The sequence below is a fragment of the Myotis myotis genome, unplaced genomic scaffold, assembly GCF_014108235.1.
Source record: "Myotis myotis isolate mMyoMyo1 unplaced genomic scaffold, mMyoMyo1.p scaffold_m19_p_1, whole genome shotgun sequence".
NCBI classification, from domain to species: domain Eukaryota; kingdom Metazoa; phylum Chordata; class Mammalia; order Chiroptera; family Vespertilionidae; genus Myotis; species Myotis myotis.
Genome location: NW_023416313.1, coordinates 15349951 through 15422039, shown reverse-complemented (window position 1 = coordinate 15422039; position 72089 = coordinate 15349951). Strand labels below are relative to the sequence as shown.

At 44.3% G+C, this 72089-nt stretch overlaps 1 long non-coding RNA gene and 1 pseudogene across 1 annotated transcript; both read right to left on the bottom strand.

Moving 5' to 3' along the window:
* Positions 1–2306: 2306 nt before the first annotated feature.
* Positions 2307–3037, bottom strand: LOC118650815 (annotated as a pseudogene).
* A 28455-nt stretch (positions 3038–31492) lies between these two features.
* On the bottom strand, positions 31493–40691 carry LOC118650783. Its single transcript, XR_004966046.1, has 3 exons — positions 40519–40691; positions 32633–32704; positions 31493–32364 (listed from the first exon to the last, which is right to left on the bottom strand). It is a non-coding gene; the product is annotated as an uncharacterized LOC118650783 (long non-coding RNA).
* Positions 40692–72089: the final 31398 nt, after the last annotated feature.

Here is a 72089-nt window from a genome sequence, read left to right as displayed (position 1 = left end):
TACATTTGTTTTAATTGATGAACCTATGTTGATACATTATTATTAACTAAAGTCCATAGTTTATGTTAGTGTTAACTATTGGTGCTGTATGTTCCATGAGTTTTGACAAATGCATAAGGATATGTATCCACCACTGCAGTGTCATACAGAATAGTTTCACTGTCATAAAAATCTTCTGTGCTCCACCTAATCACCCCCCTACTCACCCCAAATCCTTGGCAACCACTGATCTTTTTACAGTCTATAGTTTTGTCTTTTCCTGAATGTCATGTAGCTGTAATCAGACAGTATGCAGTCTTTTCAGACTGGCTTCCTTCATTTAATTATATGCAATTAAGTTTTCTCCTTGTCTCTCCATTGCCTTTGATTTTTTTTTTAAACAAACATGTAGACCTATGTTTCTACCAAAATAAAAACTTAATGTCTAGCACCCACCCTGCTTTCCTACCACAAAGCAACACATAGGCTTACTTCTGTTTTCCTTCATATCAGCTACCTCCAACCTAGGTTTTGTTAACATTTGGGTTCCATATAGGTATTACAATTTTGTATATTATATTATGGTTTTCTATTGGAAAACCCTTTTCTTAATATAGGAAGCCTCACCATTCCATTGTCATCAAGGGTTAGTTTTAACTCTATGTGTTACTATTATTTGCCTCCTCACTGTTTCTTAAATGCCACGTCTTCCCTTTAGTAGATTCTTTGACCCAGTTCTAATTTCTAGGGTTCTCTTTGGGGCTGGGTAAGCAGAGGTAGAACAGATGGGACAGGCATTCCCTTGACTGTTGGAGTTCCATTAGAGACGTAGCCAGACCTGTCATTACAGCACTCTGAGGACTGCCCCTGGAAAGTTGGGCTGCCTTGCCTGGCATATTTAGCAAGCATGCATTATGCAACTGCTACATGTGAACTCTGTGCTTCAAGAGAAGCCTGTTTCTGTTCTCACTGGTGTGGATGGAAGTCCAGGGCAGAAGGGGCAGGATGTTGGTAATTGATTTCTGAGACTACTCTCTGAACCAGAAAACAATAGAGAGCAATTCAAGGTAATTAACCAATATTAATCATTCACAACTATTGAGAACGGCAGAGATTCTTCAAAACTCTCTATATTGTTTCATTTAATTCTCATAACAACTCTATGAAGTGGGTACTATTATTCTCGTTAGGAAACTAAAGTACAGAAAAGTCAAGTACCTGCCCAAAGGTCAGAGTTAGTATGTTGTAGAGTATGGAATCCAACTTGAACATTAGTCCCAAGAAACGGGCTAAGGTGGGGGCTTAAAGACAGCTTCTCAGTGAAGAATCTCTCCTGGCCCTAGTCTGCCCTCTGATGCCATTCTTGCTATATCCCCGGGAAAAATACTGCTCCTGTCTCTTCTCTTCTGCTGGCAAAAAGTGAAGATTAGGGCAAATCTATTCAGCATTCCAAATGAACAATGCAATCAATAGAGGCTCTAGGATTAAGGGCCAAAATATGTATTTGGGTCCCACATGAATTTCCTTGCAGTGAACTGCAGTGAAGTCAACACAGGCCTTCAGGCCAGGGGAGTTCAGCTCCTGGCTCTACCCCTTGGTGCTGGGAGGGCCACCTGGACCAAGAGCCTTAACTCTTTGTACCTCTACTTCCAGATCTCCAGCAATACCTCTCTCAGAGGCTCTCCAAGCCTCCAATGACTTCACGGAGGCCTGTCCTTCAGAGCTCAGGGAATGCTTGTTCGATCTGAATCCTTTGCTTCTAAATTCTTTTTTTTTTTTCCCTTCCACACATTTGGTCAGATTTATTTATTCTTTAGCAATTGAATCATTAACAATGAGTTTTTATTCCCAATCTTTAATAACATTGTATTTGTTATATTGAGATTGTTTAGCTCTCTCATGGGGAAAAGAAAACACCCAAACATAAATCTTTATTCTATCCACCTACTAGTCCTGCAGCACAATCCTATATAAGAAAAAGCTAATATGCAAATTGTCCCCTGGACTGGGAGTTTGACTGGGAGTTCAACCAGGAGGTGGGGCTGGCCGGCTAACCGCCCTCGGCCCCTCCTCCCGGCCAGCCCCCGCTCCGGATCGGCCAACCCCACCCCTATCGGTGGTGGGGCCAGCTGGACCCCACCAGGACACGACTTTGTGCACTGGGCCTCTAGTTTTAATATAAAAGATTTACTGACAATTGGATGATTTATATGATGTGGGCAGAGAAATATTAACAGTGATTACAAAGTGGCCAGTCTTATAAGTCAAAAGTGATGATCTTTTTTTATTTTATTTATCTTTATTGATGAAAGTATTGCAGATGGCCCCTAAGAGCTCTGATCTTTGATCCATCCCTCAATCCACTTCAATACCTGGTTGCTATCATCCTCTAGATCTTCTGGTTTATTGCTGGGAAGCTGATACACTATTCATTGTAGGATGCTAATGCTTCTTCATGAAGGATTTTAAAAACTTCACATTGAACAATATCTCTCAGTTTTTTCTTCTTACAACCCCTTGTTTCAAGTCTTTTGTACAATACACTACTATCTGTTTTCAGCACAAAAACGATATGAAACCAGCATTCAGGGAAGAAATCACAACTGTGGTAATCAACAATAACTCCATCACTTGGTTTTCTAACTCATCAACTACTTTTTTTTTTTTTAAATATTTTATTGATTTTTTTACAGAGAGGAAGGGAGAGGGATAGAGAGTTAGAAACATTGATGAGAGAGAAACATCAATCAGCTGCCTTTTGCGCACCCCAACTGGGGATATGCCCGCAACCAAGGTACATGCCCTTGACTGGAATTGAACCTGGACCCTTCAGTCTGCAGGCCGACGCTCTATCCACTGAGCCAAACCGGTTAGGGCATCAACTACTCTATCTTCATCTAAAATGGGATACTCATCCTCGTCATCATAGATGACATATAACTGCCCATCTCCAGCTAAATCACTCACATTAATGTATTTCAGTTCTGATCTTGATGCAGGTTTTTCGGCCAGTGTGGTTTTTGCAACTCCTTGTGAGCAGGATGTTCAAAAGAAACATGGTCCTCAGTGCGATGGCTCTAGAAAACCTGCTTCTGGATTCTTTAATGTGTGAGATCCAGTGCGAGGCAAGGAATACAGGAACCAGAGCCCAAGCATATATAATCTAAACCTACCAGCATATAAACCATCCGGGCAGAGGTTTGTATCTCTTTTGTTCACTGACGGCCATTTGTGAACCTGAGTCTGCCAGGCCCCAGAGTGCTGGCCCTGCTTCAAACACATCCTGGTAGGAGTGCTTATATCGTCTGGATTTTCAAATAAAGTGTCCCTCTGCGAGGAAAGAGGAGAGGACGTGAGCAAAGCTGCGTTTCAATCCTCAGAACCAAATAGGGCCCCTCAAGGGAAATATCCCCAGGCAACACAGTTCTGGGACAGACTTTCACTTCTGTCGCTGGAGTTGCTGCTCGGTCCTCTTTTGGTTACGTCACTGAAAATCTGTCTGTAGTTATTTCCTTATCAGAGATTGAGAGCCTGGGTAGGCACAGCCACAGGCCACAGTGGGCAGATGCGCTGGGCCTGGACTGCCATCGTGGGGTCCCCTGACCCGACTCCTCACTTGGTCAAAGATGAAACTGAGGCCCAGACAGGGCCTGGGGCTTGATCAAGGTCATACAACGAGAAAGTCTCTGAGGTGAGCCTTGAGTTTGCTAATTCCCTGGGCAGGGCTTGTGGTAACTCAACATTGCTTCCATCCAGATGATCCCACTGTGTTTGAATAAGGCAGAAGGGCCCTGCTCTGTTTTGTTCTATTCTTCCCTCTCTTCAAAACCTTTCTGCTCATCCACAAGTATTTACTGAGCACATCTGTGCGCCCAGCACTAGTGAGGCCTGCAAGAGCTACAGAGATTCAGAGACTCAGGCTCTGTCTCCACCAAAAACTGTGAGGACAGGTCAGACCAACTCACGAAACCAGGACAGTCCAACCCCAGGTCTGCCCCAGCCACAGAGTAGGCTGGATCTTGGGGGGGCGGGGAGGGGTGCTGGGAGGGGGGTATTAAGAAGTTCTGTGTCATAGTGCGGCTTCACAGGGGAGTTTTACCAAACATTCAAAGAAGAACTAAAACCTATCCTCCTCAGACTACTACAAAAAATTCAAGAGGAAGGAACACTTCCAAGCTCATTCTATGAAGCCAGCATCACCCTAATACCAAAACCAGGTAAAGACAACACAATGAAAGAGAATTACAGGCCAATATCCCTCATGAACATAGATGCCAAAATCCTCAACAAAATCTTAGCAAATCGGATCCAGCAGTACATCAGAAAGATCATACACCATGACCAAGTAGGATTTATCCCAGGGATGCAAGGATGGTACAATATCCGCAAATCAATAAACGTGATACATCACATAAACAAATTGAAAGAAAAAAACCACATGGTCATATCAATTGATGCAGAAAAAGCATTTGACAAAATTCAACACCCATTTTTGATAAAAGCTCTCAGCAAGGTGGGAGTAGAAGGATCATACCTCAACATAATAAAAGCCATATATGACAGGCCCACAGCCAACATCATACTCAATGGACAAAAACTAACACCATTTCCCCTAAGAACAGGAACAAGACAGGGATGCCCCCTCTCACCACTCCTGTTCAACATAGTACTGGAAGTGTTAGCCATTGCAATTCGGCAAGAAGAAGAAATAAAAGGCATCCAAATTGGAAAAGAGGAAGTAAAACTGTCCTTATTTGCAGATGACATGATATTATACATACAAAACCCTAGAGACTCCATCAAAAAGCTACTAGACTTAATACATGAATTTGGCAATGTAGCAGGATACAAAATTAACCCCAAGAAATCTGAGGCATTTCTATACACCAATAGTGAACTTTCAGAAAGAGAGATTATAAAAACAATCCCGTTTACCATCGCACCAAAAAAATTAAGCTACCTAGGAATAAACTTAACTAAAGAGGTAAAAGACCTCTACTCAGAAAACTACAGGACGTTGAAAAAAGATATAGAGGAAGACATAAACAGATGGAAGAACATACCGTGTTCATGGATTGGTAGAATCGACATCATTAAAATGTCCATACTACCCAAAGCAATCTATAAATTCAACGCACTTCCCATTAAAATACCAACGGCATACTTCAGAGATCTAGAACGAACTCTCCAAAAATTCATCTGGAATAAAAAAAGACCCCGAATAGCTGCAGCAATCCTGAAAAAGACCAAAGTAGGTGGGATCTCAATACCAGATATCAAGTTGTATTACAAAGCCACTGTTCTCAAAACTGCCTGGTACTGGCACAAGAATAGGCATATAGATCAATGGAATAGAATAGAGAGTCCAGAAATCGGCCCGAACCAATATGCTCAATTAATATTTGACAAAGGAGGCAAGAACATACAATGGAGCCAAGATAGTCTCTTCAATAAATGGTGTTGGGAAAATTGGACAGATATATGCAAGAAAATGAAACTAGACCACCAACTTACACCATACACAAAAATAAACTCAAAATGGATAAAGGACTTAAATGTACGACAGGAAACCATAAAAATTCTAGAAGAATCCAAAGGCAACAAAATCTCAGACATATGCCGAAGCAATTTCTTCACTGATACAGCTCCTAGGGCACTTGAAACTAAAGAGAAAATGAACAAATGGGACTACATCAAAATAAAAAGCTTCTGCACAGCAAAAGAAACCATCAACAAAACAACAAGAAAACCCACTGTGTGGGAAAACATATTTGCCAATGTCATATCTGATAAGGGCCTAATCTCCAAAATTTATAGGGAACTCATACAACTTAACAAAAGGAAGATAAACACTCCAATAAAAAAAATGGGCAAAGGACCTAAATAGACACCTTTCAAAAGAGGACATTCAGAAAGCCAAGAGACATATGAAAACATGCTCAAAGTCACTAATCATCCGAGAGATGCAAATCAAAACAATAATGAGGTACCATCTCACACCTGTCAGACTGGCTATCATCAACAAATCAACAAACGACAAGTGCTGGAGAGGATGTGGAGAAAAAGGAACACTTGTGCACTGCTGGTGGGAATGCAGACTGGTGCAGCCACTATGGAAGACAGTATGGAGTTTCCTCAAAAAACTACAAATGGAACTCCCATTTGACCCTGTGATCCCACTTCTAGGAATATATCCCAAGAAACCAGAAACACCAATCAGAAAGGATATATGCACCCCTATGTTCATAGGAGCACAATTCACCATAGCTAAGATCTGGAAACAGCCTAAGTGCCCATCAGTAGATGAATGGATTAGAAAACTGTGGTACATCTACACGATGGAATACTATGCTGCTGTAAAAAGGAAGGAACTCTTACCATTTGCAACGTCATGGATGGAACTGGAGAGCATTATGCTAAGTGAAATAAGCCAGTCAATGAAGGAAAAATACCACATGATCTCACTCATCCATGGATAATAGAGACCATTATAAACTTTTGAACAATAATAGATACAGAGGCAGAGCTGCCTCAAACAGATTGTCAAACTGCAGCGGGAAGGCCGGGGAGGGTTGGGGGGCAGGAGGTAGAGGGGTAAGAGATCAACTAAAGGACTTGTATGTATGCATATAAGCATAACCAGTGGACATAAGACATTGGGGGATAGGGGAGGCTAGGGGACTGTCTAGGGCGGGGGGATAAAATGGACACATATATAATACCCTTTGTAATACTTTAAGCAATAAATTAAAAAAAAAAAAAAGAAGAAGTTCTGTGTCATAGTGGAAGGAATTAGGTGAAAATACCAAGTACTGGTTCACATTTTTTGTTGTTTTTTTCCAACTGGGCAAATTTTCCATGCACTTCTCATTTTACATTAAATGAAAGTGACATTGCCAAGAAAGGGAGGATGTGCTTGCTACCTTCACATCAGGAGGCCACTCCACGGTTCTGAGTGGAAGGAGGGTGCACAGCCCTGAATCCTGGGACAGCTGCTTCCCACAACCTTCCAAGTTAATGGGCATTGAGATTCCTCCAGACGATGATAATTAGGCTTCTGGGGTCTACTTGGGTCCTCTTGGCACTGGGATGCTGGCTAAAATAGCTCAGGCCATAAAAATACCAGAATGAAAATACTTGTAACAACCACACATCCACAGATGCCATGCAAAGGCTATTAAAACCTCCAAAGTACACCAGTGTTGCTCTTCAAGGCCACACCACTGCACAGTTGAATGGAAAAGGACGGGATATTTTCAGGGTGAATTCAGCACCAGTCATTCTAGGCATTCATTTGTCATCCTAAAAATGTCTTCTTCAAGCCCTTCAAAATAATTTATAAAGGTTAACTCCCTTTTTAAATGGTTTTACCAGGCCACAGTAAGGCATGGTTTTTACATATTGCCTTTCTCAATGTGACTAATCATATTAGGAGAGACGAGGTCCAGTACAATTTGGTGGTTGTGACCTATCTACTCTACTCTAGAATTTCGCCACCATCCCTCTGGTCCAAACCACCGCCATGCTTTGCCTAGACTTCCAATGAGCATGTTAACTGAATTGTCTACCCTTAGTTTTTCTTTCTCACATGCATTTTCCACAAGACACAAGTCATATTTTTCTCAAATGCACACCTGGCCATGACCTTTCCCCTGCTTAATATACTCGGTGGCTCCCCACGGCCTTCAAGTTTAAACATTTTCCCAAAGCTTACCAATCCCACAGTGATTGGACCCTGCCTAATCTCTCTGGCTTCATCTTGCACCATTTCTAACTTGGTTCACGTCCTCAGATGCTCTATGCTCCCTCTGCCTGGATGCTTTCCCTCTTTCCTTCACTCTGCTAGTTCACACTCACCTTCAGCGACTATCCTGAGCAAGTCTCTCACTCATTGATTGCAGTCAGTTGAATAGTGTCTCCCATGCCCCAAAGTTACGTCCACCTAATACCTATGAATGTGATCTCATTTGGAAAAAGGGTTTTTGCAGATGTAATTAAGTTAAGGATCTGAAGATGAGATCATCTTGGATTATCTGGGTAGGACTTAAATCCAACAATCTCCCTTCTAAAGAGAAAAGCAGAGGGAGATTGGAGAAATCACCACTCTCACAGAAAAGGTCTGCTCCAGTGGAAGGTAAGTTCCTATGGGGCACAGATGTTACTCATCTGTTCCCACTGCACTAAGAACAGTGTTGGCACAAAGACCCTCAGTAACTCATCCTTATTGGATAGTAGTGATGGTCATACAACTTTGTGAATATACTTTACAACTTATGTATGGAATTTATGGTATGTGAAATAGATTTAAAAAATAAATAGTCCCTTCATGAATGCATAGACTAGTATTAACACGTATTTATTAGATAAAAATCTTCTTTTTTTTCTGGGACTCAGTTCTTCTCTTGAACTCCCCAGAGGTTTGATGGCATAATATTTTTTAAGAATCTGAACATTTCTCTCCAGTAAAATGTCAATAGGCACATGCCCCGGTGCCCACACGGGTGCCACAGGGCTTTCCAGATCACTTCAGAGAGTTCTTGACACCCTGAGCAAGGCTGTTTCCATGGACCAAAGTAACAACGTCTAGGTTGGAAGATCTTCCCAAACACTCTTCTAGGTCTGAAAATTATGGGATTCCACACCCCCATGCTCTGCAAAGCACAGGCGATCTAGAGGGGAAGTGAAATACTTTGCTTTTGTTTCCAAGGAGTTACAGTCGACTCAGAGAGAAGGAAATCATCTACTACAAAACCAAGGGGAGAAGTCCAAGCACTTCAGAGAAAGGTTTCAGGCAGGCTCTTAGGTTGGAAGTGCCCATGACTAGGCTTTTCACTGGCATACTGACAAAAGGAAATGGGCAGAAAAGAAAAAAAAAGGAGAGAAAGAGCACGCAAGCTTGCTTAAGGATTTGAGAACTAGTATAATCAATAAAAAATGGATTTTGCCACAATAAATTTAATAAAAGTGCCATCCATATTTGAAGTAAAAATGTTTATTACTTTATGACTTTCATCACTTTCCTTTCAAAACCTGTTAATGTCATATAGCTTCTTTAAGAAAGGAATACTAACAGGGGTTTTTTGATGCCATGGGAATGGGTTTGAAGCAATGCAATTGCTTTCTGCTGCCCTCCGCACCCAGGCAGATCCCATTAGCAAGTTGTGAAGGAGCCACTTTCTACATGAGCCTTAACCCTCCCTCCCTCAACACCACACTTAGTTAACAAGAGGTCTAATAAAGAGGAGAGGATGATGGTCTCACGGGGGAGGGAGAAAGCTGGCAGTTAGAGTCTTGATAAATTCAGAGAAGACAATTCTCAGCTGGGGAACCTGGGGAACTGTGGGAACTGCGCTGAGGGTGCTCTTTCCTAATAAAATGATTCTTCTCAGTACGTAGCCCATGAGGGACACTTTAGGAACCCTGAGTACAAAGCTGGAATAGAAGGACTTTCTGGGAAGAGTTGTTTTAAGTTCTCCAGGGGGTTATCTCACGGGCGTAGGTGGGCAAGATCACTGGCCTCGAAAGTATTTTCTTACCCCACCAACATCACCTTAAGTTAAGAGCAAAGTTTACCACTAAACAAAAAAGGTATGAGAATAAAGGAGGTGAGGTGATGGGAGAAGGAAGGAAGGGAAAAAGGAAGAGAAGGAGCAGAAACGAAGGCTGGAGGAAGAATGTAGCTTGGTTGTCTAATTTTTACGTCCATTAATTTAAACATAAAACCTCGACCACAACTTGACCGTGGAATGACTAGGTGAGCAATTGGTACATTGCTACGGTTTGTATTTCAAATGATCATATATGCAAGCCCCAAATCATATATTTCAGGCAACCCTGGATACAATCTCTTGCTAAGAAAGTCTTTGTGAGCCGAAAGTCACTGCGTCCAGCAACAATCACATTTTAGGGGCAGAAACTGTAGTGTTTTGTAGCCACTGTACCAGCTTCAAAGAACTGATTGTTAAATTTTCAGGAATTTTGCAAGTCAGTTGACATCATGCTGGTAGCTTGAAATAGTCCATGGTGAGAGGATTTATACCACAGGAAATGCTACAGAACAAGGCTCCCCCACCCCCAGCCCCTGAAAGAGCTGGTTGTTAGACATTTATCAGCACTCTTCTTTATATGTGAAATTTGCAGTTCTAACGGGAATAATACAACACAAAACACAACCAAATACCCCCTAGCCAACCAATATTGAACAAGCACAAAAGCTTCTGAAGAAGCAACTTAAAAGTCATCTTAAAGACCATTATTCAAGAGAGGGGGTGCAGTCTGAGACCCCCGCCCCCTTGCCTAGAGAAAGGAGAGGCCTCCAGAAACTGCTCAGTCAGGAGCTACCATCCTGATGGGCTTCCTACCTGGTCCTTCCCCAGGACAAAGGCCTGGTGGGGCTAGCTTTTGGAATGTGAAGGTGACTGTGGGAGCAGAGATCATGAATAGCTCAGGCCAGTGAATGGAGCAGCAGGAGCCGGGCTATGGGTCGGTGACTTCCGCCAGGATTGCCTTGGCCCCTCCCCCTGGGGGTGGAGCGTGGGGATCTCAGTTCTATTGTCTCTCACACCAGCGCCAGCCTAGCTTCCCAGGCTGTTCTCAGAGGAGAGCAGGCTTCCTGCATCCTTCCTCCAAGATAGCAAGTCTGGGACAACCTGGGGAGAATAGGGTCACTCCCACTCCCAACCCCTGACAGACTGAGGCTAAAGGATCACTTAATAAAAGCATCACTGAAGCCACCTCCCCCACCCAAAAAAGACCATTTATTCAAGCTGTCAACAGACATTGATGGAGTATGTAGGTTGGGGCTGAAAGGCCAATGAAGGCATCTGATAGAGATTCCAGTCATTGAGGATCTTACAGTTTGCTTGGGGAGACAGGCTGGGCCAACATGGAATAATTATGGGAGAATACAAAGCAAAGCATAATTACACGTAAGATTGTCTTGTAAAGACTGGGTACAGCAGAGTTCAGAGAACTCGGTGGTTAAAGAAAATTGTGCAAATCTTAGTTCTTTGTTAATTCAAAAGAGTCACAGATAAACCAGCTTCATCCTAATGGGTTGTTAGGTTTGCAGCAAAGGGATCTTCAGACAATTTAAAAAATCCTTTGAGTCTCTTTCCCACTTCCTTAATCTTACTATCAGTCATGAAATATATTATTAGCACAGAGATACCATTGTTCCTTGCAATAGATGGTGACATCTCTAGTGTGTGGCTATTCATTTGTTTTCTGGCCACTTGATCAATGGACCGGCCTTTCCCCCGCTGCACTTGAGAGTGCACTGCCCTTGGGGCTACAGCTGAAGCTACCATTAGAGGAGGCTGCTGATGTTGGAATGGCCTGAGTTTGAATCCAAGCGCTGAAACTTCTTAGCTATGTGACCTTAGGCAAGTGATTCAATTTCTCTGTGCCTCAACTCTCCCCTCTGTAAGATGAGGAAAATAGTCATATCTATCTCATTGGAAAGCTTTGAAGATTATAGTGGGTTAATTCATACGAAGCACTTAGAACAGTCCTGAGCAGGTAGCAAGCACCATGTTTATTATTATTGCTGTTATTCTGCTGAGCTTGTGCCCAGACCTGCCATGTGAGTTTTGGGATGGTGTGCAAGTCACTCTTGGTCTCGAAACCCTGGTTTCCTCACCTCTAGGACTGGAATGATCACCCTGCTTACCCTGCGGCACTACCGTGAGGGCTGGAGGAAAGAGTGAAAGCTCTTGGCCAACTGGAAAGTTCTGTACAAACGTGAGCTGTCAGTTCTGGCACAAAATTCCTGCCCTCAAAATTAGCCCCTGGGTTCTTGGTCTCATAGTGTCTCAATGGGTTTGGTGTGTGGCCGCGGTTTCCAGGATTCCATCGCTGTGTCCCAGGGCACAGAGGGATGACTTGCTGTGCCTTTCCATTGAGTACATCCTATAAATGTACTCAAAGCTTCTGCTCGGAGAGTCTAGTTCGTTGTTTGTAATCTACCGCTCCCCTCCCATTAGAGGGCAGGCTCCCCAGGGCAGAGAGTGCTTATCTTTTTTATTCATGGCTGGACCCCAAATATCTAGACAAGAACCTGGTATGTGATAGGTGCTCAATACACACTGTGGCAGGAACGACTGCTTGCCATTCTCAGTTCACATTTCCTCCAAATTGGAAAAGTGAACTGAGAGACATCTCCATAGAGATGAATCAGTATACCATAGGCATCCTCAAATGAACCAACACTCAGCACCACGTGTATACAGGCCGCCCTGCCAGTCCTCTGGGGCGGGGGTGGGGGGTGGGAGGCAGGTGTAGACAAGAAGGTATGGCCTCTGTTAACATTATTATTTTTAATATAAATTCTTTATTGTTGAAAGCGTTACATATGTCTCCTTTTTTCCCCGTTGACTTTTCTACCAGCTGCTCCCACCCCCTAGCATGTGCCCATTGGTTATGCTTATATGCATGCATACAAGTCCTTTGGTTGACCTCTTACCGCCCTTGATCTCAAAGTTAATTTTTTTTTTAAGAAGCTGCCCAACTTGAGATTTCATAAATCATCTCATCCACATCCTAATCCTGACCTGCTTGTCCCAGACACTGGCTCCCACAAGTGGATGCTCATGTGGACCTTGAAGAACCACAAGGAACCGGCTTCCAAAGAACCATCAGCTCACCATTTATTTGCTAAGGTTTTCCATTTCGGAATCAGATATGAGCCAAGAAAGAACTTTTTGCTGTACTCCAAGGGGCTTAGAAAAGACTCGGTCATTTCCCCACTAAATAAGAGGGGTGGGAAGAGAGAGGCAGCTTGACTCTAAACCTGGAAAAAGCTGAGTGATTTATGGAATCCAGCAGGTAGGTAGCCCTGAAGTAGAAAAGCAAACCTGAGCCACTGTGCATCTGACACGCCCTGCTTTGCAAGAGAATTACAAAGATGTAAGGGGCCTTTACACAGATAATCCTCCTTTAACAAATTATCAGAGTTCAGAGGAAAAAAAGACCCCAAAAATGTTTTCTTGGCTATGTTTCTCATAGTGACTGTGAAAACCCATGAAGGAGGAAATGGGCCAGGAATTTTTTTTTTTTTTTGAGGTTATGAAAGCCTCTTATTTTTATAGTTTTGGAAATCCTTGGAGTTTAACTTTGAACTTTAACCAAGAAAAATTATATCTTATAAACAATGGCATTTGTTGATTGGATGAAGGACTAGATCAATATTGGTCTTGGCAACCTGTTTTGGCTGCAATTGCCTGCAGAAATATGCTAGTTGTGGTGTGAAAAAATTATGTCAGTTCCTCACCATGTGCCTCTTTTTCTTGGAGTTTTGCCTGAGAATTAGTTTCCAAAGATACTTCCAGAAGTTAACCTAGCGCCTGGCCTCAGCAGCAGAGGAAGTTACACATAAACTCTCGCATCGTGGCCGGCCTCCTCGGTGAGCTCCTGGGAGGGAGGAGGAAGCAACCTCGACCTGTGGAGAAAGGGGATAAGGAACAACTTCTAATTCCACAGGGGTGGTCGCATTCCCCCGCACGGCTAAGTTCTTCACTTAGGCTCATCCCACTGAGGGAGAAAAAACACACCAAGCCAAACAACACTAAGTCAGTGTTGGTAAGTGAAAACCATTGCTTTGAAAGAAAATAATCATGTTGCAGCCTCGATGGAGCTGTCTACAATAAAACGTCTTAAATCCTTCCAGTTGGGCGGGGGAGCTGTGGCGGCTGGAAGGGAGTAGGAAAGCTTGCAGTGTTTTAGAGTATCGTATTATCCATTTGTTTTGGGCATAAGACTCCATGCCACATGTTTACTTATGCATATATTTATAAAGAAAATATGCATATATCATATCGACTTTGCTCAGCTCAGCAGATTGAGTCGGGTTATTTATCCTTCTTTGTAGGTTTGGTCTGGATTTTCACTTGAAGTGTAATAACTTGAGCAATGCCCACTGTGAAAGGCGGGCAATAAGAGAAGCTAAAAAGGAGTCCCACAGCATCTGTCCTGAGTCTGACTCCAGGACTGAAGCCTCATTTGCGCTCCGTGGTCTGCACTGGGTTCTTCCACAGTGAGAAGAGCATGGGGCGATGTCCTCCACATGCACAGTTGGCAGTGATAGAAGGCACAGGGCTGGAGCTGCCACCGCGTCCCTTCTCCCTGAGAGAGATGAGTGCACACCTGCCACAGCCCGAGAAAGACTGAGCCACGAGCTGTCCTGAGGACCTGTTGGCTGACCTCTCCCTGTGCTCCTGGTGGCCAAGGGCACCCTCCCTCCCCTAAGTCCCTCCCCCATGCAACTGCTACTAGAGACATCTCCTTCCAGACACGTGGCCCCTGGTGCCAAGGCCGGGACCTTGGCATGTCCCTTTGGAAAGGTGGCCAATGCTGCACTTGCCAGATTCTCATGGAGTTTTCTGACCTGTGTCTTGGGTGAAATAAGTGCAGGAGGTGAAATAATTCTCTGCCCAACTCAGGGAGGGTGTGCCAGGGCGCATACTAACAGTAGTAAAACGAGGCTATGGACAGCACTGAGCATGTACTGCCTACCATGCTTTGTGCTAAGCACTTTGCACGCTTTATTTTACTGAATCCTAACAACCATTTTTAGGAGAGCAGCACTGTTCTCGAGATGAGAAACTTGAGGCTGGGCATCTCACAGTGAGTGACAGTGCAGGGATTTTTTTCCCCTGGAAGGTCTCCCTGCAGAGCCATGTCACTTCTCACTTGGACTAACGTGCAGGTCACCTCACTGCACTGTGCTCCCTTTGCAAGGCCACATCTCTCAGTGTCTCCACCAGTAGTCCCATCCCCAGTGAGCTGTCCACGCCCATAAACACAATGGGTGACTACACCGATGGTGGAACTGTACCTACCTGCCCTCAAGGACCAGGCAGGCCACCTTCCTCTGTGAATCGTTCGCAAAACTCATACAGCCTTAGCTGAGCAGTGCACTCAGGACCCTTCCTTAGGTCCTGTCTTCAGAGCGTATCAGCTCTTTCATGGGCATAAGGACAATTTCCTCCCTTGGATTCAGTATTCCTTGGGTGCAAGAAATGTGTCCCCTACTTATTTAAAATCACTGGCTCTTAGGCTTGGAAGGAGTCCTTAAACATCACCTTCCCAATTTAGTCATTTTAAAGGGATGGAATGGAGGCCCAGTGAGGTCACACAACATGGCTGAGGTCCCATAGCAAGAGAGAGGCAGCTTCAGGCCCAGAATCTCCCTCTCCTGACTGTCGGGAGCCACGAGCTGCACACCTGTGAAGTGACCTGGGTTTGGACTCCAGAAGCTGACCTCCAGCATCCATTCAGCATTATGCTATGCTGCCTCTCAGGGTTCTCCTTCCCTCCCGGGGAGGAGTAAGCTGTTTCTGTGTGTATTTGAAAGGTGGTAGTGAAGTTAGTCTGTAAGACAGGAGGCAGAATGGAGGGACAGAATATGTGAGTGGCAGAGAACTATGCCTTGTGCCAGTGGTGAACCCTTAAGCACAATGTTACGTGAGGATGGCTGTATGGGAAGCTCTGAGGTCTGAGAATGAAGGGCAGTGAGTGTGGAAACCTTGGCAACGGTCAGAGAGGGAGAGACTGCTGGCAGCCATCGCCTTCATGTGGGTTCTACAGGCAGCACAGTGGCCAATGGTTCATCCCCTTAACAGACTGAGCATTTAGTCTGCACCAGATCCTGTTTCTGAGTGGAGGATAGGGCAGTGAACCAAACAGACAAGAATCTCTTCTCTCAGTGAGCTAACATTTTAGAGGAGGGGACAGACAATACAGAGATAAATTCATTCAGGACAAATCATGCTAAGGGTCATGAAGAAGAATAAAGCCAGTAAGGGGACAGAGAGAGACAGGGGTAGGGGCCACTATCCTATATAATAAAAGCCCAGCGACCATAACAGCGTAACGACCAGAATGACCTCTTGACTAGTCGCTATGAGGTGCATTGACCACCTCTCGGTCCCTCTCCCTCCCTCCCCCTCCTCCCCCCTACTGGCCCACATGCTCTGATCACAGGATGGTGAATGGGGAACCATGGGGAACCGGGATGGGTGGTGGCAGGGTGGGACTGGGGACTCATGAGCAGGTGGAACATGGCCCTGATCGCAGGCTAGGCCTAGGGACCCTACCTGTGCACGATTTCGTGCTCTGGGCTTCTAGTTATATATAAGGTGGTCAGGGAAGGATCCACTGAGAAGGTTGCATTTGAATACAGACATAAATGTGGTGAGGGAATGAACCATGCAAGTATTTGGGAAAGGGTATTTCAGGCAGACAGAACCATATCATGTAAGTACTTGCAGATCATTATAAAGGTAAAGGATTTTGCTGACTGGTGAGAAACTATTGGGAAGTTTAAGGATGGAAGTGATACAATCTGACATTTGATTTAAAAAGATTACTTGGCTGATGTGTGAAAGATAAATTTGTGGGATAATGACAGAAGTGAAGCAAGTAGACTCTTTATGGCAATAATCCAGAAAAGAAGATGTGCTGGTGACTTGGAGTAGGGTAGTAGCAGTAGAGGAGGTGAGACATTTTATTTCTAAGCAGGAGACAATCACATTTGCTGGTAGATTGAATGTGGGATTGAGCGTAAGAGAGAGAGAGAGAGCTAGATAGATAGATATGGAGGAGTCAAGAATGGCTCCAAGGCGTTTAGCTTGAGCAAACAGTGCAGTGACATTATCTTTACTGAGATAGGAAATAATGATATTAGAGCTGAATTGGGGAGGAGGGAGGAGCGATCAGGTTTTGGATATGTTAAATTTGAGATGTCTATTGGCCATCTAAGTGAAGATGTCAAGTAGACAGTCAGGGGTCTAGACTTGAAGGGAGAGTTTGGAGCTCGAGATTACCAATGCAGATCAAAGGTATTTAGAGCCATGAAGCCAGATGAACTCATCTAGACAAAGAGTGAAGGTAGAGATGAGGTCTAAAGATGTAGGCTGAGAGTGCTTCAATTTTTAGGGTTAGAGAAGATGAGAAGGAACCAGCAAAGTCAGAGAGAAGGTGTGGTGAAAACAGGGAAAAGAAAGTTTTTTGGAAGAGGAAGAAATCAACCAGGTCAAATGCTGCTGATAGTTTGAGTAAGATTAAGACTGAGAAAATTACCATGGGTAATTAACCAGCAGCTCATGGGTATCAATGAAACAATGGATAAGGGATCGGGGACCATCCCCAAATTTCTGATCTATGTAAGCCCTGAGTTTCTTGTGTAATACAGGGAGCAACAATAAACCGTGGGAAATTTCTGGGATTTGACAACTCTTTTGTGTGTGTGTGTGTGTGTGTGTGTGTGTGTGTGTAGATGCAAATAGTATTTTTTTTAAAAAATCTTTATTGTTGTGATTATTAACTATTAATGATGTCCCTCCTTTTTACTCCTATTGCCCCCCTCCACCTGGTTCCTGCCCCACCCCAGGCCTTCATCTGTGTATGCTTAATTTCTGACTGGTCCTTTTCCATTTTTTTGTTTTTTGGAGGTTTTTAAAAGATTCTTGAGTAACCTTATCACCATAGTCCCCACCCCAGGCCTTCATCTGTGTATGCTTAATTTCTGACTGGTCCTTTTCCATTTTTTTTGTTTTTTGGAGGTTTTTAAAAGATTCTTGAGTAACCTTATCACCATAGTTTTGAACTCTATATCCTGTAATTTGCTTTCTTTCATATCTTTCAGTGAGCACCAAAGCACAAAGCTGACCTTTGTGGGCTGTGAGCACAGTCTTGTAGTTGAGACTTGATTGCTATTGGTGTCACTGGGAGGAATTGACCTCCATGCCAATTGGCTGTGAGGACCAGCTTCGACTGCAGTGGGAGAGCTGCTGTGCAGGAGACATCCCTATGAAGCAGGACTTGCTTCAGTGGGGCTTTGGTGCTCACTGAGTCTTCCCCTTGAGTGTGTGCTTATGGATGTGTAGAGTTGTAATCTGGTATGGTCTGATGCTGACCACTGGGTACACTGGCTCTTGGGTCTCCAGGGAGGTGCCACCCAGCAGGAGCTACAGAGAGATCTGCAGATTCCTCCTCTTTGTATCAGATTTGGAAGTGCCCAGACGAGGCCCAGCTGTGAAGCAAGGCAGGCCTGTGTGGTGCTGGGTCTTGGGCCTTTTACTGATAGGTTTGGGACTCCCTGACCCAGCTGCAGCCTGTTTGAGCGATTTAGCTTGATCAAGGACAGGCCATTCATATGCAAAAGATGCTGCACACAGCTTGGGTAGGGTTGTAAATTGGATGAGGCAGGGTCTTAGGGAATTACCAGGGTGGAGCAAACAGAAATGGCAGCCAGTCAGCCCTGCGGCTGGGGAGGTTCCAGCATAGGAACAATGATTTCTGTGAGCACATCTGTCTGAAGAAAATCTCCCCCGAGTTCCTGCCCTGATGCCAGACAATCCATCATTGTGTCTGCATTCCCCACAGCCTCACCCTGGTGCTGCAGCTCAGAGGAAGCAGGACCTTGTAAGTTCAGTTCATAATGCTGGCCTTTTAAGAGGAACAGCTGGGTCTTCTGCAGCCTCTGTGTCACTGAGCCCCAATCCTTGCTGGTTTTTACAGCCCATAGTTCTTACTTCCTGTAGGGATTTCTTTTCCCAGCTCTGGGACCCTGGGCTGGTGGTCTGGTGTGAGGCTGGGACGCCTTGCTCTTTCAGGCAGCATCTGCAGAGATGATCTCCCTCCTGATAAAAAAAGCAGCACACATGGGTGCTGGACCAGCCTGATCCACGCCTCTGTACCTCCTACCAGTCTCAGTGTGCTTTCTCTACTTCTCTAGTTGTAGGACTTCCATTCAGCCAGCTTTCCAGCCGTTCCGGATGATGGTTGTTCTTTATTTTGGTTGTAATTTTGATGTGGTTGTGGGAGGTGGTGAGTACAGGCATTTGCCTACGCCGCCATATTCCATGAATCCCGGGATTTGTAAATTCTTGATCATTCTGAGTGCAAGGCATGGTATAGGTTTAATTTTGTTTAGACCATTAAATAAATGTGCCTACTTTTTTTTTTTTTTTTTTTTTGTACTCCAGAGTGTCACAGAACAGTCTACACGTATTGCATTGAGATCTACTTCAATGCGCCTTTGTTTCCAGAGAATGTGAATTGTGGGTGATGCATGTTGGGGGTGGAGATGGGAGGCAGAGGTAAAGGCAAGGGAAGAGTGGAGGCTTTTCCAATGAAGCCATGAGAATAATCATGGAAAATAAGGGCAAAGCCCACCTGGTTCTTGGAGTCATACTGATGCCCTCTTGAGGAGAGGGCAGAGTCATCTGTGAAGGAAGCTCCATGACATGTTTTTGGCAAAAAGCTAACGCTTTTTAACCTTGATTACCAGAGAGAATTAGGAAATATCTATTCAGCTATGTCATTGTTAAGTAAAAGTTACACCATCCTTTTTCCATTGCCAACATTTCAATGATACCACAAGTTTAGGACCACAATTAAAACCAGGAGGACAGAGCCCAGAGGCGAAAGCCAGTCAACAAGTCTGAGTCACAACATTAGAAAAGCATCAAACATTTGGAAAGAGAACAACCCGTCGGGGGGAGGGGAGCTTTGTAGTATGCACATTATCTATGACAAAGCTAAATGAATTTCCAAACCTGTTTTTGGAAATTACAGAACAGAAAGATCCTGAAAAATCTCTTGAGAGTAAGGGATAAATAATGGAAATTCACTCATTCGTTCAGTTTTTGTTTGGGGAAACAAACTATATGCCAAGCCCTGACGACAGATTAGAAAATAAGGTGGATGTGATCCTTGCCCTCACACTGCTTACAATCGGTACAGGTGAGTAAATAGGCAATTATGACCTACTGTGTTCAATAACGTGAGGGGAGAGATATAGCCTTAGTGGTCACAGAGGAGGAGCAGCTAATCAAACTTAAGGGGTCAAGGAGGCTTCTGAGATGAAACAATGCCTACGCTAAGACCTGACGCTGAGAATAAAGTGATTTCTGGCCACCTATTACATGTGAGGAGAGAGAGAGTACAGAGGGCACTGGGTTCCATTGCCTGGTTCAGGTCTGGGCTCTGCCACCAGCTGTGGACGCTGGTGATGTTAATCATCTTTCTATGCCACAATTTCCTCATAGGATAGTGTTGCTACCTGTTTCAAGGTGTTACGATGATTAAATCAAGTCAATACGCATTTCGTACAGCATCTAAACCTAGCTAAGTAAAATGTCAGTAATACCTTTTCAAAATTTTGTTTCACAACTTTGAAGATAAAAATAATATTTCAAAGGGCTTTTTACCAACATCATCCAAAACCCTATTTTCCTTATATCATTTAAGTTCCTCGATAGCAAATGTACCTACTGCCAGGTCTATAGGCTCTTCCCTTGAGGTGGAGAAGGGAAAAGGAGAACCATCGGAATAACTTACTGGAGGATGGATGACACCATCCTCAGTCACTGAAAGTAGGATAAATCACAGGGTACTGACCCGGCCAAAAACATTTACAAAAGAGAAGAGCCAGCAGAGTCACTGGGACTGAATGTACTGGTCAGGATTTGTGTGTGTGTGTGTGTGTGTGTGTGTGTGTGTGTGTGTGTGTTAATTAAGAATTCTTTTTATTGAGATATAATTTACATACCATGAAATCCACCCTTTAAAAGTGTACCATTCAGTGGTTTCTTGTGTATTCACAAGGTTGTGTGATCGTCACCAGTGTCTGACCGCAGAACATTTTCATCACCCCAGAAAGAAACTACTTGCCAGGTTTTTTAAAGCTGCAAGTCTGTGCCAGGGTGGCTGATGTAGAAATAAAGGATCTGTGATCAAGAAATTTATAAGCATCATCAGATAAGAACCATAAAGTTCATTTCCAGGGATTTTCTGCTTCTCATCCCCTGCGAGCTTACGCTAGACCTTCAAACTCTACTGACCTAGAAGGAATATGGACTTTATCCTGACATCACCTAGGAGCCATATAAGGCTATCAAGCTGGAAGGTAGCATAACTGGATTTGTATATCAGAAAATGTGTAGGAGGAAAAGGAAGGAGGGACAGAACTGGAAACAGGGGACTGGGTAGAAACTGATGTTTATCAGGCCAGGGATGAGGGTTCTCTGAACCAGGCGTGGCCACTGCAGAGATGCAGATGGCAGACAGGTTCAAGAGCGAATGTGGAGCAGAACTGACAGGGCTCTGTGACTGCAGGGAGATGGGGAGGAGAGGAGTCACAAATGATTTCCAGTTTGGATAACTGAAGGGGTTACCCCATTCATTGAGATAGAAGGACCCTGGGAGAAAAGCTGGTTTGGGTGGGAAGTTAACCAGTTCCATTGTGGACAAGTTCAATTGAGGGTCCTGTGAAACATCTATGGGAAGATGTCAGTGAGTATGGGGAGAAGGAACTAAAAAGTACTGCTGGTTGATTCTCTCCTCTTCTGTACGTGGGGATTAGACAGGGTGAGGAAAGGTTGATAAAAGGACAAGTTAATTGCTATATAACAGGTACCCACAATCATAATTATATCTATATAATCTATATCTATATCTACATCTACCTATATCTATCTAATCTATATCTCTATCATCTATCTATAACTATATATAAAATACACACACATCAGAAAGGAACACAGACAGCGTTCTTTTCCTTCCATAGCATGGAAGGCCACCCTGTTTGCTCTTCCATGGTCCCCACATGCTCATCAGCATATCTCTATGGCCTCAGCCATGCCTGAACATGACAGCTGCTCCTCAGTATTTGATGAGTGAATGAAAGAAGGCAGTTCCCAGGCCCAGATGATCTAGGAAGGAAGCGAGTTCCTTGGTACTAGCCTTCCAGGCTTCCCTTTGAGCTCTCCTTGGATCTCTCCACATACTTTTGTTGACAGCAGCTTGATGTCCTCACCCTCTCTTTGGACTCATGAAAACCTCAAGATCTTTAAAAACCACAAGAATGACTCCCTGATGGCAGAATGTTTGAATTCATGACTGCTAACAGGGGAACACATGTCAAGGGCAGAAATTCTCCATCGCTCTTCCCAAATCATTCCACACAGCTGACTTCTCACTCCAGGGGCTAACCCTGGCCACATTTCTCCTTGCTAGGAATTTTATAGGAATGAGGAATTCGTGTTTAATGGATACAGAGTTTTAGTTGGGGACATGGAAACGTTTTGGAGATAGATGGTGGTGGTGGTTGCACAACAATGTGAATATACTAATGCTACAGAGCTGTACACTTAAAAAAATGGATGCAATAGTAAATTTTATGTATGACTATTTCCCCATGATTTACGAAACTGGTGGTCTGGATTTGAACCCTGGCTCCACAGCTCTCTAGCTAGAGGGAAACTGGGCAAGCCAACTTATTTTTCTCTATGTTTCATCATCTGGAAAGCGGAGATAGTAGTTTTTACATTATAGAGTTGTTGCTAAAAATAATTGAGTTAATGTGTGAAAATATAACTGTGTGTGTGGCACAAGGTTACTGCTATGTATTATGATGATTACTAGAGGCCCAGCGGGTGAAATTGCACATAGTAGCCCACCGCTGCTCGCAGCCTCACCCACTCGCCCACTGCCCTGCCAGCTTGCAGCCCCGCCCACCTGCCCGCTGCTGCTCCACGTTCACTGCCCCTCCCACCCACCCTCATGGTGACTGGTGGTTTGGTCATCACGGACACTAGCTTTTTATATGGATAGATTATACTCCAGGTGCTTCTTGAGTTACAGTGAGGTTACATCCCAATAAGCCCATCATAAATTGAAAATATCATAAGTAAAAAATTGATTTAATATACTTAACCTACCAAACATCATAGCTTAGCCTAGCCTTCCTTAAACATGGTCAGAACACCTTATTGACTCTGCCCAGCAATATAAGAGTGTAGTACTAGATATTGCTAACCTGGGAAAAGATCAAAATTCAAAGTAGAGTTTCTATTGAATGCATATTGCTTTTGTGCCATCCTAAAGTTAAAAACTTGTAAGTTAAACAATCATTGTAAGCCAGGGACTGTCTGTATTATTATTTATTATTATTATTTGATTGAGTTAATGTATGACAGTACTTAGAACAGCATCTGGTAGAAGATAATTGTTAACTATAATTATTATATATTTTTATGTCCCAGTTGTAGAAACTGGAGATATATTAATGAATAAAATAAAGTCTTTGCCCCTCTGGAACTTACCATTTAGTGAGGAAAAAAGTAAATGTATGTTATGGCAGATAGCATCTAATATCTGCCTTACAGTGTTATAGTGAAATTGCCTGAGATAATAAATGTAAAGTGGCTGATGGAGCCAGAACCTGGCTCATAATGGGCACTTAATAAATGTTAATTCAACTCCCCTCTCCTCTCCTCTCCTCTCCTCTCCTCTCCTCTCCTCTCCTCTCCTCTCCTCCCCTCCCCTCCCCTCCCCTCCCCTCCCCTCCCCTCCCCTCCCCTCGCCTCTCCTCCTCTCTTTTCCTCTCCCCTTCCCTCTCGCTTTCTCTCTCATTCCTCTCTCTCAGAGAGAAACCAGTTAGAGAGCAGGCCGTCACTGGGCCCAAGGGGACCCATGCCCAAACTGATGTGGAGGGAGCAGCTCAGGCCAGGGCCCTGAAAGATTGGCGGCAATTTCAGAGGCAGGTAGTTTCTCTCTTGCTGCTTTAGAGGAAATGTGAATCATCTGCTGTTTGGCTTCCATTTCCTGGGAGGCCGCAGGCCCAGGAAATCTGTGGTTTGCGCATCGGTGCTGAGATCAAATGAAATGGCTATTGGCAGTGGGGTGTGTTGCTAGGACCACTGACAATCATCTCTTGAGCCAAATGACTCATCTTGAGCTGGCTCTCCAGCCCCCAATTGCATTCAGTTCCTGAAATGAGTCGAATTTCCGGGCAAAGGGTGATTCTTCCTTAGCTGTGCTGGGCGTAGAGCACATCCGGACCAGGTCGGTGCAGGGCTGATAGGTGTCCAGCCTGTGTCCTGATCTCCATTTTGCAAATGATGGAGAGGAGACCCTGGCTGCCAACCCCTTGTGTGTGTGACAGCCAGTGAGTGGTAGAGGCGAGAAGGCTTCTCCTGATGCTCCCACCCCACGTCATGCTGTTTCCCCAAGTGCTGAGGAGACTCCAGCACAACCAAGCCCACACCCTTACTTCACCCAGCTATACTCCAGGGTCACTCCAGGATGGATGTCCTGGGCCCACATCTATGTGTCCGTGAAATGCTGTTACCTGTGTCTTTGCAGGTGATGCGGGGACAGTATCACTGAGCCAGGGAGGAGTGGGCAGAATTAGTCTGATGGCAAAGGGAGTGGATGTCGCTCTGGGTGAAGGAAGCAGATGTGCAGGGTACATTAAGAGAACCTGCCGTGTTTTGGAGCAATGGACAGCTGGGTAGGACTGGAGCAGGGGAGGGCGTGAAAGAGAGAGAGAGCAGATGAGGTTGGGAGGCAATGGGTGGGGGGCAGGCAGAACACACGGCGTCCTGAACATCAGGCTTAGGGGTCTGTGGTTCATTCTGATGTAATTGGGACCAGGGAAGGTATTTGAGGACACGATGACATTGTCAGATTTCTGGAGCAAAAAGCTGCCTCTGGCTGCTGTGTGGAGCGTGAGCTGCAGGTCGACCATCTGACAGCAGAAATAGCGGTTGTGTGAGAGCAGAGAAGCTGCCTACCTCGAACTCAGGGTATTCGTTACCTGATTTATTATTATACACAAATGCGAATGCTCTGGAGCGAGTTAAATGGCAGAGTCAGGGCTCAAACCCAGTGGAAAATGTTCAGGAAGGGAAAGTTTTGAAGAGTCTTCAAGTAAAAAAATTGACACCGAGACCAAAAAGGGGAAATTTTATAAGCAAAACCACCAATGTTATATAAGTAAAAATGAGAAAGAATCTCCATGGCTAATCATTCTTTATTCCAAAACTGAGATAAGAGGTACCTTCATTTTCAGTACGGAAGCAAGAATCTATTTATTGCCTCTTAGCTGCTCAAATGCATTTCCTTTATTTGGGCAGCAAGCGTGTTGCTATGATTAGCTTCTATGACATGGTGCGTGAATGCTCACACTCTCCTCTGCTCGATGCCTTTTATTAGTGCGTTGATGATTGTATTAGCTTCCTGTTGTTGCTGTCATAACTTGCCACAAACTTAGTGGCTTAAAAACAACACAGATTTTATTATTTTACAGTTTGGGAGGTCAGAAGTCTGACATGGGTCTTATGCAGCTAAAATAAAAATGTTGTCAGGATTGCTCTAGGGGGGACTCTCTTTTCTTGCCGTTTCTAGTTAGAGGCTGCCTACATTCCTTGGCTCGTGGCCCCTTCCTCCATTTTCAAAGCCTCTGATTCTGTCGTCACATCTCCTTCCCTGAATCCCCCTCTCCTGTCTCCCATTCCCTTATAAGGCCCTCTGTGATGATGTTGCAGCCACCTGTATTCTCTCCATCTCAAGATGTGCAGCTTAATCACATCAACAAAGTCCCTCTGCCATGTATTCACATGGAATAATAGTGTATATTATCAGATTAAGTCGTAAGAAATGGACTCATCTGCCAGTGAGATAATGTGTAATAGTTAAACCTGAGCTCTGGGGCCAGGTACCCTGGTTTGCACACTGCCTCCCCCAACTGCCAGTCCTGTGGCCTCTGAGTACACATTTCCTCATCGGGTCATCGGCATGTTAATCAGACCCACCTTGCAAAATTGCTGTAAGGACCAAATAAGTGCTAGTGTATGTCAGTAACTTTGAGCAGCAACTGGCACATAGTAAGTGCTCATTAAATATTGGCTCTAATTATCTGGTAGATGGGCATCCTATAATCCTTTTTTCTATGATTGAATTTGATTCTTATTGGCAACAGCTGTGGTGTGTGTGTGTGTGTGTGTGTTGGGGGGTTTGTGTGTTTAATAAAAGTCTGATTCCTCATTCCTAGGATTTGTCATCCTATATAATAAAGCCCTAATATGCAAATCGACCAGACAGAGGAATGACTGGTTGCTATGACGCATACTGACCAACAGGGGACAGGTGCTCAATGCCGGAGCTGCCCCCTGGTGGTCAGTGCCCTTCCACAGGGGGAGTGCTGCTCAGCCAGAAGCCAGGCTCACAGCAGCGGTGGCAGGAGCCCACGGGGAGTAGGCCTAAGCCGGCAGTTGGACATCCCCTGAGGAGTCCTGGACTGCAAGAGACTGCAGGCCAAGCTGAGGGTACCCCCGGCTGCCCAGTGCATGAATCTTGTGCACTGGGTCTCTAGACATCTATAAAAGAAAATGCCTGACAACAGTTGAATCGTCCAGGCTAATTAATAATGTTAACTTTTAATAGATGTAACTGGAATTTTTTCTAGGACTACCAAGGTTTTTGTGATACATTGGCTAAAAGCTTCAAAGAGAAATTTTAGGTTGTGTTTTTCAAATATTGCGTGTGCTATTCCATGAGGTACTTAGCACTGATTTCATAAAATCATACATTCCCTACCTCTTATGAATAAATACTTAGCTATTTGATACATGCTGGCCTGATTAGTCTTAGTAGCATACAGATACATGTTGTTTTCCTATTAAATAGAAAGGTTTGAGCAGGAGAGCTAATAAAATTATTTTTGATTTTTAAACATATTTTTAAAAGTATCCCCAAAGCCACACATCAGAGTGACATACATTCATACAACTTAAGGAAAGAATATCATGCCTTCTATCATATTTCTGGTTCCATCAATAACTAATTTTAGCAAAATAGTATGCCATTTTTATTGCAAATCAAGTAATGAGAAACAGCATTATTATTCTATTTTACACTGACTGTAAAATTAATTATACAAGATACACATCATTGTAAATTTGGCTGCTATTTAGTAATCTACTTTATGTGATGCATTTCATAATTTATTTCTCAGTGGTTTTCATAATACTCTCCAAAATGAATATCAAGGCACTAACTTGAGTTGAAAAATAAAGTCACACTTTTAATATCAAGAAATGCATTTAACTTGGCTGATTGGTTTGATGGTTAGATCATATGATGAAACAGTTTTCATCAGTTGAATAAGCCATATCTGAAACTCCCAAGATTTTGAAAAAAAAAAAATTATTTAAGGCATGCAACAAGATAAAGCTTTAAAGGAGTTCTGTTCTAAAAGATGGACGAAAATATTCTTATTTGCTCAACTCCTACTGAGACAAATTTAACAAAGTGCTTCTGAGTGAAATGATAACAGGTAAAATAATAGTAACTTACAAGTCCTGGCCCTTTTGGTTTACTTCACACAGTGAGCCATTAGTGACTGAACCATCAATCCTTTCTCAAGTTAGATGGTTTCCAATTATTTACTATCAACAAAATTGGAGCACCTAATCAAAGTGATAGATGTTTAAGAATTATATTGTGCTTTGGATATGCAATTCAGAAGGAGTTCAAAGAACTGCATGTCAGGGTTGTAGGAAAACTCCTACCCTTCCCATTACCATGTTTATGTGAATAAAAGTTCTTAGTGGTCAGATCTATGAAGAAAAAACAAAACAAAAACAGGAATAAAAATGATTCTAAGACCTGTCACTTTCTAACAATAAGTAATAGCCCTTCTTGAACATAAGAACTAGCTGCAGAAAAATATCCTCATGCTTCTCACTGAGATGCATTAAAAATTACTTTAAATATAATTGTATATCAAATGTTAAAATATATTAATGATATTTTGGTCAATTTTGTATTAATAATAACTTATGATACTTTAATGTGGAAGATTTTTTTTTAACACTTAGAGCCTAGTGGCCAGAGGAAACAATATTTCCGAATGTGAAAGAAATGCTTGTTTGCATGTTTTTAAATGGGTGATAGTGGGTGGCAAATTGTTAGGGTATTGCTGGAGTAATTAGGCCCTGAGATTTGTTTAAAGTAGCAATCCTACTGTTTTTCTTTTCCAAAAAAACAGCTGGGTTGCTACTCTAAAAAATTTCTATAATAGATAGGAAATCCTTTGCAACCATTTCATATGAATTTGAAGTGGTAAATTAAAGTTTAGGTAAATTAAATATGTGGGTAGAGGAATGGTTTTCAAATTTCTTTCTTAGGGAGCATGAGAGTGACAGTTTTTGAAGTCGGCCAACTTAGTGCACATTAGCAGGTCTGTGAAAGCAAGCGGCCTGAACCAGAGCATCCCAGCCTCCCACTTGGTCTGCTTTTGAAGGGCGGCTCAGCCGTGACCTCAGTGAGTCCCACTCAGGCTCCCTCTCAGGAAAGAAAGCATCAGCGCCACAGGGCATAGTTGTCAGCCACCTTCACTCTTCAGATTACTGTACTTGATTTGATTAAACATGGCTATTTTCTCCACATGTATTTGCACTCACCATGTACCAGCACTGTTCTAATAATCATTTTACACATATTAACACATTGCAGCCTCTTAAAACCCCTGTGAGGCAGGTACTGTAGTATCCCCATTTTACAGGTGAGAAGCCTGAGGCACAGAAAGATTAAGTAACTTGCTAACGGTCACACAGCCAAGAAATGGTGGAAGCAGGGCTGGTTATATATTGATATTCCTTTTTTTTTTTTAAAGGAGCAGAAAAAAATGATTCTATTTTCTGTGCCTAGGTGGACAACTCCCCTACTCCTTTCCTCCCCCAAAGGCCATGCCATGCTCCTTTTTCTACACCCAACACTTGCTTGGATTACAAGTAGGTTGGATTTGCCTAGGAGGATCCAAAGAATCCAGTTTTGAGATGCAACAGAATTGAATTTGAACAGCCTGTTTATTGACACTGGCGTTCACAGCCATGAACCACGACACAAATGTCTTATTCAGATAGGACGGCTGGGTAATTAGTATTGCAGGTTACTAGTAAAAGGCCTCAAAAGCATCAAGCACTCCAAGAAATATTTTTCCTGGCCTCCTCCACACAACCTCATCATTCCAGTTTCGGAGGTCTGGAGTAGGCACACTGCTCTTACGGTTTCCTTTACAGCAATGAGGAAAATGAATTACCCAGACAGCGGAGTTGAGGGGAGAAGCCATTTCCCTGCCGTCCCCTGCCTCTGCTTTCCAGAAGACTTCCACTGGGCTTGCCATTTGACACAGGCAGCGGGTGTCGAAACGACTGCAAGAACTTTTGAGGCTGAAAAATATCTTAGGAAGCCCGTCACCTTGCAAAAGGAGACTGCTTTAAAAATACAAACCCCTCCTGAAAAAAAACAAAAAAACAATGGCACCCTCCCCCAAACAACATAACTATTTTAAAAAGAGCCCAGCATTGATAGGAAGATTAGTATCTATTACTCTATTTGCTAGCAAGCTAAAATTACATTGGGACAACTCTGGCACATTTCAATGACCTTAATATTCTCCAGGACACTTCAGAGCTCTGAGCCAATCCCCACTCTAACCTGTAACAGGGAGCAAAGCATCCTAGACTGTGAGACCTGGTCAGATGGATCTGGGGATCAGCCACTTCCTGTCCTGCCCCTAGCTAGTCTTAAATCTGTTAGAAAAACTGCCCCAAACCTCATTTTTCCCCCCTCCAAAGATTAAACAGAAGAAAAAAAATAATTTATAATCCTGCCATCTGCGATATTTACTGTTAACATTTTGATGTGTTATCTTCCGTCTTTTTTTTCCTCTGTGTAAATGCATGGCTTTGAAACAAAAATGCGATCATAGGAAACATATCACTTGTGTAAAGTGCTTTTTTTCCCCCTAAGGGTAGGTATCGTCCATATTCACAGTTTTAGCTCGCATCTGAGATTCACACTGGTGGCGTGTCCTGATCCAGCCTATACGCATGTTTAGTTGAGCTTACATAGTGTTAAAAAAATTCAGCCAACTTTCAAAAACGATCAGGATGTTTTACAGAAAAACCCCATTCCCCTTTCTTTGGAAAATCTGATGCTCTAGCCACATGGGGCCTGTGTTCCAGGAAGCCAGTGACTGGCCAGAACTGAGTGCCTTTACGTTGCATTCCTGGCCCATGCGGATCCCTGGTCTGCCTCGCCATTCATAATGGTCATGTAGCAGTTTCTGCCTATTAGTGAAGACATCTATTGTCCTCAGCTAGGATAAGCAATTTGGAGACTGGGCCTGTTGTACTTTATCTTTTAACCCTTAGGCTCTCAGCACCCTCCACCTACTAAACGCTTAATAATTATGTTACATAAATACTTGAATGAATGGGCTCATTTGTGACCTTTCACACAACCATGTTGCTCTAAGGATGCGTGAAGGATCCTGGACTCCTCCGGGGCATCGGGCTTCTTCTGTCCCTTGCAGTGGCTCCCACAGCGGGAGTTAAAGTAGGGCTCCATCCACACTGGCAACTGGGGAACCTGTCAGCCCTCTTCCCCGGGGGTGGCCCTAAGAGCTTTGAAGGGTAGTGCATACTAACCACCTTACTTCCCACCGGAGTGAAGCCAGCTCTCCTGCGGGAGAAGGCAGCTCTCAGATAACACCATGAAGTTTTTCTCTATGTTGGAAAAGAGTAAAGAAAAAGAAGTCTGTCATTATCCACCGGCAGTTGTGCCTAATGTTTGCTTCTCTTCATTGTCTTCTAAGCACTGTGAGTGTGTTCTGGGTGGGTGTTGGCGCTCAGATGAGAAGCTGGGCTTTAGGGGCGGCTGGAAGGCCTCTCGCTCCCTGCGGCTGGCTGCACGTGAGGCCCCGCCACAAGATGGGAGGCGGGCCCTGTAATCCTACATCAGAGCCTTGGCTTCCAAAACCTGATCCGCCAAAATTTGGACTTATATAACTTATTTATTTTAAGCCAGCCCCGTCCAAGTTGAGGACACTTAAGACTCCCTTTTAGAGGAAATTTGGAACCCAACGTTATCATTAACTAAATCAGCAAGCAATGGTTCTGCAAAAATACCAAGCGGCATAGTTCTGAGGGCTTTTATCGTCATGTTCCCAGCGGAATGATATTGTGTGGTGGTTTCTCTGAAAATTGTTTCTGGGGGTTTATTCATATTCTCTCCCCCCCCACCCCTCTCTTTGTAAACCATGGCCTGAGTCTAAGGGGGGCTGGACTTCCTGCTGAGTAGGACCGCCCTTCATTTGACCATGTCCTATAAGCCACCCCAGTGATTCTCCAGCTCATTTACCTGGTGGGGCCCCTGGAAGACACACTGCTCTCTGTAGAGCAGGTGATGCAGGAAGCATGATAGGACACATATCTTGGGTCACGTCAGATGCCTTTTATATTAGACTAGAGGCCCAGCGCGTGAAATCGCATGAGGCCCAGACCTGCTGCACCATGGGACCCCAGACCCGCCGCGCCGTGAGACCCATCAATGCACCTCCTGGTGACTGGTTGTTTGGTCATTACGGCGTTATGATCACTGTTTTTTTTATAATATAGATTCTAGACATAAGGGAACAGGGGCCAAGGGCCTGATACAAACGTATGTGAAAAAGATACTGCTATGCTATCCTATCAGGGAAAACCTTGGAAACTAAATTTTAAGGAAGAGGAGAATAATTAAATAAATGGTGGCCATTTTCAATGCATCCCTTACAGATTCATCCAAGTCAGAGAAATTCTTTGGAGAGTTTTTAATGATGCGATGCAAGTGTTTAAGATTCATTAAGTTAAAAAAAAGTGGAATACAAAGTCACATATGAAGTATGAAGGCAATTATCTTTATGGACAGAGATCCTTAGGAAACACATCACAATTTTAGGAGAAGGTCTATCTCTGCGGGATGGGATTAGGGGTAGTTTTTATTGTTTCTTTATACTTTCCAGCATTTTCAAGCTTCTCCACCATGAGCATTTATTGCTTTGATCGTCAGAAAATAGAGTGATGGTAAGGCAGCCAACTTTGCTGGTGCTGGCAGATTCAGGCCCACATTTTCTTTTGACACCGTTCTGCTCAGCCCCCAACACTCTCTGTCCTCCTTGGCTTCTGCAAGGAGGATCTGGAGGAAAAGGCTGGGACGTATGATGCTGCCGATGCCCAGAGCTACGGCAATTTCCCTGGGGATCTGGAACTTTGTGGGCATGTAGGAGCTGCATGTGCTCCATCCAGGTTCCTGGGGGCAGATTCCTAGAGCTCCACACATGGAAGAAGAAAGCCCCGCTGAAGGGCAACTTTGCATCTACTGAGTGATCCCATCTTCGGGAGAGAAACAGTGGCAGCAGGCCACCCCTTCCCTCGTCCTATCCCCGCCTCCCCTGCTCCCCCAAGACAATGTTGACTGAAGTGCAGATAGACATTTTCAAGTTCTGGTGAGGCAGCCTGGTTCAAGCAAGGTGACTAGGCTGCACACACTGAGCTTTGAAGGTTGTCCAGCCCCAAGGAGACTGGCTTATTCCTCGGGCCAGCTGACTGCTCCAGGCCTGTGGGTTTCCTCCGTGTGTTAAATGGATGTAACATGACTCAAAGCTTCTCTTGGAGCTGTGTGCTGTGACTTCATCCTCCACCACCCATACACGTGCTTGTGAAGGGCTCTCTCCAGGCGCTGAAGGATAGTGTCGAAGGGGCACTGGAGCTGGGAGGGAGGAACAAGTCTTTTCTAAAAGAATGTTTATAGGAAAGGAGCAGTCTTGTAGCTACCAAGCCAACTACACCCACCAACTACTTAATGGAGTGCTTGTCTACATTTTGAACAAGGCATCCAAGAATACCCCCCCAAACTCCTTAGAGAACACCCCACTTCCTCCAGTAGCATCCTTTTCCTGTAAGGCTTAGATCCCTGTGTGGTGTTGTGGAACCAGTATTGGCCTTGAAATCAGTGGCTCTGGGTTGAAAAATCTTACCTCTACTCTGTCACTCACAAGCATCGTGGCTTCAGGCAAGTTGCTTAACCTCTCTAAGCCTCATGGCCCCACCTTCAAAACAGGAATAATGGAGTTGTTCTTGAGTCGTGTTGTTTGATTCAGCAAGTAAAAATATAGAAGCCCTTCCCCCAGTTAAATTAGAATGTCAGACAAACAAAAATAAGCTTTTAGTATAAGTATGGCCTAAATAATGCAATGGGACATACACTAAAAATTTTATCCTTGTTTAGCTGACATTCCAATTGAACTAGGTGTCCAGCGTTGTACCTACCAATCCTATTCTTGAGGCTGAACTATAGGGATTTACCTGACAGTCCCTGCTCCTGGCTCAGTGAGTGCTCTTTCCACTGTACTTCCTCTCCCAGGGTGGGTTCTACCAGGTGGTTAGTTGCTTCCCTCTTCCATGGCAGAGGAGTGAACACTGTGACTAGACTGGTGGTGTGTGTGTGTGGGGGGGGAGGGCGGGGGGGGGGCGGGTAGGGGGCTAAGGAGGAGGCTGCGCAGGGCTGGACAGCCCCTAGGACAGTGATGGCGAACCTTTTGAGCTCGGCGTGCCAGCATTTTGGAAAACCTTAACTTAACTCTGGTGCCGTGTCACATATAGAAATTTTTTGATATTTGCAACCATAGTAAAACAAAGACTTATATTTTTGATATTTATTTTATATATTTAAATGCCATTTAACAAAGAAAAATCAACCAAAAAAAATGAGTTCGCATGTCACCTCTGACACGCGTGTCATAGGTTCGCCATCACTGCCCTAGGAGGAGTAGAGAGCCCAAGACACACAGGCTGGTAGGAGCTAAACCTCTGCCTAAGGGGCACTTCAAGAACCCTGGCAAATAGTGTCTCTGGTCCTGTGTGCCTTGAACACTCTGCTCTAGGGAGCCCATCAGTGGGGGTGACACCACAGGCCCAAGAGGAGCCCAGATGGGGTACCGACCGCAGACAATTCCCATGTAGGCGTCACCATTCCATGGGCTTCAAAGGCCGACTGCTGTGATAGACAGAGGGGCTTTCCTCTGCTATATATATTTTACAAAGAAGGGATGAAGGTGACTGGTGCCCCAGAGACCGTACTGCAACTTAGGGGAACCCCAGGGTATGTGCTGACACAGGCCTGTCCTGCTCCTCCTGTGTCTGCTCCCCTCGACTCCCCTCTCACGAGTCCCCCGGCACATGGGGTGGAGGTGGACAGGTGGCAGGTCCGCTCTCTGGCCTTTGTGTGCATCGCAAGCTGCTCGGGTGCCCCAGAACCTCAGCTCAGGGTGTAATTGTCCTTCTCTGATCATCTGAATTCCAGGCGAGGAGCTCAGCTGTCGTTGGCTTCAGGGAGTTTTTTCCACCAGGATTGACATTGGGGCCAAGACAGCGCGGGCATGCCGAAGGCATTCTTTCCTGCCGTTCAGCTGTGCTCTGCCTTTAGCTGGGGCTTTAGAAAATGGTGCCTTCATCCAGAGGCATCGATAAAAGTTTTGAATTTCATGACAGTGAGAAGGCACATGAAGGGAAACCATCACTTGCTGCATTTCCTAATTTGTCATGTTTTTCCCCATATCCCCCTCGCCCCCTCTTTAAAATTAATATCTATTGTCATATAGATTTAAAGTTAAGAAAAATAAGACTATTTTAAGCCAGGCCCAGTGGGAAAAAAAAAAAAAAGAAAAAGAAAGAAAGGAAAAGAAAAATTTAAAGTGACACCTCTGCTATTCTAGTCTCCACTTGAGTCTCACAGTCAACTTGTTACTTTTATTTTGGAAGAGGAGATGTAAACATCTGATTATTATTTACTAAATAATCTTCTCTAAGTAAACTCACTTCTGAAATTTTTTAATTCATCCTAAGGAATAATGTCTTTATAATGTAGGGTTTGACGTGCTATATATATTGTCCCACCTTCCATATGGAAATACATATACGCTATTAGAATTTTAGAATGCTCATCTGTGTGCCACTTACAACTGTCTTTCAGAGACGCAGCTCTGCCTCATGGAGTTCTGCCTCAAGGATTCCTAGCTTCAGCCAGGTTTGAGTGAGGCGTTTTCTCCATTTGGGGCACTGGACTTTGCACGCATTAGCTCATGAGTCCTCCCAGGAACTCTATGAAGAAGGTGTTTTCACTGGCCCCATTTTACAGATAAAGAAACTGAGACTCAGAGAGATCAAGAAAAGGTCATCTTGCTGGTAAATGAAAGTCTGATTCAGATCAGAGCAGTCTTGAGTTCAGAGCCCATGCAATCACCTCTCTCTTTCACCACTTAGAGAAAAGCATAGGCATCGACACCACCCCTTGCCAGGAAAAAAGCAGGCGGCGGTGCTGTGGAAGAATGAGTTCATTCAGTGCTAAGTGCTAAGTGCGGTCTTCCCGTAGCTGCTAATGCAGTGCGAGCAGTTCCCAACTTGCACAGGGGTTGGATTCCAAAAGTTGTTTGAAAGCAGTTTCCCTGTGCCCCGATGCGCTTCGCACACACCTCTCCTCTTACACCCAGCACACTGTCTCTCTCACATCTCCCCGCCACGGGGTTCCGGCTGCTCAAGGGCAGGGATTTTGCCATATATTTACTTTGGTATCCCCAGCACCTAGCACAGGGCCCAGTCCAGGGAGTTGCAAAGTCTGCATTCACGGTATTAAATTACAAGTCATTTGTTTGGAACTCAGCACACATTTCCCCAAAGAAATGCATTACAAATGCAAATGGAAGGGGAATGTTGCCAACCAGCCCAGAGAAGTTTATTTAAGCTATCTCGTAGTCTACCAATAAGTTATCTGGAGCCGTGGGTGTAGGGTCAGACCTAGATAAACTTTCACATGGGTCAGAATTCATCTTTGACTCCCTCCAAACTGCCTTTTTTTCTGCATCTTCCACCCATGGATATCATTGTCTCCAGGCTTCCTATTGATAGGAAGCCTATAGGAGCAGGGGCGCTAGGCCTTCCCTGCTCTTATTCCCAAATAACCTATTGGCCCTCCTCACTAGTCAAAATTCTCATATTCTGAATGCAGCGGAACACAGGTGATCCTCAGCAGGAAAAGAATCTGATTGAATTAATTCTTGCTAATGTGTGAATGATTGCCCTAATATCCCTCCACTTTCATCCCCTTTCCACCCCAATGCCAAGCATATGACTGTTTATAGCACAGTAGTCGAGATGCTAGGATTTGGACACAGATCTCAGTTTGAATCCTGGTTCTAACTCTAAGTTATGTGGCTTCGGTGGAGTAACTTCTGTGCCCTGAGTTCTCTCATCTGTGAAATAGGAATAATTGTGGTTATAAAGAGAGTTAATAGTATTATATCACATATTGGGCCCAGTGCTAAGGACTTTTTATTCATTGATTTGCTTTATCTTCACAACAACCTCACAAGACAGGTACTCTTATTATTAATTATTATTTATTCCTTGCCTTTCTTAAAAAAAAAAAAAAAAGGCTTTGAGGCAAAAGGCTTTGAGGCAAAGTGCTAGAATGATAACATTTCTGGCAGCAAGGATGGGAGGGGACAGTCACTGTCCGGGGAGATTTTTCTGACAAAGAGAGCAGAGGCTGCTCCAGATCACCTGGGGCCGAAACGTATCCGCAGAGTCCATTCCCTTGCACTGCTCCTGTCTCCACAGCTTCTCCCTTTCCTCTGCCTCTGAAAGTGCCGCATTGGCCAGCGGTCCAAGTTTTTTTCTATCCCCTTTCTTTCTCTTTTAATTTTTTCACACAGCCCATGGCAGCTGCAAGGTGGTGGGGGCCGGGTGGACTCAGCAGCTGCTTGTATGTATGTATGGTCCTCTGTAGTCTTCCTTTGTGAGTCAGGGGCTGTCTGTATATATCACAGGCTACCACCTGGCAAGACATTTAGTTCCATCTATGTTGTTTAAATGTTTCCGAGATGATATCATATAAATGCATAAGGACGGGAGGACCGTCAAGAAGTCAGCCTCCCGCCCCTCCCGCCCTCCAGCCTTCTGCTGGAACCTTAGGGGGACGTTAACCCCTAGCTTAGCAGACAGCTTTGGATTCGCTCCCCAGTCCTTCCCACTTGCCAGATGCAGGGATTTCAAGGCCAGTGGGGCGTGTATTTCAGCAGAAGTAACAGTGCAGTCATGGAAAGCACTGAGCAGAAGCGAGGCCTGGGCAGGTGGCAGGCTGGCCGCTCAGGGCCCCCACAGCAGTGTTCTTGTGATTAAGTAACTTCACTTCTCTGGGCCTCAGTTTCCCCTTGTGTCAAACAAGGGGTTGGGCTAAACTATCTCTGGTCTCCCTCCCTCCTGCCCCCCGCCCCCCTCGAGTGTTAAGGCTCTGATTCTGTGATAAACTACTCAGGACAGATGGCCATTCGTCCTTGCTGATGTCACCCCAGGGAAGGACAGTTCACCATGACCTGAGTGAGCCCTTTCAAATGTTTTCTCATCCTTAAAATTGCGAAATTGCCCCTTTTGTAACTAAAAATTTCTCGTAATTTGAGGGTTTTTTGTTGTTGTTGTCATTGTTATTAGGACTCTTGAAAAACGTGAACAGAACTTCACCCTGTCTTCCTATGACAGCGACACTTTTATACACATACAGAGGCCTGTCTGTTTTAACCTAGATGATTAGTGTTCAAAGACTTAGTAGCAATGATATTCTATTTGAAATTTATATTTCAGAGTTATTTAACACACCACCATTTCATTTGAGCTTCAAACTAAAAATTACAAGGGGAATTATACTCAGTTTTACATGTGAAGAGATTCAGGATGAATAAACCTAAATACCTTCAACAAGTATCTTATCCTAGGGTTACAAGGAGAAGAGTCAGGACCCAAACCCAGGTCTTTTGACTCAAAGCTTGGTGCTCAGGCCACAAGAACACATATTAATTTAACACCCCCCCCCGGCCCCACCCCCAACACACTAGCTCCCTCCACTTGAGTTTCTGCTATGTCCTGGGCACCTTAGCGGGTACTTTGCATACAACGTCTTGAATCCTTGAAACAACGGTGCAAAGAAAATATTATCATTCTTAGTTTCGAGATGGAATAAATCAAAGTTCAGAGGAATTAAGTATTAAGTAGTTGTCTGATGGCTAATGAACGCTGAAGGCAAAATTAAACCCACGCCTGTTCTTTTGACAGTATTGCCTTTCACTGAAATATGCATCACCTGAAATGAGATCCAATATAATTTAAGCTTCAGGATTTTTTAGGCCACATGAATTACTCTTCCATGAAAGTACAGTTAACAGAAATTACTGGTTGGGGGAATCCTATTCAGCCAACTCAAACCTCACTCAGTGGCCCTTAAGGTGTCCTGTGTGCTTCATTCTACTTCTTGGACTTTCTTTCCTAAAATTTTACTTGCCAGTCATTCATAAATATTTTCTGTTGCTTTTTTCCTAGGTCCTGCTCACATGTCTATACTTTGATTTTATTTTATTTTATTTTTAATATATTTTATTGATTTTTACAGAGAGGAAGGGAGAGAGATAGAGAGTTAGAAACATCGATGAGAGAGAAACATCGATCAGCTGCCTCCTGCACACTCCCTACTGGGTATGTGCCCGCAACCAAGGTACATGCCCTTGACCAGAATCGAACCTGGGACCCTTGAGTCCGCAGGCCGACGCTCTATCCACTGAGCCAAACCGGTTAGGGCTATACTTTATTTTAAAAGATTGGCATTTCAAGTGAGCACGGTATTCTTAGTTAAAATTCAAATGATGGCCAATAGCAGAATGGCATTCTAGCTGACTTCCTCTTTTCCAAATTCCAGATTATGTAGCCCAGGATCATTTTATAGTTATTCATAATCCATTTTCCTGACCATTTTCCCCAGTTAACCCTTGTCCATTTAGTATCTGTATAATTCATTGCTTATCTTTAAAAAAAATTTTTTTTTTTATTGATTTCAGAGAGGAAGGAAGAGGGAGAGAGAGATAGAAACATCAATGAGAGAGAATGATTGATTGGCTGCCTCCTGCATGCCCTCCCACTGGGAATCAAGCCTGCAACCTGGGAATGTGCCCTGACTGGGAATTGAACTGTGACCTCCTGGTTTATACGTCGATGCTCAACCACTGAGCCATGCCAGTTGGGCCATTGCCTATTCTCAAGCACACCAACTTTACCTGTGAAATGGGGATAATGATTCCTGTCCTGTCCACACTCATAGTTCTGATGATGTTCAATCAAATGATGTATAGATAAAGTACTCAGAAAAGAGGAAGAACCATGAACATAGATTACAGTATATTTTGCTTTTGCAAAACCTACACTACCGAAATGAAGCCAAATAATCAGGATTGCTCGGTAAGGCTAAGATTTGGATGTTCTGGGTCTATTTACTGTTTATCATATATAATATATAATAATTCTATAAAATAATATCATTTGTCATGAAATTATTTTATGACAAATAATTGATGTGCTTTATTTAGAGCAATAGCCTTTTCACACCGTAGCTAAGACTGGTTAACTACAGTATCGGTGCTTCTCCTCCAGTGTTTTTTCACCCGTGGGCTTCTTGGCTGCTCTCCTACAAGACCCCACCCCTTCTGGTGCTGTCATGGACCCTGCATCAGCCTTTTCTTATAGACATTTTTCAGTATGACAGTGAATTTTTTTCTTTTTCTTTTAAAAAAGTATTTAAATTGATTTCTAGAGAGAGAGGAAGAGAAGGAAAGAAACATCAATGTGAGAGGGAAACATCGATGGGCTGCCTGTTGCACACCACCCACTGAAAATGAAGCTACAGCCTGGGCATGTGCCCTGACCAGGAATTGAACCGACAACCCCTCGGTGCATGGAACGATGCCCAACCTACTGAGCCACATCAGCCAGGACAAGAGCACATTTTTTAAATGTTAAATCTTTTTGGGAAGTTCCAAGATGATAATGAACTTCTGCATCCACTGACTGAGAAAATGCTCAATGACAATAGGACATTACGAACAGTAAAACGTTTAAATATCATCATATTTAATCAATCACGGCTGCATCTAAATGCTTTGGGAAAATACAGACATGACTGAGACATTATCCCACCAGGCATGTTTATAAACACTCAGTAAATATTTGTCAAATGAAAGCACAAATAAGAAGAGCATGAATAGTTGCAGGCAATGCTTGTGGTATTTATGGATTTGTGACCCTTTGCCATAACTCCATTCCTCAATCCCTGCCCTGGGCCCAGAGCTCAGAGCTTGGAAACCACTTGTATGGTTTCTCAAATACCCAGTATACAGTAGACACTCAATAATTGTGCACTGAATGTATGTATGAATGAATGAATGCTACTCTTGTCTCCTAATTAGATTATAGTTTTGAGGATAGCAAATGTGATATAGGCCCTTCTGCATCACCTTCAGAACCCAGCATTCTGCTGAGAAAAAGCAGGCTTCTCTCAGATAAACAACTAATTTAATCAGTATCACCTATGAGCAGATGTATTTCCAGAGGAGCTCATTAAAAAGGAAACATCTAAAATTTAAAATACCTACAGGGCATATAGATGTCATTTATTCTAGCAAATTCCTGGTGTTTCTCTGTAAGTGAAAGAAAGTATGGAGTTAGGAACATGGGGAGAGGTGTGAGTTTCCACGAAAAGGCAGTGTTGTTGGCCCTCAGGAAGGGAGAGCATCTTCTTCGTGGGACAGGAGCCTCCTCCTTGGAAGTCTGCCTGTGTTCTGCTGGGTAACCTGTGGCCTCAGCAGAGAGGGCCCGTCTGACCAGAAAACCTCAGGCAGAGACTGAAGTGGCGGAGGAGATGGTTAGCTCATTACCCCGTGAAGTGGCAGTGGCCGAAAGCAATTTAATTCTTTATAAATCAGGAACTAAAGCATAGTCTGTATGTCTATGAGCAACGTGGCACAGAGAATTTGTTGGAGGGCTCACTCACCTCAACAGCGCAGGGGAGAGCAGGCCGATCATCTTGAAGACAAGCACCTAACGAGGGCCCTTGGAGGCTCAAGTGTCAGGAAACGCCGTGGAGAGAGTCTCCTGCACGGGCCCGATGGCCACTTCACCTTGTAGCAAAGGAAGTGAAAGTGTCAAGATGAAGAGGACTTGCAAGCTAACATTCCCTCTAAGGGGGGGGGAAATGCAGACACAGCCCTTTTTAAAAAAAAAAAAAAATTGTTGGAGGGGGAGGGTTCAGGAGTACTTTGATTGTAGGGGACATCTGTAAAGACTAACAAGAAATACCCTTTCTCATTTCTTGTTTTTTTCTCAGCTTATTCTGAAATCTTAGGCCTGATTTTCATATATGAGCAGCCTGGAAAACAAATTACCAAAGGAAAAAAGCAGAGAAAGGATACTGCAGCTGCTTTTGGTTAATTTGATTTTCTTTCATGTTTCATGGCTGCCTTGATATTCCTGATCTCAGTTATTTCTGTTGAATTGAGATCGTTGGGTGCCTGGGACTCCCCCAGTCCTGGATAGGACCTTAACCATAATGTGGTCTAGATTCCCAGTTCGGTAGCTGTGAAAGCTGAGGTACAGTGACGTCATGCACCCAGTCACAGGCCTTTGTAACCCATGACATCACACTCACCAGGGCACTCCCAGATGAATCCCTCGAACAGAAGTTCAACCCAGGTACAACATAGCTGTACCGTCTCCCTGTCTGTCCCTCTTCAATGAGCCATCTGTCAGTGAAATGGGATATTTCACCTGGAGTGAGGGGTCTGGTGGGATCTGCTGGCTTTGCAGTGGATGGATTTGGGCTGGAATGCAGCCAGGCCAGGCACCATGGGGTGGGTACTACACAGTACAGTGTATGACATGCACTGGAGCCTGACTGACCAAGACATCCTGGTCCTACCACTTAACTGTGTAACTTTGGCAAGTTATTTAACTTTCTGTGGTTCATCTGTAAAGTGGGAATAAATAATAGTGGTATCTTCCCTATGACTGTAGTAAACTAGATTAATATGTACGAAGTGCCAAGAACTGTGCTGGATAGATGACAGACACTTGGTAAAGGCTGTTATTACTGTATTATTAACATATATTATGATTACATATTCACCCATAGAACAATAGCCATGTCACAGGATTGTAAAACTTAAGTGACATGGAATGTTCGACTAACTGAAGTAAAGGAGTAAATGAATTAGCAGTGTGATCCTGGGCCACACTTAATCTCTCTGACCCTTTCTAGTTCCTCTTAAGTAACATGGTGCAGATCAGGGACTAACTGGTCTTGCCATAAGGTGATGAACTTGTCCTGTGTGTCCCTGCTTTGTCAGTTTTTTTCGTGAAAAGTTCCATATCCTGGGAAACACCTGATGCAGGTAACTGGGACAGTAGTGACCTTGGCCCTCTGTGACCCTTGCTAGGTACATGAACAATTAGTCACTTGGACCTTGAGGTGCCCTGTCCCCCACCCCACCTTAGCATTGAGACATGGATTGAGGGGTGTGTATCACAGACACTGTTGATTATTTATGCTAATTCACCTTCCCTCATCACCTTCTTCTTTACTTACTGGCAGATCCTGATTTTATTCTTTTGTTCATTCACTGAGTGGCCATGTGCCCAGAAAAAGTGGCGATAGCCCCAGTTTACCAAGGTGGGGTGGCTCTTGATTCATCTAAGCCAAGCATACAACGCTAGTCTCCTTACTAGTGACTAAATTCGTTGGGGAAAGTTGTATGCACTGGTATTATATTACTAGTTGTTAAAACACGGACATGCTTTGTAATGGTTAGTCAAGGTATGTGGCCCAACTGCTCTGTCTCCTGCCCCAGGATTCCTGTGCTAAACCTCCCCCATTCAGCTACTAAAGGGTTGACGTCTAGCAACACTGGGGGCTTCCTGGGCCCTGGCTCCAGGCCTCCTGCTTTGTTGGTTCAGTGCCCTTGCCTTTGTGTCTGTTATTTATTTTGTAGAATATCTTGCCTGTATGTGACCTAATTCTGAGGACAGGTGGCAGCAATAATAGCTCTATCCAGTTTCCTGAGGACAGTGGTCCCAGTGGCAGCTACCAGGGTCCGGGGTCATGGTGCTGGTATCCATAACAGCAGGTACAGTGGTTTTGGCCAGGCCGGTTCTGTGATGTGATTCTAGGTAGAGCCTCTAAGCCTCACAGTGCCCTGGCATTTTAGGGGACACAGCTCTTTTTTTTTTTTTTATTTTTTTTCTTTATTCTTTTTTTTTAAATTAAATCTTTATTGTTCAGATTATTACATTTGTTCCTCTTTTTTCCCCCCATAACTCCCCTCCTCCCAGTTCCCGCCCCACCATCCGCCCTCACTCCCCACCCACTGTCCTCATCCATAGGTGCACGATTTTTGTCCAGTCTCTTCCCGCATCTCCCACACCCCTTTCCCCCCCAAGAATAGTCAGTCCATTCCCTTTCTATGTCCCTGATTCTATTATGATCACCAGATTATAATTAATTATTTATTCACTTGATTCTTAGATTCACTTGTTGATAGATGCATATTTGTTGTTCATAATTTGTATCTTTACCTTTTTCTTCTTCTTCCTCTTCTTAAAGGATACCTTTCAGCATTTCATATAATACTGGTTTGGTGGTGATGAACCCCTTTAGCTTTTTCTTATCTGTGAAGCTCTTTATCTGACCTTCAATTCTGAATGATAGCTTTGCTGGATAAAGTAATCTTGGTTGTAGGTTCTTGGTATTCATCACTTTGAATATTTCTTGCCACTCCCTCCTGGCCTGCAAAGTTTCTGTTGAGAAATCAGCTGACAGTTGTATGGGTACTCCCTTGTAGGTAACTGGGTTTCTTTCTCTTGCTGCTTTTAAGATTCTCTCTTTGTCTTTTGCTCTTGGCATTTTAATTATGATGTGTCTTGGTGTGGTCCTCTTTGGATTCCTTTTGTTTGGGGTTCTCTGCGCTTCCTGGACCTGTAAGTCTATTTCTTTCACCAGGTGGGGGAAGTTTTCTGTCATTATTTCTTCAAATAGGTTTTCAATATCTTGCTCTCTCTCATCCTCTGGCACCCCTATAATTCTGATGTTGGTGCGCTTAAAGCTGTCCTAGAGGCTCCTTACACTATCTTCGTATTTTCGGATTCTTTTTTCATTTTGCTTTTCCAGTTGGGTGTTTTTTGCTTCTTCACGTTTCGAATCTTTGACTTGATTCTTGCGCTCCTCTGGTCTGCTGTTGGGTGTCTGTATAATATTCTTTATTTCAGTCAGTGTATGCTTAATTTCTAGTTGGTTCTTTATCACAACATCGAGGGTCTCATTAGATTTCTTGAGGATCTCACTACATTTATCAGCGGTCTCACCAGTCTTTTCGAGGGCCTTACTAAGTTTATCGGCAGCTTCTAGACAGTTCTTGAGAGACCTTAAAAGTGTGGTTTTGAGCTCTATATCTTCCATTTCTGACATTTTCGTCCTGTTTCTTTGTCTCCGCATTTTTTTTATCTTTTCTTGGTGCACCCCCTAGTGGTCTTTGTGCGCAGTCTTGTTGTAATTAAGCAGTGATTGTTGTCGGCAATACCAGGGGTGATTTGACCTCCAGGCTAACTGTCTATGAGAGTCAGCTGTGTCTGCCTAGGGGACACAGCTCTTAATAAATTTCTTTTCTGCTCAAAATAACCATGCCACTTAGCTTTTGCATGTACCATGCCACCCAAAACTTAGTGGTGTAAAAACAATAACCATTTATTAAGTAAGTCTTCTTAAAGGTCACAAGGAAAAGCATTAGATCCTTTTTGGACTTTGGCCTACTCAGAGGGAGAAGTGGCTTTTAGTTCATCTTTCAAGGATCTGAATGGCCTTAGGCAAATAGTAAAGAATCAGATTGGCTTGTGAGTTTTCCAGGCAGAGGAAAGGATGATACATGGTCTTAAAATTCAAGTTAATGAGCAATAATTCAAAGTCTTCCAGACTTGGTAGAACTCTCTTTAGTTGCCAGGTCTGAAAATCAAGGAAAAGAGCAGGCAGATAACTGAGCCAGAAGGGCTCTTACATTGGAGACTCCCTGAGGATACGGGTGGTGCTTTCTCTTCACTTTTTTCTTCCACCATAGAGGTCAGCATGGTGTTCTATGCATAAGGAGCATTTGAACAACTACCCTTTCCTCATATGAAAGGTCAAACTCTTTGAAGGGGACTTTTATTTATTAAGAATTTTGGGGATACAAACAACAGAAACCAACTCTAGCTATCTTAAGGAGAAATGGAATTGATTTGAAAGATACCAGGAAAGTTCATCAGATCTGAGGAACTATAGAACAACCAGGCCTTGGGAAGAGCAGAACCTGGGCAACCCTGCAATGACAGGTATTGGCACAGCCATCTAGAGCACTGCCATGATGTGAGAGGGACTATGATTGTTCAAGGCTCAGACAGGGTTCTTCTTGACCAAGCAACTGTGGCCAAGGGAGCAGTGCTCCTGGGAGCCCACATCTGTGATTCAGGGGATAATGCCTAGAGAATTGGGATTTACCGTGAACTCAGCAGCCATACACAGAACTGCCTGTTAAAGACTGTGCATCAGTTATCTTTTGTGCATAAGAAACTATCCCCAAACTGGTTTAAAACAACAAACATTTTACTTGTTTGTGATTCTGTGGGTAGCAAATTGGGCTGGGCTCAGCTGGGTGGTTCATCTGTTGGTTTCACTTGGGGTCATTCTTATGGCTACAACTATCTGGTAGCTCAATTGAGGCCACCCAATCTCCATTTCCAAACCACATTCTTAGGGCAAAGATGTGTGTTCAGGTGCAAGTAAGGTCAAGAAACACATTTATCCTGGACGCAGTGGCTTCTTTTGATTCAGCATGAGAGGAATGGGGAGATTAGGAGCAAAGGGCAAGAGTGGGCAGGAAAGCAGAAGGCTCTACACAATGTGTGATGGATAAATTCCCAAGGGAACTAACATTTATCAAGTATTTATTATTTGCCACACCCTGCCCAAAGCATTTGTCAAAAATATCCTATTTTCTCCCCCAAGTTGTCTAGAGAGGTAGGCATCAATATCTTATTGATCCCATTTTACAGATGCAGAAGGGAAGCAACTTGCCCAAGGTCTCAAATTCAGTTAAGTGGCAAAGTCAGAACTTGAACTCAGATCTGTTTGCTTTCAAAGTCTTTGTTTTTTCTTTTCCCCATGCTGCTGTTGACTCCATCCTTGGAGTGGAAGGTAGCTAGTATATCTCTGCCTACAAATAAAAGAGAGGGCAGGAACTCTGGCCAGTAGCTAAGCCGTTCTGAACTGAGAAAGGAGTTAAGCAGGAATGGAGGAGTGTCGAGGATGCTCCGAATACGTCCACCTCCTTTGTCCACACAGGATGTTCATTAGGTAATTGTTCATAATTTGGGTTAGTTCACATTATGCTCTTGACTGTATAAGTGCATGACTGCCATCTGACAGTGATTGGCAAATTCATCCTACTTTTCAACTTCTCAAGCTCTGTGATCTCAGGAAGTAAATAAGAATACAGCATGGATTAGTGATTATGATGCGATTGGGATATGAATTAAGGGCAATCTCAGTTCAAGTCCTGGATCTGCTCCTTATGAGCTGTGTGAGCTGAAATGTTCTTGATTGCACATTGGGATAAGCACTGTTTACAAGTGATGGGGTCATTGTGAGGACTAAGGTAGTAATGCACTTAGGAGGCATTCTATTCAATGCTGGGGAAGAACTATTCTGACTCAACCACTTATTGGCTATGGGATCTCATGCAAGTTTACCAGTCAGAAGAGGCTAGAGTAGACCATGCTGCTGTAACAACAGTCAGAAAATATCAATGGCTTCCCACACAGCAGAGAAAAAGTGCTTGCTCACACACATGGCCATTGTGGATTTGCTGAAGCTTGGCTTCTCTACCCTACTCTTGGGCCCAGAGCAGCCCCCATCTGGAAAACTGCCAGTCTGTGTGGCAGATGGAAAAGAGAGATGGTCAACTAGGAGCTGGAAGACACGTGTCACCTCTGTCTACTTTTCATTGGTCAGCACAAATCATATAGCCACTCCTGAGTTCAACAGTACAAGGGTGGAAAATCCTGCTACCCAGAGGGGAATTGAAGGGAAAAAAACTGTAAGATGTTATCATATAATCATATAATTTACCACCGATTTATCCTGAGTCCCAGCTCTCTCTAAAATGTCCGATGCATAGTAGGCATTCTTGAGAAGAATATTGTCATTACTTTCTCAAGTGCTCTTGGGGCCCCTTCTCCTCCCAGTTCGTTCTAAAGATGTGTCAGACGCAAAAAGTCCAGTTGTGCCTTATTTAGCTCAACATCTGGAGAGACTCAGCTGTACCACATATTTGTTCCTAAATCACTGAATTGCTTACTGAATTGGCCGCAAAGCCACCTTTTCCAGACAGGAGAAGAGGAAAAACTTACTTGCGAAGAAAAAGAGAAGGCTCCTCTTGGCCAGGCTGAGGCCTCTTTTGGAGATGGGCCATAGTAAACAGAGCAGATTTATAACAAGGAGGATACCCCGAACAGAAAGTGAAATTGAATCCCAGGGGCTCAGCAGGGTGGAGCATGGAGTGGCTTGTCAAAAGGCTATCATCTGCCAGCGCTGTGATCTCAGACAAGCTCCTCCACTTCTCTGTGCCTCAGTGTCTTCATCTGTAAAAGAGGGTGGTGGTGGGGATTCTGCTGTCTCTCATTGAGTGGGGATGAGAGAAAAGGAAAACAAAATATATGACAAGTTTTATAAACTATACAAACCTTTTCACAATGGTTTGACAAAATGGTTAAACTTAATAAAACAATTACATTTAACAAAGATAGAACAGTGTACAAAATATATCTGACGATAGCAATAATTTGGTTATAAATATGGACATGGTTGTTGAGTCCCAAAAGCATGGAACACACTCCCAGTTCTTAAGGATCTTCCATGGGTGGCAAAGAAGAGAAAGTTATAGTAGTTAGGTATTCAAGTTGCTGGCAACCATTTTATGCTATAATCCAGCATTAGTCATGGTTGACTACATTTTTTTTTTCTCTCTAGAAAATTAGGTGGAGCGTGCAAACACAAAGACGCAGCGTGACCTCCTGGAACAAAACATCGTCTGCGTAGTCTCGAGTCAAGATTGAGAGACCGGAGGCCAGGTGGGCTGCTTGCTTTGTTGCCTGGGTGTCATTTGGTATCATTTCCGTATTTCACTCAGTCAGCGTTGCTCAACTTCCACTTTCTCCATCATCAAAAAGTATTTTTAGTCCCTTTCATTACAGGAAACCTTTGGCATTGTTCTCAGGGCTGGTCAGATGGGGGAACATGAGTTTTCCATTGTTGGTACATCTGTAAATAAGGCCGGGCAAATGCATCTTTACATCTTGGGGGTGGAGGGTTGGTTACTCTCCCTTGAGGCCGCATTTCATATTTGACCCTTTGACCAAAGCAAAGGTGTAAGAAGCTCACTCACTGATGTGAACCTGGCTCAGCTCTTGATGGAGTAGATGGCTTCCTAGGGACTTTGCCTCACCCACAAGACTGGGGTATGGGCCCCTCCTCTGTGTTCCTGTATCCGTCGTCGTCCTTGTCCCTATTATTTACATCACAAGTATTTAATCATGTGGTGCTCACACTGTGCCACATACTGTTCTAAGTACTTTAAGTGTGCTAACTCATGAGACTGTCACAACAATCCTATGAGGTAGGTACTTGGGGGGCCTCTGTTTTCAGGGGAAATGGAGACACAGAAAGTTTCGGCCCTTCCCAAAGGTGGCACTGTATGAGAACGAAAGGAGTTTGTGTCTGTAAAGTGCTGCTCACAGTGCCTGGCACCTCATAAGTGCCCGAGGAGCGCTTGTTAAGTGAATATGCAGGGACTAGGCCAGTGGTGGCGAGCCTTTTGAGCTCGGCGTGGCAGCATTTTGAAAACCCCTAACTTAACTCTGGTGCCGTGTCACACATAGAAATGTTTTGATATTTGCAACCATAGTAAAACAAAGTCTTATATTTTTGATACTTATTTTATATATTTAAATGCCATTTAACAAAGAAAAATCAACCAAAAAAATGAGTTCGCGTGTTTCCTCTGACACGCGTGTCACAGGTTCGCCATCGCTGGTCTAGGCCAAGCTGGACTTCAAGGGGCTGAACGTGTTTGCAGCGTCTCGGGGCCAGAGGCCTCGGATTTCCTCTCTCTATCGCAGTGGGAACTTGGCCAGGTTGCTCATTCCTTTCTAGGACTCATGGTTCTCCCTTGTAGGATACATCAGATGATGGAGTTAAACTGTTCCCAGGCCAAAATGTTGCTGGTTGTGTATCACATGACAGGCACTTCAGTTGTGGGGAAGGTGGCTACAGAATTTACCATCAACACCCAGTGTTAGGAAGAGTCCCTGTGTGGAGGCCTATTTGTGCCACGGGAGATTTTCCCCCACTGAATTCAGAAATCTACCTGATAGAAAGAGGCTCATTTCCAAGACTTGATTCCCTAGACCAGGGGTGGGGAACACCTGGCCTGTGCGTCATATAAGGCCTACGAAATCATTTGGTCTGGCCCTGCCAACGTATTAGGGGTGAGTTCATTAAATGTCTGACCAAACATAGCAGGCTAATTTTTAAGTTGATAATTTTGTATGGACTGAGGATGATGTTATAAATATCCAAATGGCCCTTGGCAGGAAAAAGGTTCCCTACCCCTGCCCTAGAACCTCATAACCAGAGGTGGTAATAGCATCAGAGGCATAGTTCAAGCGCATCGAGAGCAGAGTGAATGTGGAGAAGTTCTTCAATGTTAACTGCAATAGCATTTGAGGGGCCAGGAAACAAACTCTATCTCTTGGGGTCCTGGGACAGAGTGGATGCTGGGAGAGGCTGTTGAGGTGGGCAGACTGTTGGGAACGTGGGGAGGGATGTGGATGAGGGAGAGCCAGCTACCAGAGTGTCAGAGGTGCGGATTCCCCAGCTAGCCAGCTCTTGGGGAATGACACCAGGTACTACTATGACCTTCTACCATCATCTCATTGGCCAAGGGCAGGAGAGGTTAATTGCCCCCACCCTTTGATGGATGGCTGAAGGGAGGCTCAGAAAGGTTAACTGACTCACCACCTTGTCACAGCCTTTAAGTTGGGGAGTATTTGAACTTCGGCATCTGAGTCCCTCATAAAGGATCCTTCTCAGCCTTCCACAGATTCACATGACATGAACTTTTCCATTTCCCTTCTGACTTTGGAAAAGCTGATTTTCACTTCCTTCTTCAACCTGACTCTACAAATATCAGTCCTTCTTAAAGTACTTCCGTGATGGGGGACAGTGAAGGGAATGTCTCACCCACTCCCCATGTTTCCATGGGAGGGGCCCTCTATTCTACCCCCAGAGAGAAATATATGGGAGAAACATGTCTGCTACTCCACTCTCTTTCTCTCCTCCTAGAAAGAGAAGTAACTTTCTCTGGCAGGTGAGGTTGGGGAAGGGTCTTCTCACAGGGGTGCAGCCTTTTCATCACTGTCCTTTGGAGCAGCCTGGTCGCAGGGAGCAGCCATCCTCAGCTTCCCATGGAAGCAAGACTCCAGCCCCTCTTCTGGGAGGTGGTTTATCCTAAGGTTTTCAATCAGAAGATATTTGGAACCCCAAAGGGTCTTGGATAGAAGCCTCCACTTTCTCCAGCCTGACAACCAGAAATGATGCTGCTTTTTCACTACTTCTGACAATGTCCTCTGTCTCTCTCTCTCATCCACTTGGATCTGAACCCAGACCAGCTTGTGGCAAATTGTTACCATGATTGTCTGCATCAACAGGTGCCTCAGTTTCTACAGGGGTGGCATGCTTCTTCTCTTTGGATGCCTCTCTGTGTGTGCATGCAGCATGCATGCACCCTTGATGACCATATTCTTACTAATTTTTAATAGTAGTCCTTACAGAATATGCAATCTTATTGAATCACTTGGTCCTGCTTGTAATAATTCACTAGTTTACTTAGTCAACAGACGTCTATTGGGCACTTGCCTTGCATCTGGTTCTGTTCAAGGAGTGAGGGATGCAAAGGTGAAAAGACCCATTCCCTTCTGTGGAGGACCTATCTGTTTGGTGGGGAGAAAACATGGAAATAAGAAATATAACACTAGCATGCTTGTTGTAGTGGAGACAGAGAGTGCAGCAGAGGTATAAAAAGTGTTACAAAAAATGAGGGCCAGGAGGCCCTCATAGAACAACTTTGAGTTGGGGGGTGGAAAAGAGAAGGACTTGGGCAGGTGGCCAAGTTAAGAGAGGGCACCCTTCCAGACAGAGATGCATATACTAAGTCATGAGACATGGGGAGAAATGGGAGACTCAGAGCGCAAGTAATTTCCCAAGGTTGGGGCTGGAGTGCTGGGTGGGGAATGCCAGGCAGGGGGTTCCAGGAAGCTGGAGAGAAAGAAAGGGGTCAATTTATTAAGCCCTATTGTGCCCTGCTAAGGATTTTGAACTTTATCATGTGGAGATGGGCCTTTGGGAAATAAGTAGGTTTAGAAGGATGGTGACCTCACTATGGGATTAGTGCCCTTTTAAGAAGAGACACCAGAAATATCTAGTACCCATCTCACACCATACATACTTATTACAATATTTTTATTGTACTTTACATCCCCATGACTAATCAGTAACTACCAATTTGTACTGCTTAATCCCTTCACAGTTTTTACTCATATCTCCAGCCCCCCGACATCTGGCAACCATCCAAATGTTTTGCGTATCTGTTTCTATTCTGCTTGTTTGTTTATTTTGCTTTTTAGATTCCACGTGTAAGTGAAATTACATGGCATTTGTCTTCATTTCTCTGGCTTATTTCACTCAGTACAATACCCTAACTCCTTTAGCTTTTTCTTGTCTGGGAAACTCTTTATCTCTCCTTCACTTCTAAATGATAGCTTTGTTGGGTACAGTAATCTTGGCTGTAGGTCTTTGCTTTTTATCACTTTGAAAAACCAGGAATATAATAAATGTAATTGGTGCCTCTTAAAAAAAATAAAAGAAGAGGCACCAGCAAGCTTGCTCTCACTTTCTCTCTCTTGCCATGTGAGGACAGAGCAAGAAAGTAGCTAAACTTTTGCAAGCCAGGAAGAGAGCTCTCATCAGAATTCAACCATGCTGGCACCCTGATATTCAAATTCCAGCCCCCAGAACTGTGAGAATATATTTAGAAAAAGTCTAGTAATTTTCCTATGATTCCCCAAAACTCCATGTTGCCAAATCAGGGGTCACTCTCCTCTTATCTTTCTTGACCTTTCAGCAGCAGCCAGCAGAGTAGACCACGATGTTTTCCTGAAAGCACGTTTTCTTTGCTCTCTCTGACACACATTCTATAAGAGTTGTCTACCATACTCACTCTTGTCCACCATGGACCCTCCATCTAGGTCTCTTTGGCTGACTCCTCCTCCTGAACTTGATCTTGACTTTTAAAGTCTGTCTTAGATCCCATTGTTATATGCATCCTTTCATAGTGACCTCACTAGTATTTGCTTTAATTCTATATAAATGTAGGTCTTTTCATATCCAGTTCTCCATCACTGACATCTCTTAAATACTTCAGAATCATAGCCAACTGCCTACTTGGCATTGCCTTCTGCATGTCTAGCAAACTGTGTGTCCACAGAGAATTCCCCAGTCTTCGTTCCCTCAGCCAATTGTCTCACAGTCTTTCCATCTTGGTAAACAAGTGCTTCCATCTTCCCAGTGACTCAAGTCAAATCTATGGGTTTTCCTTGATTCCACTCTCTCCTTTAAATTTCATATCAAATTCATCAAGAAATATTGCAGATTACTGCTGAATATTTCTCTTCTGTTCATACCCTATTCTAGTGGTTGGCAAACTGCGGCTCGCGAGCCACATGCGGCTCTTTGGCCCCTTGAGTGTGGCCACGAAGTTTCAATCGCACTGTACGTGTGCGCCCGCACGTGGTATTTTGTGGAAGAGCCACACTAAAGGGGCCGCAGTTTGCCGACCACTGCCCTATACCAGTGGTTCTCCAACTTTAACGTGCATCAGAATCACCTGGTGGCTTGTTAAAACCAAATTGCTGGGCTTCCCTCACCCTCAGAGTTTCAGATCCAGTAAGTTCAGAGTGAGGCCTGAAGTTTGCATTTCTAACACATTTCTCAGAAAATGCTGCTGCCATACTTTGAAAACCTTCAACCTATATTAGCAGCTTATCAAGTCCCCATTATTTTTCACCTGAACTACTGCAACAATCTCCTAATTTGGATCCATATTTTTACTCTCATTCCATTTCATGAACATTTTTGGTATCTTCTGACCTCCTAGTACTTTAAAGAAATATATCCTTCTTATATTTGGGGAAATTCCAGCCTTGAAAGTTTTCTCCCTAAAACTAGAATCTAGGAAACTCAAATTCCTGGCTTCTTCTGCAACTGGGTTATAAGCTGGTGCCTCAGGCTCTGCTAGTCGGTATGCTTAAGAGACTTTTGATTCAGTGGTGAGCAGCTTGAAAAAGGAAGCCCTGCCGAAACCGGTTTGGCTCGGTGGATAGAGCATCAGCCTGCGGACTGAAAGGTCCCAGGTTCGATTCCGGTCAAGGGCATGTACCTGGGTTGCGGGCACATCCCCAGTAGGGAGTGTGCAGGAGGCAGCTGATCAATGTTTCTCTCTCATCGATGTTTCTAACTCTATCTCTCTCCCTTCCTCTCTGTAAAAAATCAATAAAATATATTAAAAAAAAAAAAGAAAAGAAAAAGGAAGCCCTGTGCAACCTTTTTTTTTTTTCTTATTTAAGAAACAGCTAAGTCAACTGGCTTTGGGGGTGGCAAGGATGCCGGAGCTGAGTTCCTCACAGAAGGATCACCACTGGGGCATCCGTAGTAGGGCTTCCCTCCTTGTGGTTTTAGAAATTATCCTTGGACCTTTGACCCTGAATCTTGTTTTTCAGATCCTCCAAAATATCTATGAGCTGCTCAATATTCTTTAAAAAGACAAAATTTGAAAAATAAATGCATAACATTTAAATAAATTTCTGCTAAACCAGCCAGAGTCAGCTTTGTTATTTGCAATGAAGAACTCTGGGTGATACACCCTTTTGTAATCCATTCTCTGCTCAGTAGAGATCACACATTGATCTGATTCAATCACGTTTGAGGACAGATCAACTCCTCAGCTTATCTTACAAAGCCTCTGGGACCAGGCAGCCTCCTAGGGGCCTCCACCTCATCTGGCATCACTCCCCTCCTTGCCCACTTTGAGGGGACCCCATCGACCATTGTTTATTTCCTCAAATGTGCCAAACTTGCACCCACCGTAGAGCCCTTGCACAGGCTGTTGCTTCTGGCTGGCGGTGCTCCCTTTGGATCTTCACATGACTGACTTTTTGTTTGTTATTCAGAGCTCAAATTGCTCGATATAAATGACATCTCAGCAGAGAACTCTTTCCTGACTACACAGCCTAACATGGCCAGCGTCCAACAAAAATCTCAGTGGTTTTCTCTTCTGCAGAGCGCTAATCACTGTTTGATATTTTTCTTATTTGTTAATTTATTTATTGTGTGCCCCCTATATCCTGTAAAGATCAACTCTGTGAGAGCAGAAGTTGCATTTGCAAATAGATTTACCCAGTCTGTTGCTTGTCTTTTCATGTTCTTAATGGTGTCTTGTGAAGCACAAAAATTTTTAAGTTTGATGAAGTCCAACTTACCAATTTGTTCTTTTATGGGTCATATTTGTGGCATCATATCTATAAAATCTTTGCCTAACCCAAGATCATTAAGATTTTCTCCTATGTTATCTTCTAAATGTTTTATTATTTTAGCTCTTATTTTTAAGCCTATGATCAAATTTGAGTTAAATTTTATGTATGCTGTGAGGTAAGGATCTAAGCTGTGATCTTTTTTGCCTTTGGCCATGCAATTGTCCCAACACCATTTGTTACAAAGACTATCCTTTCTCCCAATGCATTGCATTGACACCTTTGTTGAAAGTCAATTGACCATAAATATCAAAATAAATATAAGGATTTATTTCTGAACCCTCAATTCTGTTCCATTGATCTATGTGTCTATTTGATCATTTCCTTTTTTTTATTGAATTTATTGGAGTGACACTGGTTAATAAAATGATATAGGCTTTAAGGGTATAATGCTGTGACACATTATTGCATTGTGTGCCCACACCCAAAGTGAAATCTTCTCCTGTCACCATATATTTGACCCCCTCTACCCTTTACTCTAATCCCCAACCCCCCTTCCCTCTGGTAACCACCATACTGTTGTCTGTTTCTGTGAGTTTTTGTTTTTCTTGTTTGTTCATTAATTGCTTTCAGTTTTATAGTCCACCTCTGCGTGAAATCATATGGTTCTTTCCTTTTTCTGTCTGACTTATTTCACTTGGCATGATATTCTCAAGATAATGATTTTGATTTATGGTATGAGTTTAGGGCTGAAATGGAGTTTTTCTCCCTCAAAATGTTTAATAAATATCCAGGCATTGTTTATCGAATAACCCTTTTCTTCTCCATTGCTTTTTTTATGGTTGTTAAATGGTTAAAGGACATTTTTATAGGAACCTCCTCCATGTTACTCTGACTCATCCCATTTCCCCCCTATCCAGCACCTTAGAAGCCCCTAATTCTGTATTCTGTTTAACCAAATGAGAAAGATTGTCCATCCTCGAAAGAGCTTAGGTTGGCAAATAGGAAGAGGACACTGACATGTTAAAATAATAAACATAGAACAGATATTTGCGTTGGACCTCACAAAAGTGCATTTGTGGGACAGTAACTGCAATGAAGGGCTTCTGAGGGGAGTTTCATGTTTGCTTTGGGTGGGGCTGTGGACACTTAATCTGAAAGTCACCCAACCCCTGCTCAGATTGTTTCTACCTATTTGCCTGACACTATTTTAATCTTCTGGCGCTGGCTGTGGGATTTTTAAACATCAAATGACTATGAAATTCTGAGAGAAGACTCCACCCACTCCAACAGAGTTTAAAAGTTCATCATTTTTCTGAATGAAGACATACTTGTAAAATTTCCAGAAGACCTAAGGCTGAAAGGTACAGTTTTATGACAAGTGATTCAATTAAGGTTCACTTAATCTTGACAGGCTGTGAAATGCTGTTGAAACCAAGAGATGAAATGAAACTCAGAAAAATGTAAACTGCTGCATTTTCTTTCAAACAAACAAAAAAAACCCAATGCCAGTGTTAAGGAGGCTTAATAAAAAAAATGAAAAAAAAAATTAAATATGTTTTATTGATTTGAGAGAGAGAGGAAGGGAGAGAGAGATAGAAGAAAACACACAACATCAATGTGACAAAGAAACATCCATCAGTTGCCTCCCATATGCACCCCTACCAGGGACCAAACCCATAACTTGGGCATGTGCCCTGAGCGGAATCAAACCCGGGACCTTTTCGTGCACAGGACGATATTCATCCAACTGAGCCACGCTGGCCTGGGCAAGAATGAAATTTTAGTTGCCTGAAAATCCGGTGTGGTTGTATTGACTTAGGCCTGTTCTGTTTGCAAGGAACAATGACATACATTAGAGAAGGACACATTGAGAAGAGTCAAGGAATCACAGGGAACCCATTTCAACTGCTCCCTGGCTGGGCCTCCTTAGTGTGGTCACTCCGGCTACATGATGGAAATGCATCTTACTTGGGGCAAGGTGAAAGGCACTGCCACCTTCACCACCACCACCACCACCTCCGACAAAGCAAACATTGCATATTTAAAAAACACTCCAAACTTATCCCAATTTCCTAAGTCATCAGGAACTGGGCTTTTGGGAGCTCAGCCTAAAAATTAATTTATTCATTTTTTTTTTAATGTTAGCTGTTGCTATCCTTTTCCTGACGGATACTTTAAAGGTAGGGTAGTTGAAATAAATAAATGAGATATTTTTTTCCCCCACCTCTCACTCTCTTTCCCTCAATAAAGATATTAGAGCAAATAAGTCATTGGCAATTTTAACAAAATTACCAAAACAATTTTGCAACTTGTTTATACCTATTATGGAAGTTAAAGTGTTAAAAATTCAGCAGACTGCACAAGAACTTTATAGATACCTTCTATACTAAAGATGGTTTTTAAAAACTTTATACATGCTGTTTTGTAATCTTTTGAAATTTAATGCAAAATAAAAAGTTTATTCTTTCATTATTTTTCTATAATAGTGGCTTTGGAATTTTTTTTAGAGTGAACTATTTTTAAATATGAAATCTTAACGGTTATCTGTTGCTGTGTAACAAATCATGTTAAACTTTCACTCACGTGGAGCACAAGTCACATAGGGCCCAGAAGGTCATTCACTGGAAGGACTTTGGCTTTTGCCCTTTGTGGGAGGGAAGCCACTGAAGGGCTTTGAGGAAACACGTAACTTACGTGTTCACAAGATTACCCTCGTGAATGGTTGCTGTGCTGAGGATAAACTAAAAGAGTGTCACCTGGCTGGTGTGGCTCAGTGGTTGAGAGTAGACCCATGAACCTGGAGGCCATGGTTCAATTCCCAGTCAGAGCACACGTCCAGGTTGCAGGCTTGGTCCTCAGTGTGGGGTGTGCAGGGTGTGTAGGATACAGCCAATCAATGATTCTCATCATTGATGCTTCTATCTCTCCCTCTCCCTATCTCTCTGAAATCAATTAAAAAAAAATATATATATATATATATAGTGATGGGCTGTCCATGGTGGAAGCAGGGCACCAGTTAGAAGCAATTGCCATAACGCAGGTGAGAGATACAGTAGCTTGGAAAAATGAGGTAGCCAGGGGAGATGATAAGATGGATTAACATTCATCTATGTTGTTGGTTTTTTTTTACTTATTTTATGGCATTGTTATCACATAGGAAGTGAATTTTGGTGAAAGGTTTGAAGTAGTCATCAACTAGACCAGCGGTTCTCAACCTGTGGGTCGCGACCCCTTTGGCGGTCGAACGACCCTTTCACAGGGGTCGCCTAAGACCATCCTGCATATCAGATATTTACATTACGATTCATAACAGTAGCAACATTACAGTTATGAAGTAGCAACGAAAATAATTTTATGGTTGGGTCACAACATGAGGAACTGTATTTAAAGGGCCAGAAGGTTGAGAACCACTGAACTAGACAAATATTTCTTTTTATTTAAACTATATATATATATATTAATATATATTTTTTATGGTTGATAGTATTACAGATGCCTCCCATTTCCCCCCCTTTCCCTCTCCTCCCAGCCCCTACTCATCTCCCCACGCCCCCACCCCCCCACCCCAGGTCTTCACCACCCTATTGTCTCTGTCCATGGGCTTAGACCAGTGGTCGGCAAACTGCAGCTCGCGAGCCACATGCGGCTCTTTGGCCCCTTGAGTGTGGCCACGAAGTTTCAATCACATTGTACATGTGTGCCCGCACGTGGTATTTTGTGGAAGAGCCACACTCAAGGGGCCGCAGTTTGCTGACCACTGGCTTAGACAAATATTTCTTGAACACCTATTCTTCATCCTGTGCTTTCTTTCACAGTGTAGGAAAGCCATTGGAGGCTCAAACAATATCTGTAGCTTTGACTTGAACTGTTGACAGGTAATATCTGAGCATCTGCTAATGAAGATCCTGGTCCTCTCCTCCGATGAGAATGCTTTGTAATTTAGATCCCTCCATAGTGATCTAAATCCTTCCATAGTGATCTAAATGCCAGCTCTTCCCCAGCCAGGAGCCTCCCAACCCCACCTGCCAGGGGCAGAGACAGCGTCTATCTAAATGATCCTTTTGAACCACCACCTTCTCCTCCGGTGAACTGGACCCTATCAACCTCCACACTGGTGGGACTGGTGTGGGGTGAGATTCCTAAGAATAGATCCAACTCTGGGTGGCCTCTGAGCTCTGCCATATCCTCCTGGGCTACATTTGGCGTTTTCCTCTTCTCTTCCTCCCCCTTTGGGGAGCCCCAGTGTTCTCAGCTGTTACATCAGCCTGCTGCCCGGGCTGCCAGAGGAGCAGAACAAAAGATGCGAGTTGGTGACTATTCACATCTGTACTTCTCAAAAGCAAACAGAACAGATGCCCTTAGCAACGGGGCTCTCCGCGGAGGCAGGGGAAATGTACCCCGAAGGGGGAAGTTTCCCTCCTAAGAGCTGACAGAGCCACTTAGCTATGGCAAGGAACAACATGAAACAGAACATTAAACGTTGATGAACTGCAAAGCCTGGGAGGGTTAAGCTGCGAGTCAACAGAGATGTTCTGATCTGTATAAACACGCGGCCTGCAAACTCCAGCACCGCTTTGGGCCTTATTTGGATGGTGTTTTCCACTGCCTTCCTCAGGAGAGAGGGTATGTGGACCAAAAGAGAGGCTGTGGTTTTCTTATGAACTGGGTGGTAGAGAGCACTTCTTAGGAACTTGGCGTTGGCCAGTTCCTGTCCGCAGGCCTGTGCGCCAGCCTGGCCTTCCCGGGCCCTATCCTCCTGGCTCCTCCCCCCACCTGTCAATCAGCCACGGAGTGCCCCCCTTGCCTTCTCTCTCCTGAAGGCTCTTACCCAGAGCCCTGCACCGAGTGACATAGACCAGAGTTGGAGTAAGAACAGTCACTCACTCATAACAATTGCAAGTGCAAATGGATTATCTCCTCTGGGCCAGACTCATGCTCCTTGGGCCTGATTCTTTCACTTAATTCCCCCAACAATCCTGTGAGGTAGGTAGGATTTGGGGTCTCATTTTATAGACAAGGTGACCGAGGCCCCAGGCAGTAAAGTGAATCGTCCTGGGCCACAAGGCAATCCATGGCAAAGCCGGGAGCTGCCCAGGCAGTTTTATTCTCAAACTCAAATTCTCAACCACCAGGTTACAACTGCCCTGACTCTCATGTTTGGAATGGACAGAGGAGATACACTGCTTCCAGACATTAGGGGAAAAGGAGGCAGGGCTTTTCTTCCTCCGTTTTCGTGCTCCTCCGCCATCCTCAAATATTGCAAACATTTCTGTGTGGAGGGAGTAGTGCCTCAGTTTATGTTTAAACCTCCCTTTCTCTCTGGAGCTCTGTTTCTGGCTCCAGGGTGACGCTTGGCCCAGACCTTGCTAATCGAAACGTTGGTGACTATTCCATGACCAAGGCAGGCCAATCAGAGGCCCTGAGATGTGAAGGAGGCCTTTTTTTCTGAGCCTGTCGTGAAGAAGTCTCCCTCTTTTCTCCCGAAATCGTCAGCCAGGGAGGATGCAGCCCCCTTGCTGTGGAGCCGTTTTGCGGCCATGAGTAGAAAACCCCGTCTGGGAAGGAAGCAGAGCTGAGCTGAGAGGACACGGCGGAGCCTGACCTCATCCTTGGAGCATCCGAACCAAGCCATGTGCTCTTCAGCTATGTACCCTCATAAAATCTCATTTCTGTGACGTCAGCTTGCGGCAGGTTTACTGTTGCTTGTAACCAAAGGAATCCTAACGGCTCCGCTAAGCCTTCACTAAATGTGTGCTTTGTGCCACAGTCTGGCCTGTAACTGAGCAATTAAGAAGGCCCCTGTGTCTACATGGGGAGAGTTACAGCCGCCTGGGGCTGCGGACCAGGGCAGTATTAGCAAACGCTTGTGTGACCTTCACCAAGGACTGTTTTATGTGCTTTTCTTCATATTAGCTCATCGAAGTGACCATTGTCTCCACTTTTTTAGGAAAGATGGGAACCGAAGGCACAGAGAGGCTGGCGAACGTGCCCAAGCTCACACACCTCCAAACTTGGGAGTGCCGTGGGCTGGGCTCCAAGTGCAGCTGCCTGGCTCGGGGCACTCTGCCCCCTGCACTGGGACCTGCAGCCCCGGCCAGAGGCTCCAGTGGATCCTAGGATATGGGGACATCCATGCAGAACAGTTTTTTAAAAAATTTATTTAATTTAACTTTTAAAAACAAAATATAGAAGTATGAGTGAAAATTCAAGGGCATTTGGTTAAGAAAATTCCGACCCAAGTAGAGACAAAGATGGTCATCCCTATGGTTTTCCTGCAGACACACTAATTGACCCATGACACCGAGAGAAGCAGAAAACAGGGGCACGGATGGGCACCCACTGGGCCAACCCTGTGCAGTGCCCTGCCCTCTAGGCTCCATGGATCTCTGTCCGCCCCTGCCTCATGTCTGCTCCGTAGAGGCAGCCCGCTGAGTGCTACCCAGTTAGACACGCCTACCCCAATTTCAGAGGGAGCCTCCCCTACAGGGGGAGGGAAGGCCTCAGCTGGCCCCTGTGGGGACCTGCCTCACTGAGGCTTTCTCCCATCTGCATCTCCAGTTAGGAGATGCTAAGTGGGCAATGATTACAAAGGGCTGAGCACTGGGCTCCTGCTTTGACCTCAGCCCCTTCCCCATGCCAGCCTCCCCATCGCATCCCAGCTCCCCTTCTCCCTAGGAGCCCCAAAGCGCCTTGTGTGGAGTTCAGCCACATGCCAGGCACTGTCCTATGTGCTTAGCATGCACTTATTCATCAAAACAAACTTAGAAGGGAGGAATTCTTATTCCCATTTCCAGATGAGAAACCGAATCTCCAAGAGCGGCTCTGAAGGCACACAGCTGGTGTGTGTTGGAGCTGGAGACAGGGGGCTGGCGCTCTACCCTTGGTGGACATGAGCCTCGGGTAGTGACCGCCTCCCCGACCCCCTGCTGCTGTGATGTGTTCCCTCCCCCTGGAACCTCGGATGCTGACAGTTGCCTGAGTTGCCCCTGAGCTGGCCTAGCACTTTGGACATCCTGGCTTATTAACTAATTACCCTGTCATCCCTCAGGCCCGCCTCCCTCCCACATCTTGGGCTCAGAGCAATCTCAGGGGGTCCCAGTCATCTCTAGCATCTTGCCTGGCACTTCAAGGAATCACTAGGGCTCACTCTTGATCTTAAATCCTGCTACCAGCAGAGGCTGTGCCATGTGCTTGATTTCTTGGACTGGCTCTCTCAGGCCGCATCTCATCTTATCCTTTGGGGTAAAATTGGGACATAGGGGGACCGGAGCAAGCAGGACTGCTTATAGGCTGCTCTCCTAGAGTCTACGAAATGGCTCGAGGTGCTCCAGATGGCTCACTAACAGAGGTGGCCTCTGCCCCCGGCCCTGGAACGCACCCTGAACATGATGGTTTGAACCTCTGGAAAGACTCAGGATTCCAGAGCAGTGATATTTCCTTGGCTGGGTTTGGTGGGGATTAGCACTCCCAGCCAACTCTTGATTATCTGTGGGAGAAGGGAGAGAATGGAGCACTGACATTTCCAAATAACTCTGGAACTTATTCTGGCCAACGGCTCCAAGTGTCTCCTGTTGGACCTCTTTCCAGGGTAGCTACCAAGAAGTCCAATCTCTGAACTTGGCTTTCAAATCCTCTCCTCTCTGCTTCCCTCCTCTGCTTTTCTTCTCTGTGAGAGAGAGTTCCTCCAGCACTGAACAAGGAAAGAGAGGAGCAGCAAGAAGCCTGGGTAGCATAGTGCTCTCTTGTAATAACAGAAAATCCAACTCAAACTTAAACAGTGCGAGATGTTTAGTTACTTACACAAATAACTAAAAAGTCTGGTGGTTGGAATGGCATCAGTTAAGTTGCTCCAGCAACTAACTGAGGTCACCAGGAGAAAAATCCAGGGTTTTGTGAAAAGAGGGAGACTATCCAACTGGCATGGCTCAGTGGCTGAGCATCTATCTATGAACGAGGAGGTCAAGGTTTGATTCCTGGTCAGGGCACATGCCTGGGTTTCAAACTCAATCCCCACTGGGGGCAAGGAGGCAGCTGATCAATGATTCTCTCTCATCATTGATGTTTCTATGTTTATATGTATACTAGGGGCCCAGTGCATGCATTTGTGCACCTTGAAAGGAACTGTGGGCCGTAAGGCTGCGGTGGGCACAGGGGTGGGTCTCAGCCCATCCTCTACGCCCCCACCCGGCCCCTCCCGCTGTGGCCCCCAGTCCCCTCTCTGCCGCAGTCCTGCTCCCTCTGCCTCCGCTCCCATGTGTTGATGGCACCGGCCCTGCTTGCACCCACTGACAACAATGAGTGATTGGGACTGGCTTTAGCAGTGAGTGTGAGCGGGGCCAGTGCCACCAGTGGGTGCAAGAGGAGTCTGTTGGCCCCGATTGCCCCTCAGGAGCAGGGGGCGGTGGAGAAGCCCAGAGGGGTGATTGGGGCCAGCAGCTGCCACTCACACCGCTGATGGCACTGAGTGATTGGGGCCGGCAGCGGGTGGGAGCGGGGCCAGCGCCAGCAGCAGGTGTGAGCACCGGGCAGAACCGCGGTGCCTGAGAACAAAGAATCTTCAGTAACCACCAGAGGCTTGCCCCAATGACAGCGGCCAGTGCCCCACTTTGGTCTGGCACCCCCCCCCCCCCCCGCCCGCACCTGCTTTACCATCCCACTGCAATGCCTGCCATGTTCTGTGCGCACCCCCTGGTGGTCAGTGCACGTCATAGCAACTGGTTGTTCGATTGTTCAGTTGTTCCATCGTTCGGTCTATTTGCATATTAGGGAGATATATATATATATAATATAATATAATTATATACAATATAATTATATTATATTATATATATAATTTTCTTTTTAAAGAGAGAGACTTCTGTAGGGAGGATTCCAAAGCCTGTGCCTTCTCTGGCCACTAGCCAAGCCCCACAGACACTCTCTTCTCTCCTACCTGTTTCTCCAACTGCTTTTGTGGAGAAACACCATCTTGATAACCTAAGGGCAAGGCCTTTGAAGGTAGGGGATTTGTCTTCCTCTTCTCTCCAGTCTCTCATTTGTCAGCCTTCTGCTGACAGAAAGGCATGGTTGGTTTTTTTTGTGTGTGTGTGTGTTTTTCCCCAGAAGCTTATCTAGTTCTAGAAGTGACTCTTAAAGATGTTTACATGGTACAGAGATTTAATTTTGCCATCTACCACCGACTGACTGTGTGAGCTTGAGCAAATGACTTTAGATTTCTGAGCTTGAGCTTTCTCATCTATACAACGAGAGCATAAGGGTCACAGCCCCTTTGAGTCACTGGGATAAGGCAAATAAAGAAGTTAGACATCCTCAGTGCTCAATGAACAGATTCACATGTGAAAAGTGCTTAGAGTGGAGCCTGGCAAAAGATGGCATGGTAAAAAAAAAGTTACCAAGGATGATGATGAAGATGATGACTATGATGTATCTAAGGGCCTGTTGTGACTGATTTTCCCCACCTAAATAATCTAAATTGTTGATGGGCCTGACCACTACCAGGGTGCTGCCAGTAGCAATGCAGAGTGGAGGGAACAGGCTCTTTTCATCCAATGTCTACTGCCATCTCGGTCCATTGCTTCCCCCATAGTTCCTTGCTTCTGGGTTACTCAAGAGGACCCACCCTCCAATTTCCTCACCATGGAGATAGGTGTGGAGGTTGGAAGTGTGGAAGTCAACAAGAAAGGAAGGACTTGTGGGGTAGGTCTGGGTGCAGTGTTGGGGGCAAGGTGGGGTGTGATTGGCCAGAGTACAGAGGTGAGAGGAGGAGCAGGAGGCCAGGTTATGGCCTTGGGAAAGAAGGGATTTGTTAGCTTCCTAGATTGTGAAGCTGCGTTCATATCTGACTGTCCTCCCTAAGCAGAGCTGGCAGGTATGGCCCAGAAGTGGAGACACTCACCACAAGTGGGCCGGCCTGCTCAGGTCCCATTGCTTGGCCCAGGTACTTTTCCACCAGATGCGGATGCAACCTTTGTGTGTGAGCTGCAAAGGTCAGGAAACCATTCACCTTGACTCTGCTGAGGTTCCCTCCTGGCAACTGAATTCAGTTCCTCATTCTTAAGTACCCAGCAGGGCCTCTTAGTTTTCTGCCAAAGAAGATGCTATAGATATAGACTGAATGTTTGCATCCTCCCCCCTAAATTCATATGTTGCAACCTAATCCCAGGATGATGGAATTTGGAGGTGAGGCTTTTGGGAGGTGACTAGGGCATGAAGGTGCGGCCCTCATGAATGGATTAGTGCCCTTATGGAGACCCCAGAGAATGCCCTCACCCTTTCTCCACACAGCAAAGTTGTGGAAATGGGTTGGAATTCTGATGTGTCAGATTCCAAAGCTCTGCTACCTCATGACTTTGAGACTCAAAGGAAATAGACTCTACCAGTGGAGTTTGGATTTCAGCCAGTTTGTCAGATTTTAGGGTGAGGGAAGGGTCTTCCCTAGGCACCTTCAAACTATACCAGCTAGGTTTTCATCTATGCTATGTTACTTTTTTTTTTTAATATATTTTATTGATTTTTTACAGAGAGGAAGGGAGAGAGATAGTCAGAAACATCAATGAGAGAGAAACATCGATCAGCTGCCTCCTGCACATCTCCTACTGGGGTTGTGCCCGCAACCCAGGTAGATGCCCTTGACCGGAATCGAACCTGGGACCTTTCAGTCTGCAGACCAATGCTCTATCCACTGAGCCAAACCGGCTTCGGCTATGCTATGTTACTTTTAATAATAAGGCTAATGTATAAACTCATTCAACTTCAGGGTAGGAAAGGTTCTGTCCAGGCTGACAGCCCTGTTGGAAGAAGAGGGTAGAGGATTCCTTTCTCCCTTCCCCTCATTTTAGCTGTTCTATACAAAGAGAATAAGGCAAAGAGGTGAAGTGGAAATTGGACCAGAACAAGAGCTGGTAGATGAGCATTTTTTTTTTTAAGATTCTTAATTAAATCTTTATTGTTCAGATTATTACATTTGTTCCTCTTTTTTCCCCCCATAACTCCCCTCCTCCCAGTTCCCGCCCCACCATCTGCCCTCACTCCCCACCCACTGTCCTCATCCATAGGTGCACGATTTTTGTCCAGTCTCTTCCCGCATCTCCCACACCCCTTTCCCCCCCAAGAATAGTCAGTCCATTCCCTTTCTATGTCCCTGATTCTATTATGATCACCAGATTATAATTAATTATTTATTCACTTGATTCTTAGATTCACTTGTTGATAGATGCATGTTTGTTGTTCATAATTTGTATCTTTACCTTTTTCTGGAAGATGAGCATCTCAAGCCAGCAATGCCACTTACTAGATGATGGGTAATGGGTCTCTTGAATTCTGAGCCCCAGTTTTTTCATTTGCAAAATGAGGTGATGCAAACACAACCAGTGGCCACGGATGTGGTGAGGATCAGATGGTCAGAGGTCCATGAATACAGAATGGCAGAAGCTCTACAGTTCTGGTGATGTTCGTGACCTGTAGTGTTGGTTGGTGCATGTGTAAGGAAATGGTTTGGCCAGAGAGAAGAACACCTGGGTTATGCAGAGAAGGTTTCAGGCCAGGTAGGCACCTCTGGTGTCCCTAAGGTGGGACTGAGCTGGGCAGTAGTAACCTGAGGTGGGAAACAGGTGGGAGGTTCCGCGTGCCACAGGGATTGGAACCCCATGTCCTGGTTGCTCAAAGTTTTTCTGCTACAAAGGAAGGCAGACCCATCAATAACAACAGTAAAATCCACCTCAAAGGGGACAGGACAGAGAGCACTCAGGGGTGCAGAAATAGGCTTTTTGGTTGAGATCGGGGTATTGGGGGGCAACAAGCATGGTGTTTGCTTGTTAGGTAAGGGCCCTATCCTTTCTTGTGCCAGAACTGGGAAAGGGGGATTACAGTTTGAGAATCAAGGAGAAGCAGAAATCAGGCCCAAAAGAAAGAAGTTTGTTATCCATTCGTCAGAGACAGCGTTTTTGTTTTGTTTCAGGTGTAAAGCAGCATTTTGCTCAAAATTGTTGCTTCTAAGACCACGGGGCTAATATACTTCAGGCCTCTGAAACTCCAGACTGGCAAAGAGCCTAGGGCTCCCTGTAATAAAAAGACTGTGAGGCCCTGAGGCCGAGAGAGGTGGAGGACAGGGTGAAGACAGTTGGTCAGAGCAGCTCCAGCCTGCACAACCAGGGGCGGGTTCTCCAGAGGCCTCAGACCTGCCCAACAGGCAGTGGCCTGTGTGCAAGTGCCTGGTTGAGGAGCAGGGGCCAAGAGCTGCCGACGAAGGGAGCACAGCTGCGCACAGTCCGTGGGTGGATGAGCCCACACAAATCAGGCTGAAGGTACAAGAGATGTGAAAAGGATTAACCTGTGACCGGTGCTGGAGGGAAATGGGTCTACTGAGTTTCTCAAACTCCGGCCCAAGAGTCCGTGAGCACTTGCAGATGAATCTTGGGCGTCCACAGATCCTCCATAAGGGTATTTAATTTTCTTTTCGTATTGAAGCAAACTTGGAAAAAAATAGAAGTTAGTCAGTCCAAGCCTATTCTGGGTCATCTGGGTTAGTGGCCTCCCATCTTTTTTTTGGCATCCACCCACAGAAGCATCCATTTTGCATGGTGACCTGGTTTCCATACGCTGATATTTACGCTCACACAAATGGTGCTGACGGGAAGCCCATCTGGGCCAACGCAGCTGCACCAGTTGTGAAAACAGGGACATACTCCAAGGCAACTGGTAACTAACTCTGAGCCTCCTAAGTGTCACCACCCCACACCTCCCTGTCTTGAGGCCTCCCTGTCTTGAGCCCCCAACTACCACCCCAGGAAGCAACAGCCATCGGAGGTGAGAGGCGAGGGAGTGTAGTCATTTCCTGTGACTGCTGTAACAGATGACCACAAACGGGTGGTTTGAAATATCAGAAATTTATTCTCTCACAGCTCTGGGTGCCAGGCGTCTGAAATCAGTTTCACTGGGTCAAAGCCAAGGTGTTCACACAGCTGGGCTTCTATCTGTGGCAAACCTCCCCTAGCCTTTCTTTTATAAGAAGACTTGTGACAGCACTGGTGTGGCCTACACAGATAATCCAGAGCTATCCATCCTTCTCAAGACCCTTCATTGAGTCACATCTGCAAAGAACCTTTCCCTTTATAAAGTAACATCACAGGTTCCAAGGATTAGACCTGACATTGTTGGGAGCTGTTATTCAAACTACTACAGTGAGCTTGCAGGGCCCTGCTCCAGAAGCTATGCCAACATCTCTTTGATTGATTGCAGGGGTGTGTGTGTGTGTGTGTGTGTGTGTGTGTGTGTGTGTGTGAGAGAGAGAGAGAGAGAGAGAGAGAGAGAATGTTCTGTATACAATACTGATTTTTGACATCACGTGGTATTCTGATTTTTTTCTCTTTTCTATATCATTTTCTTAAAACGTGCTTGCTGCAACTCACTGCATTTATTTCAGGACCCACTACTGGGTTGTTAATCCACTTTGAAAAACACTACAATTACCTTATAGCTTAGTGCCACAAGCTTTCACTGTTTGTATTTGTGTTTTTAATCACAATGACACTAAACATAAATTGCCACAGACGAATGAGAAAAGCATAGAAAGCTTTAATATGTAAATAATGTAGTATGGTGCTGGCATCAAAACAGTCCTGTAGACCAATGAGCAGAACAGAGAGCCAGAAATAAATCCAAGCCTATGCGGTCAACTAATTTTGAGAAGGGTGCCAAGAATACATGGTGCTGGGGAAACTGGATATCTAAATGCAGAAAAAAGAAACTACAGCCTTATCTTCCACCATGCACAAAAATCAACTCAAAATGGATTAAAACTTCTAGAAGAAAACAGAGAAAAAGCTCCTAACATTGTCCTTCACAAAGATATTTTTGGATGTGACACCAAAAGCCCAGACAACAAAAGCAAAAAATAAGTGGAACTACATCAAACTAAAAAGTTTCTGCACAGCAAAGGAAACCATCAACAAAATGATTAGGCAAGCTACAAATGAAAGAAAATATTTGCAAACCATGTCTAATAAGGGCTTAATACCTAAAATATAAGAAGCTCATACAACTCATTAGCAGCACCTCCCACCCCAAACCACCCTGATTGAAAAGTGGACAAAGGACCTGACTAGACTTTTTTTTTCTTCAAAAAAGATGTATAAATGACCAATAGGTATATGAAAAGTTGCTCAATATCATTTGGGAAATGCAAACCAAACCCACAAGATATCGCCTCACACCTATTAGGATGGTTATTATAAAAAACATAAAAGATACCAAGTGTTCTCGAGGATGTGGAGAAAAGGGAGCTCTTGTACGCTGATGGTGGGAATATAAATTGGTACATATTTTTAATCTAATTGGGGATATGACATGTACAGTTTCATATTCTTCTTTATTGCTTAACATTGTATTGTAAACTTTTCTCAGGCCATTAAAGCTTCTTCCAAAACTAGAAAAAAAAAACACAGAAATATGTAATGAATATATGTACCCTAAAAGTACCACACAATGGTTTTGTGCTTGTATTTAATACTAGAGGCCAGGTGCACGAATTTGTGCATGGGTGGGGTCTGGTTGGCCTGCCCCGATGGGGGGGAGGGTAGTCAGGGGTGGGGCCAGCTGGGGGGAGGGGCTGTGGGCAGTTGGTGGGCCAGCCCTGCCCCCAACTGGGGTGAGGTGGGCAATCAGGGGCAGGGCCACCAGGGGGGGAGGGGCCTGAGGTGGTTGGCCAGCTGGTCCCATTCCCTGGTTGAACTCCCGGTCAAACTTCTGGTCAAGAGGACAATTTGCATATTAGCCTTTTATTATATAGGATAGTGGGTATTTCCTAAAGTATAAACATTAAATACAATGAGAATAAAGCTGACATGGAGAGAGGTCTGAGCTGGAAAGCAGGACTCCTGGGTTAGTCTCTACCCCAGCCTGGATGCCAGTGACCTTGACTAAGTAACTTACATTTGGGACCTCAATTTTCTCCTCAGAAAATACAAGAGGTTAGATTTTAATGAACTTCCTGTCCCTTCCAATTCTTTTTTTTTTTAAATATGCTTTTATTGATTTTTAGAGAGAGAGAGTAATGGTGATGTCAAAGATTTTATTTAAGGACAGTGGAGAAATATATAGGGTGGGGCAAAAGGAGGTCTACAGTTGTGAATAACGAAATAGAGTTTATTCCTTTTTCTAGTACATGTTTTTGAATACTAATATTCTTAGGCCCTTTGAAATGACACACAACAGTGTAGACTGCGAAGCAGAGCACTTATTTGAGGTCCCAATTCAGCCACTTGCTGGTTATTAGTTCTTTATTTTCTCTGAGCCTTCATTTCCTCATCTATAAAATGGGATAGCAATACTCATCTTGACTCTCTCATTGGACTAATGTGAAGGTGAATGGAAAGAATGTTGTGTTAATAAATCATAGCGCATTTTCATACACCACCTCATAAGATGCCAGTTAAATCATCAGAATACAGGTTAATGTGGTGATTGAGATGGAGGGAATGCCTGGGCTCAAATCAACTTAAAGATGTGAGATTTTAGGCAGAGCTACCTAACCTCTTCTGTGCTTCCTCAGTGAGAAATAGGATAATAATAAAGTGTCGATCACATAGGGTTTTTTATGAGGACTATATGAACTAATTTCTACAAACTACTGTTTGGCACATAGTAAGTGGTGAATAACTGTTAACTAATGTCTTGCAAACTTGCTGGATAGTGATGTTGTCTTCACTGTTGTAGTTGTGTGATGCTTTAAAAGTCAGCAAACTTGCCAAAACCGGTTTGGCTCAGTGGATAGAGCGTCAGCCTGCGGACTGAAAGGTCCCAGGTTCGATTCCGGTCGGGGGCATGTACCTGGGTTGCGGGCACATCCCCAGTGGGAGATGTGCAGGAGGCAGCTGATCGATGTATCTCTCACATCGATGTTTCTAACTCTCTATCTCTCTCCCTTCCTCTCTGTAAAAAATCAATAAAATATATTAAAAAAAAAAAAAAAAAAAAAGTCAGCAAACTTTAGCGCCTCTGGAAACCTTAGATGGGACTGCCACACCTCTCCTGGGAATCCTTCCATTCCTGGTGCTGAAATAGGAACAGCAGGGCTGCCTTGCACAGCCAAATTGGCAGCTACACCCACCCGCTGCCTCTCCCTCGCCCCCAAGGCCCAGCTGACAGCAGTGGGAGCCTCACACTGTCAGAAGGGACCAGCATTTGCACTGACCTGGCTGCTGCTGCTGACTGAAGACCAGCAGGGGCCCCAGGCCATGCCACCCCTTGCGGGGATCCTGGCAGAGCACACAAGTCAAACAGGATCAGGGTGGGGCATGACTTGGCCCAGAGAACTCACTGGCACCAGCTCACAAAAGGTGGGAACAGGGAGTGCCCCAGATGATTCAATGGGTGGCATGTTTCCCTCGGAGCAGCTGCCAGAAATGCCTCCCAGGCACCTGGTTGAGAGGCAGCGAGTGAGCACAGGGGTGGCTGGAAGGCCAAGCCCTTCGGGGCCACTCCAGTTCCCTTTACACCTCTGCTTGGAGTGCCTTTCTCTACCCACCTGCTGGGCAAAACCCTTCAAGTCCTAATTCATGTCTGTGGGGAACCTTTCTGGGTTCTACTGGGTAGACCCAAGTGCTTTTCATAGTACATAAACTGTATAAATATATATATTTTATCCACTGGGTACTTACATAGTCCATCTTCTCCTCAGTTGACCTTGAACAACATAGGTTTGAACTGTGGGTCCACTTATTCATGGATTTTTAAAAAATAAATACTACAAATGCATTTTATCTCCCTTATGATTTTCTTAATAACATTGTCTTTGCTCTAGCTTACTTTATTGTAAGAATATAGTATATGATACATATAACATAAAATACATGTTAGTAAGCTGTTTATGGTAGCAGTAAGACTTCTGGTTAAGTTGTTGGGGAGTCAGAAGTTATTTGCAGATTTTCAACTGTATGGAGGTTGATTCATATAACCCTGATGGTGTGCAAGGGTCAACAGTATTTACATCTTCTATGCTCCATCTGGTAAGGCTCATTATCACTGATTATTGGTATATGGTCATGCCATTTAGGTTGTTAGAAGGATGTCTCTTTTATTTTGAAAAAAATTTGTTTTATCTTGTTGCTTAATCCCTTCACCTCTTCACCCAGTGCTGCAACCCTCTTCCCCTCTTATAGCTGTCAGATCGTTCCCTATCTATGAGTCTGTTTTTATTTTTTTAGTTTATTTTGTTCATTAGATTCCACATGTAAGTGAAATCATATGGTGTTTGTCTTTCTCTGACTGACTATTTCACCTAGCATAACACCACCAGGTCCATCGATGCTGTCCCAAAAGGTAAGATTTCCTTCTTTTTTTACCGTGGAGTAGTATTCCATTGTGTAAATGTACCACAGCTTTTTTATCCACTCATCTACTGATGGGTGCTTGGGCTGCTGTTTCCAGATCTTAGCTGTCCTATATAATAAAAGCATAGTATGGAAATTGTCCCCTTGACCAGGAGTTCGACCAGGGGGTGGGGCTGGCCGTGGGAAAGGGAGGGAAGCCCCTGGCCAGCAGCCGTCAGCTGCTAGGGACCCTACCAGTGCACGAATTTCATGCAATGGGCCTCTAGTTGTAAATAACACTCCAATGAATATAGGCATGAATAATTCTTTCAAATTAGTGTTTTGGGTTTCTTTGGATTTATTCCCAGAAGTGAAATTTCTGGATCATAAGGCAGTTCCATTTTTAAATTTTTGAAGTAACTCCATACGGCTTTCCACAGTGGCTGCCCCAGTCTGCATTCCCACCAACAGTCTATGAGGGTTCTCTTTTTTCCACGTCCTTGCCAATGCTTTTTGTTTGTTTATTTATTGATGATAACTATTGTGACAGGTGCTAGGTGATATCTCATTATGGTGTTAATTTGCATTTCTC